Below are 72089 nucleotides of genomic sequence, written 5' to 3'. Positions count from 1 at the left end.
GTGGAATTTCTCCTGTGTCGGAGGATCATTCTCTTCTGCTAATACCCCTCACTGCCCTCCTTTGACATCTGTCAATCTCTCTTACATTGTGAAGGAGTTTAGTATGGAGTTCCTGACCTTCCTCCCCGTTCGATGAGTTTTTAATAGCCTCAAGGATGACACATATGGCATCTAAGTCCTCATAGTTTCTTACATGTCTTCAATCTGGTGACCTTCCTCTTTCTACCACTTCACAAATCAGACCCCTGGGCACATATTACAACTGTCATTAGGCATAATTTCTCTGCCTCTTGCTACACCACTTAGCGGACACAACCTCTTCTTCTTGCAAGCCACTCACTTTTTTACTCTTCCTAATCCAACAGGTTATTAGATTGGTTAGCCCAGGGGTTGTCAGTGAACTTTTTCTGGCAAGGGCCAGACAATAAGAATTTTAGAATTGTGGCTCACAGGACCTCAGTCATAATTACCCAGCTCTGTTCCCTACTCTGCTGTTGTAGGTAAAGAAGCAACTATAGGCAATAAGTTAGCAAATGGGCATGGTGGCCTTCCAAGAAAAACTTTTACAGAACAGGCCATGGACTAGAGTTGCCTTTCTGAGTCTCCCTTTTTCCATGTATGCGATGGGAATAATGCCTTCTACCTCTCCAAGTTTATAACACTTCAGTGAGAAGATGAACAAAAAGTTTAAATGTAGTTGATAGCTTGTAGTACTGACACAATTCATGCTTTTTTTTGAAAGGGGTTATAGGGGGGCCCGGGTGCCTCAGCCGGTTAAATATCTGTCTTCAGCTCAGGTCATGATCTCAGGGTTCGGGCATTGAGCCCGATGTCTGGCTCCCTGCCCAGCAGGGAGTCTTCTTCTCCCTCTGCTTCTCTCCATGCCCCCCTGCCCTTGGTACCCTGCTAGTGCTCTCTCTCAAATAAATAAAATCTTTAAAAAATAATAAAAGGAGGTTCTAATAAATACCTTCTCTCTTCTCCACTGAGTTCAGAATGAGTTTAGAAATAGAAACGAGTAAGCAAAGGGAGAACCACCCCCTCAAAATCCACGGTTATGTGTAAGAAAGCTGAAATTGGAGAACGTGGAGTGTCTGTAGGTCAGCGGTCTTTCTAATACTGAATCCCCGAATCAGACGGCTTCCCCTCCTGCCCAGGCAGCACTAGTCGGAGCAGGCCTTGTTAAGCAGGAAGAAGCGGAGAATATTGGGCACTTTCTTGAAAATGATTAATATTCTTCCAAATGAATGGAAATATCAGGAATGGGTTCTTAATGTTCTGCCTAGAACATATGTTTGTTTTTTCCCCCACTGTCCCCAGACTGGACAGTTAGGTTCATGAAGTCAGAGCAACTTCTCCCACAAGGCGGCTGACAATACACTCACACATTCTCATGGTTTTCTCTGAGCATGTTACCAAGACCGTTTTTCAGAGTTTAGCTCAAAGGTTTCCATAAATGTACTCCGAAAAGAAAGAATAAACCTTAACCTCCAGGGGCCTTCGGATATTGCTATTTAAGATCCTGCTCAGAGACTGAAATTCTTTTCTTTCTTTCTTTCTTTTTTTAATAACAAGCAAATGTTGCATTTTCCTATGGTTGAAATTCAGACTGACAAAAATGTCTGAAGTTACTCACCAATTAAAAACCTTTAATCTCACCCCCCCAACACTCACAATCATTGAGTAAAATTAACACAATAGGAAAAACGTGCTTTGTAGTACCTAACACCATTTCTCCCCAAATGCAACCTCACTACCCTCCCCCACTCCCCGCCAGGCAAAATAACATTGAGAAGCACAAATCAGGACTCACTTCAGCCAAAGATCAGCCATCCATCAGGTTTATTTCCTCGCAGATCCGTCTCAAGAACTGTGGAGCTGAACCCTCCTTCCTGGGGGCTACAGGCTCACACAGGTCAGGGGTCTGCTGCTCTGGCCTCACCTCAGGGGCTGAACCATGAGCTCAGCCCAGTTTTGCGGCCCCCCTCAATGTCCCCCGCTCTCTGTTACAAGGGAGAGGTAGTGTCTGCCCTGACTGTAAGGACCTACTTAGCAAGAGGCTTTCATTAAAGTTAAACTGTCCCTGCTCCCCTTCCCCCAGGGGATTCACTTAAAAACAAGTCCTGGAAACCTGCTCCAGGTAACAAAGCCCAGATACAAAGGTGGATCAGGCCAGGTGGAGACATCCAGTCAGTGGTGGGGGATGCATACTGTCTCCCTGGTTACCAAGGAGCATGGGCCCCGCCCTTTGGGAGCCTTTTGGGGGCCAATCCTAACCAAGGTGTGATAGGCTAAATCAAATGTCTACTAGGGTAAATTGTAACTCAGTTGGTCACCTAGCATCACTGTGGAGTTTCCTGTGTGTGTTACAATCTCACTGGTCACCTGTGCATGACCAGGCCCGAACACATGGCCTTTGCCCTTAAAAGCTAGTCTGTGAAACAGAGAAGGGTCGCACTTTCTTGTAAGAGGTGTGTCCCGGAATGTTCGGTTAGATTCTTGATGCTTGGCGCGAAATAAAGCTTTGCTTGACCTTCACTTTATATCAGTCTCGCTCCTTTAATCACGGACCCATTATTGGGGCATAACACTGACTGGCTCAACAACTATTAACAAACCAACATGAGCTCATTATATATTTTCGGGGTATGAAGCCCTTGTCTGTTTATCATGCAATTATCTATGCGGCCATGGTAGTTACACCAGGAGCCCAGAGCTCGCCTTTATCATCAAGGATTTATGGAGCCAAATGTTTTCATTTCATTCCACGTAGGAGAGAAGACTCCGGGGTCTAGTTGAAGACTCCTGGGCCCACTGTTCTAATTGTCACAGTACCGTAGTACAGGGCAGCAGAGAAACAGGCCTCCTCAGGGGTGGGGAGGGACTGGCTGCTGCTCATTGTCTCTTCCCCCCCGCCCCCAGCAATTCCTTTAGAAATTATCTACCATGTCTCTGTGCCAGTCTCCGACATGCCACGGTCACCGTCCTGATATGCCTGTAGGGGTTGGCGCAGATGCACTTGCCCAAGTATAATATGCACATGCATGTATCATGCATAGGAAAAACACGTGTGTATGTCTATTCACGTATCGATATCTAGACAGTACTAGAAGATCATCGAGAGCTGACGCTTCTCTCCACACTTCTATCTCTGTCAATCTCCCCATGCTGAGCAAAGCAAACTGAGTACGGCCAGTGTAATATGATGGTAACAGACCACCTGTAGTGGCCGGACTGTGACCACGTTCCACCTTTAGTGGCAGTAGCACTCCTATCCACAGAGTTCGCTCTAACTAGCCAAATCAAGCCTTGGTTATTCAGGAACTACAGATAAGAGCTTCTCTTTCCCCCCCTAGCCACTTTTTCAAGTATTTTTCCCTGCTTACTGTGGAGATTCCCCATGACAGCAAAATAAAGGCATGAACGAAGGAAATGCGTTCGGTATAAATATATGTAAGACCCCGCCACAGGTGAGTGGGCTGTGATTCGATCTATTCTTAAAACAGACTGAAGAACTCCCTCCTGGCAGCTTTCTTCTGGCTCTGTGGAGTGAGCAGGTGCAGGTCACGGAGGGGAGGGAGGTCTGGGAGGCCTGCCAGTGCGCCGTGGCCACCAATGGCATTTCAGCTTTGGATCACTGAAGCTCATAGGGAAACGCCAACACTGAAGAAAAGACCTGCTTGAACCAGAGCAACTCTGCATGATTGTAGCCGCTCCAAGAGAGCAGGATAAAGACGCTCACCCTCCAACTCACCCTCCAGGTGGGGGCCTCCAACTCTCATTTTCAGGTTCAATGGCGGAGCCAGGAGAGAGAACCACAGACTGGTCAGTGTGTGCGTTTCAAACATTGGACAAGGGAAAGTACTCTAAAAATGGAATAGGATGGAATGGGGTAAAATAGAGAAACTAGAAAATATCACAGTATATTGCATGCAGTTAAGATAAGTATTGTCTTACTGATGAGGGAGCAGGAGGCTGGCTGAGGACAAAGCAAAAGCTGGCTTACAAATGTCCTAAATCTCACTAACAAAGACGATTGATAGCAGGATTGTGACACCCCACCAAAAAGTCTCCCAAGGATCTTAATGTTAATGGCTGGTCTAAAGACAACATTGATCCAGCAGCAAGGGCAAGGCCTCTGGCAGGCCTGGAACATCTTGGCACCTTGTAGGCCCTCTTTAGCATATGAAAACTCCATTGAAACCTCTCTTCCCCTCACCTTCCCCCAGCCTCGGTACATAACCTGCCATCCCTCACAACCCGGGGCAGCAGCTCTTCCTGCCCACGGGTCCTGTCCCCGTGCTTTAATAAACCACCATTTTGCACCAAAGATGTCTCAAGAAATCTTTCTTGGTCATCGGCTCCGGACCTCAGCCCACCAAACCTCACCTAGGTTCTAGAACTTCATCATTACCAGACTTGGGTTTTGTGTGTATGCTCTGGAATGAGATTTGATGGGATTTTCTTCCTGTGAGTCCCAAGCAAGAAAGTTTGAGAAACACTGTCGCAATTTAGCTGTTTGCTGCATTCCTTTGGGATTCTAGGTTTAAAAGACAACTAAAATTCTGGCCCTTCAACAATGGTTTTTTCTAAAGAACGTGTTCTTGCCCCTCGTGGCAATGTCACAACTACTTCAACATGAGGAGATTAAAGAGCTGGAGGTAGAAACAAGCTGCCTAAAAACCAAATGGGAGATTTAAAGTTTGATGAGGCAGATAAGGTCAGGAAGAGAGAACACCAGGTAATACATACGTTTGTGTAGCCCAGAGAGACTTAGACACTAGGATGCATTAGAGGGGACCAGACAAAAGTGTAATTCTTAGTCCAAACAGGTGCTAAAACTTTGCTATACCCACAGAGTACCTGATGAGAAAAAAGGCTCAGAGCTCTTGATGTCACTTCAAATGGAAGAATTAACCTAACAGTCAGGAACCAAGAGTCTTTGAACCAGTTTGGTTCCTGGCTTCAGGAAGGACCATTGTGTCTGATTTCTTGTAGAACATCTAATGGAACTTTCTCAAAACCCAGGAGAAAGCAGCTGTATAGAACATAAATAACCCTGTTCTGGAAAGTTCTGAGCAAAGTATGCAGAGCAATGTCCTTTTTTAAAAGAAGTATTTATTTATTTGTGAGAGAGAACACAAGCAGGGAGGAGGGGCAGAGGGAGAGGGAGAATCAAACTCCCCCTTCTCCCACCCCACCCCCAACAAGGAGCCATATACGGGGCTCACTTCCAAGTCCCTGGGATCATGACCTAAGTCAAAGGTAGAGGCTCAACCTGAGCCACCCAGGCGTCCCAGGCATGTTATGTTTGAGTTAATGTGTAATTATTTTTACCGTCCTCTGACAGGATCCTTACTTTGCTTCCAAATGCCATAGCTCGTAATTATTGCAGTTGTTGCCATTTTTCTTAGTTGTCTGGGTCATTTACTTGGCGGCAAGATACCACATAAAGGTAGAAATTGTTTCCTTTTTCAGAATTTCAGGGATGGTCAAAGTGACTTTGGAAGCTCGCCTTGATTATCAAGGCAGGAACTAAAAGTTGAAAACATATAATCTTAGAAAAGATGGGAATGAGAGGTTTCTCTTTTTAACATTGGTCCCTTTGACAACATACACGTGGTTTTTCAGGGACAGATGGATATGCAGCTAACTCTGTAGTATTTGGAACCACTAACCATCTTGTCTAAAAATTCTCTGACATTGGCCTCTGAGACTCCAATCCATTGAAATTTGTTTCAGCCCTCTACCTTCCTCATAGGAGTCTTATTTGTTTTGCATAGTCTAGCCAGTTTTTTTTTTTTAAAGTTTTCCCTTTCTGCAATCTTTTTTTTTTTTTTAAGATTTTATTTATTATTTATTTACTTGTAAGAGAGAGAGAGAGAGAGCACAAGCAGGCAGAGGCTGAGAGAGAAGCAGGCTCCCAGCCGAGCAAGGAGCCTGATGCGGGTCTCAATCCCAGGACCCCAGGATCATGACCTGAGCCGAAGGCAGCAGCTTAACCGACTGAGCCACCCAGGCGTCCCATCTGCAATCTTTCTTAACTGATCTTTTTACATTTTCTTTCTCCAACCTGTTTAGTGCAAAATTGATCTTTCAAGGTTTTGGCTTTTGTCATCTTGCTCCAGTCCATACCTTTCACCAATGGCTTTCACCAAGGACAGCACCAATGAGATCAAGACACTTCCGAATTTGAACACTACTTCTTTTAAAGGAGTTTCTCTGAACTTTGTCTAACATAAACTTCCAGGTCTGAACAAAAAGGACCATAAGGGGATGGCTCAGTCAATAGAGCATGTAACTCCCGGTCTCAAGGTTTTAAGTTCAAGTCCCATGTTGGGCGCAGAGATGACTTAAAAAATAAATAAATAAAGACTAAGTCTAGGACACTGAGACAATGATGTGAACTGGTTGATTATAGAGTTCTCGGACCATAGTTCAGAAGATTTGTTTCCCTTTGTGAGTTGTGTCTGTAATCTGTGCTCTCTAGATTTTTTCTTCTGATTTGCTTTTCTCTCACACTTACACCTTTTAATACACATGCTTAGGTCCTATCATCTTCTACTAATGAAAGACAACCCCCCCCCCCCGTCGTTAACTAATTAATTGCTCTTTTGTTGTGTAAAAGTACCCCTCCTCCCCTTGCAATGAAAAGACCCTTCCCCCAGGGTTGAATTCAATGTAACTGCTCTTTTGCCTTTCTGTAACTGCTTGGCTTTTAGGGCAAGACACTTGTCTCCTGTTTGAACAAGATACCTTCTCCTAATAGCCGAGGCATGGTCACATAGGCAAGGGGGCTGCATGGTCACGTAGGTCACATAGACAGGGGGCTGCATAGTCAGGTAAGCAGGATGTCTTTCTGCTGAGTAATAAGGTAAAACTTCCCCTCTTTGTTCCCCTTCCCGCCTTTCTCTTCGCGCGAGGGGGTCTTCCAAAGCCAATCCGCTAACACCAAGTATGCCTTTTTTCAAATGTTCAAATTGTCAGCCAACCGGCCCCGTCCCATCTGGGACTTGTTTGTACCTGTCTATAAAAATCCTGCACCACCCCAGCCAGGTGTGCTCAACTAGCAGGAGCTGCTGACCACCCGCAGGCGCGCGCTGACCACCCGCAGGCGCCTGCGTAACAATAAAGAACCTCTTGCTGATTGCATCCTGTGGCAGTGTTGGATTCTTGGGTAAGGGGATCTGCGGGTCTTTCACTAACATTGATATTTCTTAAAGTGAGGTCTGGACATTCTACACACCAGAACAAGAGCCATGTCTGTGCATGGGTGCAAAATGCAGATTCTTGGGCCCTGCTCCCAAACTACTAAAAAAAAAAAAAAAAAATCTCTGGGCTTAAGCCTGAGATTACTAAGTATGGACAAGCTCCCCTGCTACTATGCCTGATGAAGTTCTAGATCCCAGGTGAGGCTCGGTGGGCTGAAGTCTGGAGCCGATGACCAAGAAAGAATTCTTGAGACATCTTTGGTGCAAAATGGTGGCTTATTAAAGCATGGGGACTGGACCTGTGCTGCCCCTGGGATGTGAGGAGTGGCTGGTTATATACACAGGAGTTGGGTAGGTGAGGACAAAGGGGTGTTCAGAAGGGCTATTGGGGTAAAAAAGACTGTCAGGATATTGAAGGCCTGGTTACTATCAAGCCAAAGCCGCCTTCCCTCTAAGGAGGCAATAACATAAAGACAATTGGGAGTCTCCTGGTGGAATGTTACATTCCTGCTATCAAGCGTCCTTGTTAGTGAGATCTGGGTTTAGAAGAAATTTAACTTTACTTTTCCTTCTACCTCAGCCTCCTTCAGTTTTTATGGAGGGGAGGGGACATTAGGGCTTGAGGAACTGAGTTATGTGCCTTTGGAAATTGGGCTATTTATGAGGTAACTTCTTTGTTGTAAATCTCTAGGACATTTGTAAACCAAAGGAGACTCTGTCTTGCAGGACTGTGATCTCTGCAAGTTAACTATTTGTTTCTCATTTATGGCGGTCAGGGGTGCCCGAGGCTATGGTGGTCAGGGGTGCCCGAGGCTGAGGAATGTCACACACATTACCGAGGGGAGCGGGTGGAGAGGGGGTGCAAGGTGCCAGCTTTTGCTTTGTCCTCAGCCAGCCTCTTGCTCCCTCATCAATGCCCCTAAAGTTTGAGACTCTGCTGATGTAGCTCCAGAGCCAAGACCTCGTATGTACTTCTCACCACCTCAGTCTTTCACTGGGGCTGTAACCAAAGAAATGTGCTGACTTTCTCATCTCTCTTACCACCCTTCTTGGCACCGACAAAACTGAATGAAAACAAATTCCCTGCTCCTGTTCCCATTTCTCCCGTGTTGCCACAGCTCATTAGTCAACGCAACCAAAACTCCACAAGCAATCTGCCACTAAGCCTCATCAATTCTACGTCCTAAATATCTCTCAAATCGATCCTTTTTTCTCCATCTCTTTTGTCTCGATCTAGTTCAGTTCTCTGTCATTCCTCATCCTGGGTGTTGAAATAGTCGTCTAATTAATTTCCCTGCCTTCCGTCTAAGCCTGCTCTCTTCATTCATTCGACAAACATTTGTTGACTATAGACTGTGCGTCTGGCACTTTTCAAGAGTCTGAGATGATATTTCTAAAATGAAAATTTGAATGTGTTACCCTAACCACCTTTAGTGGCTCTCCATGTAGCATGGAACGGTGCAGACTTCTTACCACAGTGTTTCAGGCCCAGTTAAACAGAGGAAACAAATACCCACGTAAGCTGGCCCGAGACATTCTTACAATGGCTGTTTCTTCTGGCTCCTCTTCCTCCAGGTTTCCACACAGCTAACTCTCTTCCTTCAAGTCTTATGCTGAAGGACCCCAGGTCAGAACTATAGTATAGCCTATAAGTTTTAACATTCTTTTTATAACCAGCTCATGCTAACTAAGAAACTGTGGCCAGCTGACCATAGATAAGGGAGGCAGCAAGCAGCATAACAGGATAACGAATAGCAAACATCTGTGTTCAACCCAGCTGTTTCTGGCTTCTGTATAATAATGCTTCTAATGCTTTGCTAAGAAATGAAAAATTGCTTAAACCCTCGTTCGCTGTGTAATCAAATAAAGTTATACCCTTCCCCTGTTAAGAATTTCCCCTACTACTAAGTAAAATTGATAAGGGTTGCCTCCCGTACCAAGGCCGGAGACTACGGTTCAGCACGTACGCTAGCTGGAGACGTGCGGTTCAGCACGTATACAGATAAAGGTTAGAAACGTGCAATTCAACACGTACCCTCTACTGTACACTACCTAAACGGTGACTGGCCAAAATGTATGGTTGGTTTTAAAGGATTGGCTACCTGTGTGTAGGCCTTACTGTAATGCTTTGAAATTACTGGCTAGAAAAGTGAGGGCTCTGATGTAATGGACTGTAAAATTCTATATTAAGGGACTCCCGAAACAGATCGGGGCTCTCAGACAATGACCCATCCCTCGCGGATTTCATGGTCAAGTGTCCCTGGGAGTCCGAGCATGCCCGAATAAAATCCTCTTGCTTATTGCATCCAGTGGTCTGTGAGTGCGTCCTTGGGTGCGGGTCCTCTAGGGTCTTTCAATGCTCAAATGTTGTCTTCTTTATTAAACACTAGAAACAGCCCCCATGTTGGGTCTTAGCATTTCCCTTACTCCATCTGATGTCTTTGCAAAAATCCTTTCCACTTTCTGAAGTATTGCATAATTTACCTATTTATTATGTTCACTGACCGTCATTTATCTTCCCCTTCTAAAAGGTAACCTGCATAAGAGCAAGCATTTTATCTATTTAGTTGTTGGTATAGCTCAAGTGCCTGGAACATAGTAAGTGCTTGATAAACACCTATCAAATAACAGAAGGCTGTCCAGGGATCTAGGTAGGAAGTAATGGTGATTTAAAGTAAAGTACTGACAATGAGGATGGAGAAAAGTCAGTTTGGGATTGACAGAAATAGCGATTAACTCTGGGGATAAAGAGCTGGAGTTATAAGCAGGAATTATTTCAGGATGTACAGATGCCCGGCTGACACAGGCCATTCTATAGAACAGTAGGATAAATGGTTTTGGGAGAAAAAGGTAACATTTAGATATTAACAGTCTTCGTTTGAGGTGTTTTTAGGGTATCCAAAGGGAGATGTTGCTTCAATTGACTGTTGAAGCAGAGAAAGACCTCGTTTTAAAAGACTGATTTGAGAATCAGAATATAAATGGCAGTTCAAGTCATTGGAGTCGGTGGCAGTTCCTTAGGTGAGCTATAGAGTGAGAAGAAGAAATTGCTAATTATATTGCCTCAAGGGGCGGAGGGAAAAAACAAACAAAAAAAAAAAAACCCTGGTTAAAGAAGTGAGTGGTAGGAGAGAAAATGAGCACAGGGATTGAAGAGAACTCATGAGGAGCTTAACTGAGTGGGTTTGGGGAATAAGTAGAAGTTAGGGTAGTAGTTAAAGGAAATAGGAGGCTCAAAAATATTTTTTTCCCCATATGGGAGAGACTTGACAATAATTAAATTCTTATGGAAAAAAATGAACAGAGATATCCAGGAAGTAGGAAAGAAAGGGTATGGCTACATTTAAGCCTACAGGGTAACAGGAAGCAGGATTTCCATTTAACCACTCTTTATTTTTTAAATTTTTAAATTTTTTTATAAACATATAATGTATTATTAGCCCCAGGATACAGGTCTGTGAATTGCCAGGTTTACACACTTCACAGCACTCACCATAGCACATACCTTCCCCAATGTCCACAACCCCACCACCCTCTCCCCGCCCCCCACAACCTTCAGTTTTTTTTGTGAGATTAAGAGTCTCTTGTGGTTTTTGTCCCTCCTGATCCCATCTTGTTTCATTTATTCTTTTCCTACCCTCCAAACCCCCATGTTGCATCTCAACTTCCTCATATCAGGGAGATCGTATGATAATTGTCCCATATCAGGGAATCATATGATAATAGTCTCCGACTGACTTATTTCGCTCAGCATAATATCCTTTAGTTCCATCCATGTCGTTGCAGCCATCTAACCACTCTTATAGGGCTCTAAAGCTGAGAAGGTTAAGGAGCAAAGAGATCTCGGTATCAATGGATTCATCTCCATGGGCCCTGAGGTCTACCTGGAGGATGTCAGAGATTTTAATAATGAAGACAACTACAGCTAAAGTCTTCAAAATCTTCAATCAGTGAGTAGAAGGGTTAGGATGGGTTAGAAAATGAGAGAAGACAAGAATTATGTAGTAACAGGTGATAGTCTTATGAATCATGGTGAACGAAAAGGGTTAGAGTCTTCTGAGAAAGACCCTACGTATTAGGGTCAACAATATGAAACATGTATTTGAAGTATATACACACACTATATATATGCTTAGATACATATGTATGTTTATATATTCATATTTATCTCTAACACTTATTTGAAATACAGATTCCCTAAATATATATGTATTGGGGATGGGTTATTAAAGAATGAGGTAATTGAACTAAGAATGCAATTGACCATTGACTGCTGACCCTAGCCCTGCTACTACTATTTTAAAGAGACTTTCCTCCTTATATGTCTAATTTTAAGGATTTGGTACAAAAATCCTTTGTCCTTGCTCATCTTTATGACTCATATGTTATGTGGATCCATTACATAATATTTTTGAAATGATGAAATTTAGAAATGGAGAATGGGTAAATCGTTGACAAGGGCTAAAGGGGTTAAGGAGGAGGGGAGGTGGGAGGAGAGAATGAGTGGCTAAGGAGGGCAACGTGAGGGAGACTTGGGGTGACGGAAATGTTCTGTATCTTGACTTTACATCAATGTCAGTATGCTGGTCGTGAGGGGATGAGGATGTGAAGATAGGCCACGCAAGTATGAACCAAAATAACGCTAGTATGGATTTGTTAATATCAGATGTAGATTCCAGAAAAAGAAAAGTCACCAGAAGTGAATAGGATCATCATACAATGATAAAAGGGTCAGTGCACCCTAAATTCTTAACTATAAGTTTGTGTGTCACGGACATGAGCTTCAAAATACATCATAAAGCACATGTGAATGAAAAGAGAAAGGGCAAGTCGGAAACTGATAAGAGCTTGTGACTTTTCCAGTGCTCTTAGTAATGTCATAAGTTGACTGGTATCCTGCAAAGAAGACAGGTCTACCTAAAACCACTGAGTGACAGGTAGTTAGTGAAATACTCTTTGCAGATGTAATTAAGTTAAGGATCTCAAGATGAGATCATCCTGGATTAGGGTGAACCTAAATTTTTTATTATGTTTTATTTTTTTGAAGATTTATTGATTTGAGAGAGAGGAAATGCAGGTGAGAGAGAGCATGAGTGGAGTGGAGAGACATGGGGAGAGGGAGAAGCAGGCTCCCCACTGAGCAGGGAGCCTGACACGGGGCTCAACCCCAGGACCATGAGATCATGACCTGAGTGGAAGGTAGATGTTTAACCCACTGAGCTACCCAGGTGGCCCTAGGGTGGACACGGAATTTAATGACAAGTGCCCTTTTAAGAGAAGGGGAAAGAATATATAGAGGGGATGATGATGGGAAGATAATGGCAAAGATTAAAATGATACATCTCTACGAGTCAAGAATACCAAGGATTGCTAGCAGCCACTCGAAGTTAGAGAAGCTTTTAACAGATCGTCCCTCAGAGCCTCCAAAGGAGTCAGCTGTTGACTCCTTAATTTAAGGCTGCTGGCCTCCATAACTGAGAGAGAATAATGCTGTCTTAAGCCACCAAGTTTGTGGTAATTTGTTATGGCAGCCCAAGGGAACTAATAGTAAGCAAAAACACAAAAAAAACCCTAAAGAATATAATCAATTATCTTGACCTGATTGACTTTTAAAAAATAGTTCACTCAACATCAGCATTTCTTTTCAATGCACAGGAAACACTCCCCAAGATAAGACATATCTTGAGTCATGAGACAAACCTTAAATGTTAAAATAATTGGAGTCCTACAAAGTAAGTTTTTGGACCATAATGAAATTAATTTGGAAATACATAACAGAATAACTGGTAAGTCTCCAAGCATTTGGAAATAAAATACCACACTTGTATGGATCAAAGCAACAGTCTCAAGGGATATTAGGAAACACTTTGAACTGAACAAAAATGGCAATATAATTTAATACTTGTTATAGAGAGGTAAAGCAGTGTTTAGAGTAAAATTTATAACATTAGGTGGTAATTCTAGAGAAGGAAAAAGGTACCAGTTCAAAACGTAATATTCCACTTTAAAAAATCTAGAGAAAGCAAGAAGGAAATAAAGAGTACAGTAGAAATTATTAAAAATAGAAAGAAACACAGTGGGCAAAAATGAATAGAACTGGAACTAGTTCTTTAAAATGATCAATAAAATTGATAAAATGTGAGCCCAACTTAAAAGGAAATAAAAGATATAAATAACCAACATCTGGAATGAAAGAAGGGATATTACTGAAGAAATCATGGACTTTAACTCTAAAGGAAGAAGTTTGGGAAGATAGCACAACAGGAGGATCCTGAGCTCACTTCATCACGTGGCCACACCAAGATAACAGCCACGTGAGGGCAACAAACCCTGAAAATGAACCAAAAGACCAGCAGAACAAATTTGCACAGTTAATGGTAGAGAGGAGGTCACATCAAAAAGGCTAGGAGACCAAAGAGAACCACACCCCCTGCCAGACTAACCACAAATGGGAGGGATATCACAAGCGTGGAGGAGAAGATCAGATCCCACAATGGGTACCCAAGACGCAGGAAATCCACACTGGGAAGATGGGTCCCCATAACATTTTCACTTTGAAACCCAGTGGGACGTAGCTTTGAGAGTTTTCACCAACAGCAGGGTTCAACTCTGCATACTTTAAAACTCAGCAGGCTTATCTCTGGGAGGGCCAGAGGGTGATGAGAAATGGAGACCCCACCCTTAAAGAGCCAGGATAACAAATAACCTGGGTGACATACAGCATAGAAGCAGCACTTTGAAAAGCACCTAGGGGCATATAAGGAAATTCATTTATTAATATTAGAACAGGTTCTGGGGTGGAGGTGGCAGAGATCTTTAAGGAACTTCTCCAGCAACAAAAGTGCTGCTGGGTGCTACTCTCTCCTTCCCCACTCCCAGATCCGATGTAGCAAGAATCAAATACTTTCCACCTGTCTTACTAGCACCTAGGGCCCCACTTTCATGTTCTCTTGCAGACCCACTCCATCCCACCATCCCCACTCTGCAGGCATACCTACAAAGCAGTTCCTGCCCCTACACACCTTGCAAACAGCCCCAGCAGGGACCAGCACCATTCCAAAGTGACTCCTGACCTGGGGAGAGGGGAAGATATCCACACACATAATGTACCCAGCAGCTGAACCTTACAGCTGGCAGCACAGAGAGTGTGTTCTGCCGATCAGTGCACCTGCAGCCATGCCAGAGGGACTAGGGGCGGGCATCTGGTCTGACTGCTGGCCCACCTACCAATGAAAGCCTCATAGGGGACAAGGTAGGGAAAACACCCTGCAGGTTAGGGTGACTGCAGCCCCAGCAGATGGACTTAGGATTGGCCTCAGTTTGACTGCCAGCCCTGCCTAGCAATGAAAGCTTCTCAGGGGGCAGAAGAAGGAAAGTACCCTACAGTTCAATGTGACTGCAGCTTTGGAAGACAGACTGAGAACAGGATCTTGTCTGACTGCTGACTCCACCCAGCTATAAGCCCATGGAAGCCCCAGACAGGACTCAGGGGCACAGGGACCAAACATTGCCCAGTACACACACAAAAAGCACGTGGGCCATTAATGCTAACTGAAGGCAAACAGAGCTCAGCCACAGTGGCAGTGTGCACCCAAACCACATAGGAGATGCTCTTCAAGTGTCTGGTTTTGGTGAATAGGAGGCTTTATGTGATGGGTCATCACAAAACCGCTTTTTTTTTTTTTTTTTAATTCTCTTCATACAATATAGTCTGGTGGATACATTCATTTCCTGACATAATACGTTCTCAACATAGTAAGGAAGTAACATTCTTAGAAATATCTTTACTGCATGTATATTTAAACACCTATCTACCTATACTTCTCTACTGTAGGCATTCTTTTTTTTTTTTTTTTTTTTTTTTTAAAGATTTTATTTATTTATTTGACAGAGAGAAATCACAAGTAGATGGAGAGGCAGGCAGAGAGAGAGAGAAGGAAGCAGGTTCTCTGCCGAGCAGAGAGCCCGATGCGGGACTCGATCCCAGGACTCTGAGATCATGACCTGAGCCGAAGGCAGCGGCTTAACCCACTGAGCCACCCAGGCGCCCCTCTACTGTAGGCATTCTTAAACACTTTCCACATACATTGCAGATTGTGTAAAACTCCCATTAACTGATGTAATATTGTTCGCAACATAGCATGGAAGACAGAAGTATCATCTTTATTAAAAGTGCTCTTAAATATTTCTATGTTTAAACATTTCTACTGCAGAATAGTAGTCATTTTTAGTCATTGAAAGGACACTGTTCAACACAGCAAACAAGTATCAGCAGGACCTTGGCAGGCATAAGAATGGATAAACAATCTGGAAAATAGGATAATAGAAAACAACCAATCTCAACAGCAAAAAGAAAATTAATAATAAAAAATGAAACTAGGTTAAGGGAACACAGTACATCATCAAGTGTAACAATATCCTCATTATAGGAATCTCAGAAAGAAGAGAGAGAGAGAAGAGGACAGAAAATGTATTTAAGGAAATAGCTGAAAACTTCCCTAATCTGGGGAAGGAAACAGACATCCAGATCCAGAAGCACAGAATGAGTTCAAACTAACAAGGCCATCTACTTAACATAGACTGATAGGTGCATAAGACATTTTATGTATGAACCTAGAGGTAACCAAAAATCAAAATCCTGTAATAGACACCCCAGAAATAAAGAAAAAGGAATCCAAGCATAACACCAAAGAAAGCTATCAGACCGTAAGGGAATAGGGAGAGAGGAGAAAGGACAGAGAAGAACTACAAAAATGGTTATAAAACAAGAAAGTGATAGTAAGTACAGACCTATCAATTGCTTTAAACATAAATGGCCTAAATGCTCCAATCAAAAGACACAGTGTGACCAAATGGATAACGCTATTTACAGTATAGCCAAGATATGGAAGGGGCCCAAGTATTCTTTTGCTGATGTATAAAGAGAACAGGTGGTAAATATGTGTAGGATGGAATATTACTCCTGTATCAAAGGAGTGAAATCTTGTCATTTGCAACAACACGGATAGACACAGAGATATTATGCTTTGTGAAATAACTCAGAAGAAGAAACATACCATATGATTTCACCTATATTTGGAATCTAACGAACACAACAAAGGAAAAACAACCACCAAACAGACTCATAAACAAAGTGATACTTGTCTGCGGGGTGTGGTTGGCAAGGAAACAGGCTAAATGGGAGAAGGAGATTAAGAGGCACAAACCCCCAGTTATAAATTAAGTCATCAGGATGAAAAGTACAGCATCGGAATACCCTCAATTATATTTTAGTAACTTTGTATTGTTACAGATGGTAACTATATCCATCATGGGGAGCATTTTGAATTGTATATAATTGTAGAATCCCTATGATATACACCGGAAACTAGTATAATATTGTATATCAACTATACTTCAATTTTTAAAAACCCAGATTTTTTTAAAAAACAATTTTCTTTATTTGAGAGAGAGAGAGAGAGAATGAAGAGGGACAGAGACAGAAGGAGAAGGAGAAGCAGGCTCCCCCCTGAGCAGAGAGCCCAGTGTGGGGCTCCATCCCAGGACCCTGGGATTATGACATGAGTTGAAGGCAGATGCTTAACCGACTGAGCCACACAGACATCCCAAGGCCGGAACTTTCTTAATCCATTAAGCAACATGCACAGCAAATACATGCAAACATTATAGTCAGTGGTTAGAAATTGAGTTCTTTTTCATAAATAAGGCAAAGATGTCTACTTTTACCACTTCTATTCAACATCATAACAGAAGGGCTAGCCATTGCACTGAGACAACAAAAAGAAATCAAGCACATGTAGGTTGAATATGAAGAGATAAAAATCCACTGTATTTGCAGGACACGATTATCTATGTACAAATCCAAAGGAACCTATAAAACGCTCTGAGAACTAATATGAAAGTTCATTGATTATAGTATAGTGAAGGTCAACACAAAAAATTGGTTGCATTTCTATTTTTATCAAAGAAAATTTAGAAATATAAAATAAATAATACCATCTACAAGATGTTAAAATATGAAATCCTGAGATAAAATTCTAAAAAACTAGATAAAATGTAGTCTGAAAACTATAGAATGCTGATAAAAACTATAGATTTATATAAATGAAGAGGCAAATCATATTTATTTGATTGGATTGGAAGACTTACATATAGTTAATATTTTAATTGTCTCTAAACTATAGACTTAAAACAATTTGAAACAAAATCCCCACGGGAAGCTTTGCTGATTTAGACAAAATGATTCCCAAATTTACATAGAAAAGTAAAGGAACTAGAGTACATAAAATAACTTTTTAAAAGAACAAAACTGGAGGTCATACTACAAAATTGCAAGGCTTACTACAAAGCTACAACAATCAGTGCAGGATAGAATTAATGGAGGGATAAACACAGATATGATAAGAACAGAACAGGAAGTTCAGAAGTGTAACCACATAGATGTGGCTAATTGATTTTTTTTTTTTTTTTTTTTTTTTTGCAAATGGAGAAGGGAAATTCAATGGAAAAATGATAGTTTTACAAGAAGTGGTTGGATCATTCGGCTATCCATACAGTAAGAAAATGAGGACCTATGTAAGTCTCATACCTCAAATTAACTCAAATGTGTAAGGGCCTATTTAGCCAGACCCATGCCATCTGGTTAAACAGTGATTTTGTTGTTTATGCAGTAAAACTTAAACTGCCAAACCCCCCAGGGGACTTACTTAAAAAAGAGTCTGGGAAACCAGTCCCAGGTAACAAAGTCCAAATACAAGGGTGGGTCAGGCCAGGTGGAGGTATCCAATTGGTGGGGCGCATACTGTCTCCCTAGCTACCAACGAGTATGGGCCCCGCCCTTTGAATGCCTTTTGGGCGCCAATTCTGACCAAGGTGATAGGCTAGTTCAAATATCTACTATAGGGTAAATTGTGATTCAATTGGTCACTTATGTGTGACCTAGCAGGGCTATGCAGCTTTCTCTGTGTTACAATCTCATTGGCCACCTGTGTGTAGCCAGGCCCAACCACAAGGTCTTTGCCCTTAAAAGCTAGTCTGTAAAGCAGAAAGAGGTCGCCTCATCGCAAGAGATGGCCCTGGCTGGTAGTGTGATTCTCGATGCTTGGTGTGAAATAAAGCTTTACTTGGCCTGCGCTTTGTATCAGTCTCGCTCCTTTGAACATGGACCCAACAAAATGGATCATAGATCTATGTGTAAAATTTAAAACCATCGAGGTTTCTTTAAAAAAAACAAAACAAAACAAAAAAACCCTGAATATCTTAATGACCTGTGCTTAGTCAGAGTTCTTAGATAGGACACTGAAAGCATAATCCATACATTTAAAAAAAAAATTTGAACTTGTATTTCTTGAAGGTTAACACATTTTCTTTTGTGAAAGACAGTACTGAGAAAACGAAGAGACCAATTACAGACCAGGAGAAAATATTTGCCAATCACATATTTAACAAATCACTTGCAACTAATATTTAAATAACTCTCAATTCAACAGTAAGAAGGCAAACAATAAAAAAAATGGGCAAAAAACTTGAATATATCCTTTGCCAAAGAGGAGATGTGGATGGAAAATGAGGGAATAAAAAAGATAATATTATTTACCTTTAAGGAAACAACCAAATAAAACTCTGATGAGCGATTCCTATTAGAATGGCAATAAAACCCGCAAAACAAAACAAAAAAACCCCACCAATTCCAAAAAATGAAAGAAAATCCTGCAATATCACCTGGTTGTGAGAATGTAGAACTACTGAAAATTTCATTGCTAGTGAGAATGCCAAAAATCACGCCCCGTCTTCAGAGTTTGGCAGTTCCTTATACAGTTAAATATACACTTTTGTAAATATACTCTATATATCTAGTAATATATACTCTGTATACTCTAATAAATATACTCTAATAAGTACTCTAGTGCGTACATATTTAGTATATGTATATATAACATATAGAGAGAGTATATATAATCGATACTCTAGTAAACCTTATTCTTATATATGAACTGTAGAACACAGTCTCTCACTGTAGAATTATTGATGTTTTAGGCCAATAAATCTTTCTTTGGGGGAGTGGGGCTATCCTGTTCATTGTAAAATAATGTACTTTGACTCCTACCCATTAAATGCTTAGCAATTCTTCCCTCCACAACACCAATCTTGTTTTAGTTGTGACAATCAAAAATGTTCTCCAGAGGGCACCTGGGTGGCTCAGTGGGTTAAGCCTCTGCCTTCGGCTCAGGTCATGATCTCAGGGTCCTGGGATCGAGCCCTGCATAGGCCTCTCTGCTCAGCGGGGAGCCTGCTTCTCCCTCTCTCACTGCCTCTCTTCCTACTTGTGGTCTTTCTCCCTTTGTCAAATAAATAAATAAAATCTTAAAAAAAAAAAAAAAGTTCTCCAGGCAATACCAAAGTTTCCCTGAAGAAAAAAATTACTCGATTGTGAACCACTGCCATAGAGCAATGAGGACTTACATTCACACAAAACCTATACATGGATGTTTAAGCAGCTGTGTTCGTAATTGCCCCAAGCTGGATACAAGCAAATGTTCTTCAGTGAGTGAATGGGTTAAACAAACAAACAAACAAACAAACAAACCTGGTACATCCATATAATGAAGTGCTATTCAGCAAAAGAAACAAACATGTATTGAGACCTACGACAATATGACAGATCTTGTGCATTATGCTGGTGGAAAGATGTCAGTTTCAAAAGATTACATACCATACCTGTATGATATTTTTTGAAACGGTGAAACTGTAGCTACAGGGAATAGATCTGTGGTTGCTGAAGGTCAGGGGAGAAGGGAACCTGGTCTGAATTGTGATTATGCTTACACAAACCTAGAGTCATATTAAAACTCATAGAACTGAACAGATGCACCTGGCTGGCTCAGCTGGTTGGGCATCTGCCTTTGGCTCAGGTCATGAACCTGGGGTCCTGAGATCAAGCCCTACATTGTGCTCCCTGCTTGGTGAGGAGTCTGCTTCTTCTTGTCTCTCTGCCCTTCCCCGTGCTTGGGCTTTCTGTCAAATGAATAAATAAAAAATATTTTTAAAACCCCATAGTACTATACACTAAGTAGTTAGTTCTATTGATTTTTGTTAAAACAAAATGCAGCATACATATCCCAGGTTTGCCTACACCAGTTCTTGCCTTATGTAAATTTGATCAATCTAGTTAGGTCAGGATAGAAATGAAAATGAGAATATTGAAAACATGATAAAAGGTACAGAATCTGGACTTGATCACTCAATATCATGTCTTTCAATGCTTCTTGCCTCTGACACTTCCTTCATTATCCCATATTGGATAGTAATATACATGAAATAGGATTGGTTAAAACATATAATTCTCCAAATCTGAGTCAGAAAGAAAGAGAAAAATCTAAAAACTCATATTGATTCCAGGACCAGATAAGTTCGCAGATAAAGCCTACCAATCATTTAAAAAAGAGTTAATATTTATTAATATCTGTTCTCAAACTATTCCAAAAAATAGTGATACTCAAACCAGATAAACACACTATAAACAACAACAACAACAAAACTACAGGCCAGTATCTCTGATAAACAAGATGCAAAAAATTCTCAACAAAATATCAGCAAACTGCATTCAACAATTGCTATAAGGATCATTCACAGCTATCAAGTGGGGTTCAATATCCACAGATGAATCAACAGGATACTCCACATTAACAAAATGAAGGATCAAAAATCCCATGATGATTTCAAGAGATTCAGTGACAGCATTTCACAAAATTCAATATCCATTCATGATAAAGATTCTCAACAACAAAATGGGTTTAGAGAGAATATACCTCAAGTTAATAATGGGCATATATGACAAACCCACAGCTAACTTCATACTTAATGGTGAAAAACATATCAGGAAGAGAAAAGGATGTCAACTTTTGCCACTTTTGCTGCACGTGGTAATAGAAGACCTCGCCACAGGTCCTCAGTCCTCACAGACAGGGAAAACAGGCGTCCAAGTTGGAAGAGCAGAAGTAAAACTGTCATTATCTCCAGATGACATGATACTGTAAATCCAAGACCCTGAAGACACCGTCAAATAAACTACTGAAAGTGATAAATGAATTCAGTAAAGTTGTGAGATACAAAATTAATATATAGAAATATGTTGCACTTCTATATACAACTAACAACGTAGCAGGAACAAATTAGGAATCCCATTTATAAGTGCATGAAAAAGAATTATAGATATTAACTTAAGCACAGAGATGAAGGACCTGTACCCTAAAAGCTATAAAACATGGAAAGGGGAAATTAAAGAGGACACTAATGAAAAGATACTCCATGTTAAGAAATTGGAAAAATATTGTTAAAATACCTATACCAGCCAAAGCAATCTATACTTTCAATGGAATCCCTATCAAAATATCAATAGCATTTTTCACAGGACTAGAAGAAATAATATTAAATTTCTATGGATCCACAAAAGCCCTGAGTAGCCAAAGCAATCTTGAGCAAGAAGAATGAAGCCAGAAGTATCACAATCCCAGATCTCAAGATATACTACATAGCTATAATAATCAAAACACTATAGTACTGAAACAGAAATAGACCCATAGATCAATGGAACAGAATAAGGAGACAGAAATAAATCCACATTTCTATGGTCAATTAATCTACAAAAATGGAGGCAAGGATCCACACAGGGAGACAACAGTCTCCAGTGAGTGGTGCTGGGAAAACTGGGCAGCTACACTTTAAAGAAATGGAACTGGACCACTTTCTTACACCATACAGAAAATAAACTCAAAATGCATTAAAGACATAAATGTGAGACCTAAAACCATAAAACTCCTCAAAGAACTCACAGGTGGTAATCCCTGACATCAGCTTTAGCAACGTTTTCCTGGCTATGTCTCCACCGGCGAGGGCAAGAAAAGCAAAAAATAAACCATTGGGACTACAACAAGGTAAAAACCTCTTGTACAGCAAAAGTAACCATCAACAAAATGAAAAGACAAGCTACTGAATTGAGAATATATTTATAACTGATACATGTAAGAAGGAGTTAATATCCAAAAAGTATAAAATTATACAACTTTGACAATCTCTCCTGAACTAATCCAATTAAAAAATAGGCTGACAATCTCAATAGACATTTTTCCAAAGAAGACATGTAGATGGCCAGCAGACACATGAAAAGATGCTCCACATCACTCATCATCAGGCAAATGCAAATCAAAACCACAATGAAATATCACCTTGCACTTGACAAAAGGGCTAGTATCAAAAAGATAAATATGTTGGTGAGGATATGGAGAAAAGGGAACTCTTGTGCACTGCTAGTGGAAAGGTAAATTGGTGCAGCCACTATGGAAAACAGTATGGAGGTTACTCAAAAAATTAAAAAGAGGAATAGTATATGATTTAGCAATTCCACTACTGGGTTTTTGTCCAAAGAAAACCCAGTTACCCCCAAATACCCAGTTATTACCCAAAACATTTATTTAAGAGGATATATGCACCCCAATGTTTAGTGTAGCATTATTTACAATACCCAAGATATAGAAGAAACTTAGTGTCCATCAACAAATTAGTGAATAAAGATGTGCGTTTGTGTGCGTGCATGTGTGTGTGCGCGCGCCCACACACACACACACACAGGAATATTACTCAGCTGTTAAAAAATAATGAAGTCTTGCCAGTCATGAAAACATGGAAGGACCTAAAAGATATGATGCTTAGTAAAATAAGCAGACAGGGAAAGACAAATACCATATGATTTTACTTACATGTAGAATATAAAAAACAAGTGAACAAACAAAACAAAAATACCACTGAAATAGATATAAATACAGAAAACTGGTGGTTTCCAAAAGGAGGGGTGTCAAGGATGGACAAAACGGGTAAAGGAGTTAAGATATACGAACTTCCAGTTATAAAATGAGTCATGAGGATGAAGAGTACAGCATGGAGAATACAGTTATTAATAGTTTAATAACATATGGTGACATATAATGTCTTATCATATGGTGACATATAATAAGTATGATAACCATACTTCTTGTGGTAACCGTTTTGTAATGTATAGAATTGTTGAATTACTATGTTGTACACCTGAAATATATTGTTCAACTATACTTCAATAAAAAGAAAAAAATAAATTATGAAACACTAAGGGAAATTTGTACACAAACCTTGAGGAATTATTGTGTATTTGGATAAAATGATAGTTTGTGTTTATGTTTTTTATAAAAAAAACAAGTATTCATCTTTTATAACCCATTCTGAAGTATCTGTAGATTGAACAATATGATTTTCTTTGAAATAATCTAGTAAGAGGGAGATGGGCAGGAAGTGGATAGCAATAGAAATGAAATAGGATTGGTCATCATATAACAACGAAGTGGACAAAGTAGAAGGCTGAATTCCTCACAACATACAATCCTCCAAATTGGAGTCAGAAAGAAATAGAAAAATCTAAAATCAATTACTAGTAATGAAATGGAATCAATCATTAAAAACTCACATTGATTCCAAGACCAGATGAGTTCACCAATAAATTCTACCAAACACTTAAAAAAAGAGTTAGTACTTATTCTCCTCAAACTATCCCCAAAAAATAGAAGAAAAAGGAAAACTTCTAACTACGTTCTGAAAGACTATCACTTCCTTGATAACAAGGGAAACCCAAACGAGACAAACACACTACCAAAAAAAAGAAAACTACGTGAACAAGATGCAAAAATTCTCAACAGAGTATTAGCAAGCTGCATTCAACAATGCACTGCAAGAATCATCCACGGCGATTAAGTGGGATTGATTCTGGGGACCCAGAAGCATTTGGCTTCTGAAGCTGAGTGATGGCTACGTTGCAGAACTAAGTGCTGCTTACACTTCTCTATGCTTTTGTATGCTTTCAAAATCCATAATAAAAAGTGAAAATTTTTTAAGATGACAATATATTGCTTAACATACTTCATGGGACTAAGTTGTATGCTTAAAATAGTTGTTATAGTAAATTTTATGTCATGCATATTTTAACACAATAAAAAATGGGCCAAAGGAAAAAGAGATTCATTTGTTTATTTAAAAGATTTTATTTATTTATTTATTTGACAGAGATCATAAGTAGGCAGAAAGAGGAAGGGAAGCAGGCTCCCTGCTGAGCAGAGAGCCCAATGTAGGGCTTGATCCCAGGACCCTGGGATCATGACCTGAGCTGAAGACGGAGGCTTCACCCACTGAGCCACCCAGGCACCCCAGAAAAAGATATAAAAGATGATCCAGTGATTTGTTATTTGTAGGGCACACCTGGAGTTAAATAGATGTATTCTTTTATTTTGTTTCAATGGCACTGTCCCATGGGTAAAGAGCTCTGCTTTAACAATGAGGAAATGGAGTTTTGTCGAATGCATTATTACAGAGGTAATAAATGGTGATACCAAGAACCATGACTCCGTGTTTTTACTGGAGCATATAATCATTGTGTTGGTGTTGAAGGAAAAATCCTTATTTTCTTGGAATATCTGATGTCACTAGCTGGATTTCAGGCATGACCGCTGGCTAGTGGAAGAGATCTGAACTCTTCAACTTCAGAGTTTTTCCCTTAGTCATTTAGGACCCAGTGTTGGGAAATGAGTGGTAAAGGCAAGAATTTTAACAGACTCAAGGACAAATATGTTAGTCCTGAGTAACCAGATCAACACTTTGTTCTGGAAGTTCCATGTTAATAAGTTACCATTTTTCTTTGAACACACTAGCAAAAATAAATATGCACCCCTATGTCTGTTGTCATGTCTACAATAGCCAAGATACAGAGGCAACCCAACTGTCCATCTATGGATGGATAAAGAAGATGTGGGGTGCGTGTGTGTGTGTGTGTATATATGCACCGTAAGTAATGGTGTGTGTGTATATTATATAATGGAATATAAAATGGAATAAAATACATAAAAAGGAATGAGCTCTTACCATTTGTAATGGCTCAGATGAGCCTCGAGGGCATAAAGCTCAATGAAGTAAATTAGACAAGGACACACACCATATAGTTTCATTCATATGTAGAATTTAAGAGACAAAACAAATGAAGAGAGATAAAAGAGACAAAAAAATATGGACTTTTCAATGAAGAGAACAAATGTGTGGTTGCCAGAGGAGAGAGGAATGAGGGGATGAGTGAAATAAAACAGAATCAGGGGGTTGGGAGAAATGGAAGGGGAGGTGAACCATGAGAGACTATGGACTCTGAAAAACAATCTGAGGGGTTTGAAGTGGCAGGGGTGGGGTGGGAGGTTGGGGTACCAGGTGGTGGGTATTGTAGAGGGCACGGATTGCATGGAGCACTGGGTGTGGTCAAAAAATAATGATACTGTTATGCTGAAAATAAATAGATTAAAAAAAACAGGATTAGAAGTAAAGTTATGGTGATGAGGCCTGAGTAATGTACAGAGGGTTAAATTATTATATTGTACATTTGAAACTGTACAACAGTGTATGTTGATTATACTTCAATTAAAAAAAAAAAGTTACAATTCTTAAAAATCATCCAGAATGTCTTCTTAGCTTAGACTCTTTAATTTAATTTATTTTACTGTTTATTTTAATTTATTTATTAAGATTTATTTATTTGAGGGGCCACTGCCTTCAGCTCAGGTCATGGTCTCAGGGTCCTGGGATGGAGCCCCACATCGGGCTCTCTGTTCAGCAGGGAGCCTGCTTCCCGCCACCCCCCACCCCACCTGCTTCTCTTCCCACTTGTGATCTCTCTCTGTCAAATAAATAAAGTCTTCAAAAAAAAAATTTATTTATTTGACACAGAGAGAGAGACAGTGAGAAAGAGTACACTCGTAGGGTAGCTGCAGGCAGAGGGAGAGGGAGAAGCAGACTCTCTGCTGAGCAAGGAGCCGGATGCAGGACTCGATCTGGGATCATGACCTGAGCCAAAGACAGATGCTTAACCAACAGAGCCACCCATGCGTCCCTAGACTCCTTTTTTAATTTTTTTTTAAAGATTTTACTCATATATTTGAGAGAAAGAGAAAGAGCATGAGTAGGGGAGAAGGGCAGAGAGAGAGAGAGCGGGAGAGGCAGACTCCCACTGAGCAGGAAGCTGGACCTGATCCATCCCAGGACCCTGAGGTCATGACCTGAGCCCACGGCAGTCCTTTAACTGGCTGAGCCACCCAGGCGCCCCTAGCCTAGACTCTTCTTTAATTTGGTTATTATGTGGATCTTTCTAATGGAAGAACTGTAGGATATTTCTTATTACAAAAAGATCCGGGAGCAGAATTGCCTAGTTATTATCAATGACAGCCTATGTCAGACACCAGGAAACGAAGATGGATGACGGTCTTTATTAAGTTTGGTCCGCAGAGCTTCTCCAGGCCCTTAAATCTTAAAATATTTAGGTTAGGATCTTTTTTGGACACTAGTCACTTTCTGGACTCAAAATTTGTGCTTGAAAGAAGGTTAATGGTTCTGGACTTATGAACGTGGTTTACAGAAATATAGTGAAAATAACATTTTCTGAAAAGAAAAATCCCCATACCAAAGATAGCTTTTCTTATCTAAAAAAGATTTTTTTCCCCTCCTATCTGGTAATCGCCTTCCAGTCTTTTGAGAATCAAGTATCAGCCCTGTACAGCCATTCTTTCAAGAAAAAAAAAAAACAACTTTATGGATACAAAATTTACCTGCCTCATAATTCACCCATTTGAAGTCTGTACTTCAATGGATTTTGGTACATTACATTATTAATTATAAACATTGTGGTTATAGATAACATAAAAGTTTTCTGTTTTAACCACTGAAGTGTACAAAGCAATGGAATTAATTGTTTATAAGATTACATAACCATCACCAGTATCTTTTTCCAGATTTTTCTTATCACTCCACACGGAAATACCACATTCACCTATATTGATATATTCATCATATATATTTCACATATATTGAACTATAACTTCTAATCCATCCCCCACCCCCATGAAGCCACTCTTAACTATCCCAGGCCAAATTTGCTACTGTATTTTAGGTACCCACAAAATTCTGCTTGTGTATCATTCAAGTTATTTACTTTTTTGTAGTAAGTTTACACGTTTGTTCCTCTCACTAGACTGGATTTCCTGGGGATATAATCATATTGGCTGCAAATGGTAACTGTGTGTCTTCCTTTTGTAATTAATTAGCAATAATTAAATTAAAATTATTAAGATCAGTAAGAGGGCAGAGAGTATCTTTATCATAATAATGAGTAGAGCAGACTTTTCTATTCACTAAGTTGAAGAATAAAAAGTTCAATCACAGAAATATTAAAATAAAATTAAATATTTAGAAATGAAAGTGTGGAGAACAGTCTTTAAGATTAGAGGCAATAGAAATATGTCACAAAGGAATTCGTCAGTGCTTTAACTGTAAATATTAAACCCTTCTAAAATGTCAAGCAATTAATCAAATATTTTCTGCAAAATTGAGAGACTGAATGTTAAGATGTTTGTTATATAAAGAACTGTCAACTCAGAAATTGAAAACATTGACATGGAAATTAAAAAATGGACAAAGCCAATAGACCATTCAGAAGAAATATATTAGTGAAAAAAGTATTTGAGGGGAAATGCAGTTGAAATACTATTTTAAATTACTTTTATTTTAGTACCAGTGTAAGTCTCCATTTTCATCTGTTGAATTTGTAAATGTTTTTAATAACATTTTATAATTTAACCAAAAATATTTAAATTGATGACAGACATCCAAGGACAATCTTGGGGAACACACAGTATTTGCTCATCAATCAGAAGATGGATTTTGTATGAATCTTTCTTTCAGACAACTAATTAATAGGGTATAATATAGAAGGGGTTATACAATTTTTTTTTGGCATAACTAAATATCTTATTCCAGAAAAGTCTTTGATAACAATTATGAGAGGAAATAGTATACCTGGATTTTAAGACTTTCTGTGTAAATATTATAAAGCACTCAATTTCATTTATTTCTTAAATTCTATGCGTGAAATCATATAGTGTCATTCTCTGACTTATTTCATTTAGCCTTATACCCTCTAGCTCCATCCATATTGTTGTAAATGGCAAGATCTCATTTTTTCATGGTGAAGTAATATCCCATTATATATATGTGTGTGTATACACACACACACATATATCCACAGATGAATGGATAAATGTTACATATATTATATACACACCACATCTTTATCCATTCATCTATGGATGGACAATTGAGGTATTTGTATATCTTTGCTATTGTAAAAAATGCTGCAACAAATATAGGGGTGCATATATGTTTTTGAATTAGTGTTTTCATTTTCTTTTGTTAAAACCCAGTAGTGGAAATACTGGACCATAGGGTAATACTATTTTTAATATTTTGAGGAAACTTGAACCCTCTTATGCTCTCGGTGGGAATGCAAATTAGCAGTCACTGTGGAAAACAGTATGGAGGTTCCTCCATAAAAATAGAGCTACCCTATGACCCAGCAATTGCACTACTAGGCATTTATCCAAAAAACCCTGCATCAAAGAGATACATGCACCCTACCCTTAAGGCAGCATTAGCAACAACAGCCAAATGATGGAAAGAGTCCATACTGTTTTCCATAGTGGCTGTACAAATGTGTATGCCCACCAACACTGCATCAGGCATCCTCACCAACACTTAACATTTGTGATTTTCGTTTTAGCCATTCTGACAGGTGTAAGGGATTATGTGGAATTTAAGACAAGCAATGAAAAAAGAGACAAAAACAAAAATGGAAAACCCTATGCTTAAATATGTAGAACAAACTGGTGGTTTCCAGGAGGGAAGTAGGTAGGATAGGTAAAACAGATAAAAAGGATTAAGACTACACTTATTTTGATAAGCACAGAGAAATGTATAGGATTACTGAATCATTATATTGTACACCTGAAACTAACATATAACACTGTATGTTATACTTCAATAAAAAAGATAAAGGCATTTTCAGTTAAAAAAAAAAAGGCAGTCAACTTGAAAAGTAAAACAAAGCAAAACAAAAATAAAAAACAAGCCATTTAACAAATAAACAGGGGTAGGTTTCCAAGTGTGACTTCACCCATGTCATTTTAGGCCATGGCTAAATGTACCTCTATGGGACTTGGGAGACTCCTGAACAGATTTTAAACTGGTGATGACATTACCTATAGTCACATTGCTGTCCAGGTGAATACAATGACATTGTCAACTAAACCTATTTCATTTGATCAAATATTTTTCTCTATATTGTTAGGAGCCCTATACGTAACGTAACTTGCATCCTTTGTGTGTTGAGAAGCTGGAGTGGTATATTGAAGTAAGAATATGTAGACCATGACCTAATGAACAAAACAGGATACAAACCCACACATGTGGGCTCAGCTGGTAGTTTCCTCCACACCCAAACTCCCACTTCAGGGAAGTGAGACCCACAGGGTCCTTTTGATTAAAGGTGCAGTTTAGTTTCAATACATCACAAAAATACTATATCTTTATTTTATATAATTAATTTTAAGCCAGTGACTTTCAAAACAAAAACATCTATTGGCAGCAGAGGAAGTCACATTTCATGGAAATTGATTCCTAGGATTCCAAATCTGAAAACTGTTAGAATCCATTTTTGATCTGTGATTATATCTACTGAAATGTGTACAACCCAGACCATAATAATTTATACTAACAAGAAGCTATATTATTTGTTGATAATATATATCTACCCCTTTTCCCTGAACACTTCAGTTCTTGTTCAATTTGAGAATCCCTACTTTCCTGAAGCAATAGAATATGTTCAGAAAGTCCTTACCCTTTGAAGTACCACTGGATTCATCAGTTTCACTAATAGAGACTGCGCTGAAAATAAAAGAAATCATGGAGAAACTAGACCAGCTGATCCCACGCAGACCTTTCACCAGTGGGAACCTTATCACCAGTGCCACACACAGCACAGCCACCATCTTCTCCCCTCAAGATGCCTACTGCAGGGGGCATCTGCTAGACATCCTGCTGGAGGTGAGGGACCATTTGGGATACAGGAAGGAATATGGTGGGGATGTCCTGAGGGCCAGGATGTCCTCCCCAGCCCTGAAGGCGGGTGCTTCAGGAAAGGGGGCAGACTTCAACAACAGTACCTAGTCAGTGTCACTTTGCTCTGGGAGGGTCAGGTCTCTCTGTCTCTCCTGCTCATTCATCCCAGTGACGAGGATCAGCTATTGGGAGGGCAGGGAACCAAGGCCATGACAGGGTGACCTTCACAGGCCAGTTTGACAATGACACTTCCTGGATCGTCTCAGTGTGGTCTGACCCTAAACTCAAGTGCTGAATTTTTGGAAATACCTAGATTATTGAGACCAAGAAGTCTTCTACTACATGAGGCCTCCACATGTTCCCTGTGAGCCTCTGACCACAGGATCCCCAGCAATGGAAACATTTTCCATCTTAGAAAGGAACAAAAAAAGTCTTTTCCACAGGTAAACAGGCCTTATAGACAAAGAGGGGGGCTTGTGTTCAGTCCAGTCCTGCCTAGAAACTTTTCCTAATCAAGCTCCCTTAGATCAATGAATGTTGATTGGGTTATAAATCCCTCCACTGCTCAGAGTCTGTTCAACAGCAAGGATGCTCACAGGGCCCCAAATAGGTCATCTCTTCACCTGTCATTGTATAACCAATGATGCATTTTACATCTGCCCATAGTTCTCCATGGTTTGTAATAGTTCTAGATCTCGTAACTTTTTAGAGACTGTGTTTCTATAACATAGTCCATGGAATACCAATCCTACAGGATATTAAAGATACTATGTTAAAAAAAAAAAGAAAAGAAAGGAGGGGGTGAATGGGATCATTGTTTAATTGCTTCATTTTGTACATTAAATCACCAAATCCTATAGATTTTACCTCCCATATAGCTCCTGAACTCTGCCATTTCTCTCCATTGCTGTTGCCTCCATCATCATATGAACTACTCTCGTACCTTCATTAGATTATCTCAACAATCTCCAGAGCTGATTTCCTTGGCCACGGTCTTGTTTCCTTTAATCTACTTTCCACACTGCACCCTGACTAATGTTTCCAAAATCTAGATGATTTTTCCTTGCTTAAAACCTGTCGTATGAGCTCATTGCTCTAGGGATGAAATCCAGACTCCTTAATGTTTACAAAGACTTGCCCAGTTCTGAAGCCTGTTCATCTCACCCTTACGCAGCCTTGCTCTGGCAGGCAAACTCAACTTCTATTTCACGAGCAGATCATGCTGCTTCTCAGCTCTGGCACTTTATAACCCCAATGACAACACTCATCATACCATTAAATTTCAAAAATTTTTTAATCTTCTGAACTGTAAGCTCTGTGAGGCAATAATCGTAACTATTTTTTTCAACATTTATTTATTCAATGTATCAATAGTTAGGACTTTCTACCTTCCAGGCATAGCTGTAGGTTTTTGGAATTCAACAGCCTAGTGGGAGAAAAAGACAACAAGCAGGTTTGTAACAAAGTCACCAGAATAAAGAATAAAGAATTTTAATGTAAAGATGAATGCTATTTCTTTCTTTTTTTTTTAAATTTTTTTAGAGAGAAAGGGAGAAAGAACACATGTAGGGGTGAGAAGGAGAGGCTAAGGGAGAGAAAAAGAGAATCTTAAGCAGACTCCACACTCAACATGGAGCATGACACAGGGTTTGACCTCACCACCCTGAGATCATGATCCGATCTGAAATCCAGAGTTGGATGCTTAACTGACTGGGCCATCCACATACCGCTGGTGAATGCTATTTTAAAAGAGGCCAGGTAAGGCCTGTTTTGAATACAAACCTGAGAATGAGACACTTGAACAGCTCCTTGAATGAAATGAGGAAGTGAGCGGGGTGAATTTGGGGGGAAACCACATCCCCAAGAGAGGGTTTATGAACAGAGGCAAGAGCATGCTGGAATGTTCCAGGAACTGTGAAGAAAACCATTGAGGCTGCCATACAATGAATAAAGGAGAGAGAAGGTCAGAGGTATGGGCAGAGCTTAGAAGCCAACTATACATGATAGGAAGCCATGGAGGGTCACCATTTTGTCTCACAGCCTAGTGTGATATCTACCACCCAGAAGATTCTCCACTGTTGAATGGAAAAATAAGTGCAATGCAATCTGGGAAGATAATTAAGTAGGTTTCTTTGCAGCCCCTTTTCAGTAACTGTAGTATCTATCCCTTCAAGTAGGGATAGAATGCGGAACTTCATAATTATTTGACCATGGAACAGTTTAATGGATCATTTGAAGGTATTTTGGTTCCACAGTTTGGTAGTTGCTGCTCTAGAGAGGCCTTGTGTTTGTGATGTGGGTTCAGAACAGCAAGTAGGATAACATAGTGGCCTAGAAATTAACATTCAAATCCATTTTAAACATGATGATGATACAAGGGCAGAGTGCAGGGCAAAACTGACCCTACATTTCTGTAAGATTTCCCTTTCATCCCTGTCACCTTCAGTCTTTGATTTCCTGACCAAGGTATGGAACAATTCCTCTATCCTATGGCTCAGACAAAACATACTGGACTTTAAAAAAAAACAAAAAACTTTACTAATAGCAGAAGGGGACATAATTATGCAGACAAAGAAGGCTTCCCATTTTGAAGGCCATGTCTTAACTCTCCAGGAAGAATCTACGCAGGCTGATTCCATTTTCCCCGTTTGCCACATATGGCTCCCTCTTGAGATGGTCATCATTGTAGCCTGGGTTGGGAGAACTCTCGTTATACACTTTCCTGCCTGTTCATAGGAAACCCCAAATTCCTGGTCTGGCACAGCTTCATGTATTTTGGGTCCAATGATACTTCTAAAGTGGGCTCTATTTATGACAATATTAGGCCTGACCCTGTTTTACTTTCTAATAAACACACTTACTTTGGGATTCCCTGCTTCATTCAAACTGTCTGGTTTTTTCTACCACTGTGTGGAAGCAGAGATGTAATTTCCTCACAGCTGATAAAGTGCAGATATAAGGAATGGTTGGATTCATAGTTAATTCCATATCCAAGAGTTCTCAGAGATTCTATCATTAAATTCTAAACCCCATTTTTAGGCCCAAGTCAGGTTCTATGACTTCATTCCTCTCCACAAGTCCAAGGACTAAGCCTGTTTCTCTTTCATTTGTTAACATAATAAATACATTTTCTCACTAAGTGTTCTCTCTCTCAAGCCTGGCTACCGAATCAGATGCTACCTCCTCAAATACTCACTTCTTCAAAGTTAATTTTTTTTTAATTTTAAGGGTTTTATTAATAATCATGATGGGAAAATAAACAAAGGTTGCCACATGAGAAGACTTCATACTAGAAACAGAGTTAGTTGATAATTCATCTTTCAGTTTCTATCATGGTTTATTACAGATCCCCTACTGAAATGCAAAACGTATATATATACATATACATATGCATGCTTAATACTAAGAGAAGACACAATGAAACGAATGCCTTTATACCTATCTTTAATCCTATTTTTAATGTCCCAATGTCTGGTTTTAATATTCAGATTTACAAGGCAGCCAGGTATCGGCATCTTTTATCAACTTCAATCTTACCTGGGATAGATATGGAAGTATGTTTCAAATTTCAGAAGACCAAGTTCCTCACTGAGACAAATTTTAACCTTGTGCCAAAGATAGATCTGATAGGATCCTTAGTAGAAACACTGGAATGACCATTAGGCTCATTTCACATTTAAGCACAGACATATGAAATAGCTTGGCCAAGGTAAGTTACACAAAGCAAATGACCAAATTGGAACTGGAATCCCAATCTACTTTATTCTCAAGAGGCAAGAGCCCTGTCTCCATGACTCCGCCACTCCACCCAACTGTCACTATCCAGATACCCTGGCCCCTCACTTCTGCCGTCCTCTGGTGCCCTTGATGAGCAGAATATTATTCTTACTTGCCTGGGATTCAGGCAGTCTTTCTCAATTTTGGAAACTACTTCCTTTGTCCCTCCTGGAGGTCTCTGTCGCTCTGGCTCTGGAAGCCCTTCATTTCCCTAGATGGATTTTATGTTGATGGATTGAATTCAGTTGACCAGATATAGTCACCATCTTAATTGCTAAGACCTGTATCTTGAGGTGAAGCTCAAAGTACTAGACAATGAAAACATTATAATGAATAAGTGACCTAAGTCCTACTCTCAAGGAGATGCTTAAGTACAGAGAATAGCCTCTGGGGGTGGGGGGGGGTGTCCTGTGAAGGTGGAGAGTCCATGAAGAGGAGGCTGGAGAAGTGAATGCTCATAGGAGGTTGTAAGCCAGCAAAGGAGCTTGGTCCTAATACAGTAGGCGGATCATGGAAAGTCATGGAAGTATTTTACCTAGGAGAATAAAACAGCCAGCACAGAAGATGTTTTTAGGTGGGATAAAATAAGCAAGAGGAATGTAAGAATTTAGGACAAGGTTCTCAAAGTAATGTCCTTGGATTAGCTTCAACTTCACTTGAAAGTTTGTTAGAAATCCAAATTCTTGGACCTCACCCCAGAACTATTTTTTTTCTAAGATTATTTATTTATTTATTTATTTATTTATTTTTCAGAGAGAGAGGAGCAAGAGCGAGCACAGGCAGACAGAGTGGCAGGCAGAGGCAGAGGGAGAAGCAGGCTCCTATGGGACGCCTGGGTGGCTCAGTGGATTAAGCCGCTGCCTTCGACTCAGGTCATGATCTCAGTGTCCTGGGATCGAGCCCCACATTGGGCTCTTTGCTCAGCGGGAGCCTGCTTCTCTCTCTCTCTCAATCTGCTTGACTCTCCACCTACTTTTGATCTCTCTCTCTGTCAAATAAATAAATAAAAATCTTTCAAAAAAAATCTTTAAAAAACAAAATAAAGAAGAAGCAGGCTCCCAGCCAAGCAAGGAGCCCCATGTGGGAGGTGATCCCAGGACGCTGGGATCATGACCCAAGCTGAAGGCAGCTGCTTAGCCAACTGAACCACCCAGGCATCCTACCCCAGAACTATTTTTTCCCAGCTTTATTGAGGTGTGATTGACAAAAATGATACACATTAAAGTATATATTTTGATATAAATATACACTGTTAAATGGTAACCATAGTCAAGCTGAGTAACATATCCATCACTTCACATAGTTAGTATTTTTATACTTTTTAAATGTTTAAGTAATCTCTACATCCAACATGGAGCTCAGACTTACAACCCTGAGATCACATGTTCTACCAGCTGAGCCAGCCAGGTGCCTCTGTGTGTTATAACAACACCTACGATTTGCTTTCTCAGCCAATTTCAAGCCTATAATACATTAACTATAGTTACCATGCCACACATTAGATCCCCAGAGCTTAGTCATCTTCTAACTCAGAGCTTTTACCTCTTAACCAACATCTCTCCATTGCACATGTCTCTTTCCAGATCTTTGAATCCCTGCTATTACCAAGAGAACAGTTTTCCAGAATCCTGACCCATTTACTTTCTCAGAATATCTTAAACATTTCAAGGTAAAGATAAAGAAAAAAGGAAAAAAAAATTGCAGAGAGTTGAGAGTCTCAATCTCTCTAAGCCAGTGATTTTTATTTTAATATCTGGGCAGATATCAGGCTAATTTATTTTCCCATTTTTTGAAGGTCAAACCTAGGGGAGGAAATGATGAGGAACTTTACCTCCATTGAGATCTTACCATGTAACAGTAGGTCTATTGTGCAGTTGCTTGCTGTGTTCACAATTTATCAATCTAAAAGACATTCTTACTCTGAGAAAATTGACATTGTGCATTTTCATCTTTCATTTCTTGGGATAAAGAGTACCAATCATCTTGGGTTTTGCAGGAAGGATTTTATTCTTAGAAATTATTTTCATATAAATTTTAATGAATTTTCACCTTGAGTCAGATCTAAAAGTCTTCGGAACCCTTAATTTCAGCTGCCTACTCTCAAAATGTACAGGTCATCTTGATTTAAACTTAAGATTCATTCCTGATGATTCAATAATTGGGTAATGTGAAAATGTCTCAGATAAGCTACTGAGTTAGAAAATTTCTTCAGTGGCTTCTCAGTGTTTCAGCCAAACCATCTTGATTAAAGTTCTATGAACTAGCAATTTCTGTGGATATTTTCAATTTTATCACAGGAAATTCAGTGGTCAGTACAAATCCATCTCACTCACAACAGCAATGTTCCTGCTATACTGGAAATAAAGTGAAGTTCAGAAAAAGCAAATGCCTCTTGTTCTAGCATTCAATGGTATAGGCATTTACCTATTGCCCATTTTTCAAGTATTTAGAAAATGTTTGCTGAGGACCAACTGTATGCAAAGAACTTTACAAAACCCTGTGGAGAACATATAAATAAATTATGAGCCCACTGAAAGCTCACAGTTTATGAAAAAGACAGATCTCTTCTCTCTGCCATGGCAGTCATCATCCATGCCAAACTTTTACACCAAAGGAAGTTCTTAGACTGAAGACAACTTGAGTCCTCTTAGCACTTCTATGGTTTCCCTATTTCCTGAACCATAATTTCTAGTAATATCAGGAACTTCCTTAGAAGATAATGCCAAATTTATTATTTTTTGAGCCATTTATAAACCTGATATAATTCAATATGCATGAATTTAAATTCTTAAACTTATACCACAGGTCCCAACAATGCAGGTAGATAACAAAAAGGATATGCTGTTTAAGTGGAAAAATATATAAATGACCTGATTCCTGAGAGAGGAAAGATAGTAGATTAGGAGGACCCTGAGTTCATCTCGTCCCATGGACATAATGAGGCAATAACTATATGTACTGCAACTAACTCCGAAAACCATCTGAAGACTGGCAGAAGAGATCTCCCACAGCTAGTTGTAGAGAGAAGGCCATGTCAAAAAGGGTAGGAGGGGTGAAGATGCCAACCTCTTGCATAACTGACCACAAATGGGAAGGACATCACAAGCACCGAGGAACAAAAGAATCAGACTCCACATTGGACATCCCTGATCTTAGAGACCTGCAACAGGAAGACCAGTGTCTGTAACATCGGGCTTTGAGAATCATCAGGATTTAACTCCAGGAGAGCCAGAAGGCAATAGGAAATGGAGTCCCATCACTTAAAGAGCTAGCCACTAGATAACAGCCTGAGACATAGTACAGGAATAGAAGTTTGAGAAGTGTCTGGGGTATATGTGAAGGAGATTTATTACTAATTTTAGGATGTGTATGCTGGGGTGGGGCAGAGATCTGTCAGAGCTTTCTACAGGAATGAAAGTGCTGGTAGGTGCCATTTTTCTTACCCTTCCCCAGGCTGCATAGCCAAATGCTTACCGGAGCCAGTTCTAACACTTTCCGTCCCTTGCTAGCACCTCATGACCCATCCTAGCATTCCCCTGCAAACCTGTCTCACCCAACCCACTTGCCCCAACAGGCGCTCCTCTGAGCTACATCCAGTGGACAGCCCCTCCTGCACTGAAGAGTGGGGAAACTAAGCACACACACTAGCATCCCACAGTTCCTGCAGCTGGACCTCTCAGCTGCCTGTGCAGAGAATCCTGTGCCCTGCTCTTCGATGACTCCATAACTGTCACAGTGGCTAATAGCAGACAGGTGAGCTGAGGGCTGGTCCCACGTACCAGTGGGTCTGTAGATGAGTCTTCTAGGCCCACAAGTGGCAAGCCTGGCCCACCAGTGTTCCCGCAATAAGCAAAGTGGGTCATTATAGCAAGTTGGGCTGAGGATAAGCTTAAACCACCAATATGCCTATAGTAATTATGGCTCAGCCATAAAAGGATGTCACATGTAGCCTACACAGGGGAAACCCCTGGAGGGCCTGGCTCTGGTGACCAAAGGAGATTATGCTACAGAGCACCACAGAAATCCTTCTATATAAGGCCATTATTTTCCAAGACCAGGAGAGACAGCTGACCTAATATATAGAAACAAACACAGAAAGATAAACGAAATGAAGAAACAGAGGACTATATTCCAAATGAAGAATAAGGAAAAAAAATCACAAAAAAGGAGATAAATGAAACAAAGATAAGCAATATGCCTGATAAAAAGTTCAAACTCATGGTCATAAAAATATATACTGGACTTGAAAGATATGTTGATGAACTCAGTAAGAATTTTAGCAAAGAGATAGAAAACATGAAAGTAACCAGTCAGAGCTAAAGAATACATAACTGGGGGCCTGAGTGGCTCAGAGGGTTAAAGCCTTTGTCTTTGGCTCAGGTCATGATCTCAGGATCCTGGGATTGAGCCCTGCGTGGGCTCTCTGCTCAGCAGGGAGCCTGCTTCCCCCTCTCTCTCTGCCTGCCTCTCTGCCTACTTGTGACCTCTGTCTGTCAAATAAATAAATAAAATCTTAAAAAAAAATAACTGAAATAAAATATACAGCAAAGGGAATCAGCAGCAAATTAGAGGATGCTAAAGAATGGATCACTGATGTGAAAGACAAAGTGGAAAGCAACCATGCTGAACAGCAAGATAATAATAAATAAATAAATAGTAAAAATACTGTAAGAGACTGTGTGACATCATCAAGTATAATGTGAATGTTATTATCTTCCAAGTGGGGAGAGAGAGAGAGAGAGAGGAGGGAGTGGAAAACCTAAAGAAATCATAACCTTTAACTTTCCTAATCTGGGGGAAGGTAACAGACATCTGGATTCAAAGCAGGTGAGCCCCAAACAACACGAACCCAAGGTCCATACCAAGACACACAACAATTTCAAAATCAAAATCAAAGATAAAGACAGAGTCTTAAAAACAGCAAGAGAAATGAAGCTAGTAATGTACAAGAGAAATTTCATAAGGCTATGAGCTGATTTTTCAACAGAAACTCTGCAGGCCAGAAGAGAATGGCATGACATAATCAAAGTGTTCAAAGGAAGAAACATCCAACAAAGAATACTCTGCCAGATTATCATTCAGGATTAAAAGGAGATAAAAAGACTTTTCTAGATGAACTAAAGTTAAAGGAGTTCATCACTAAACTGGCCTGTCAAGAAATGTTTAGGAGAATTTTTTTTTAATGGAAAGAAAAGGCCATAACTAGAAGAAAATTATGAAAAGAAAACATTTCACTGGTAAAAGCAAACAGAGTAAATGTAGAATAATTATTTACAAAGCTAGTATGGAGATTGAAACATAAATGTAGTAAAATCAATTATATCTACAAAAGCTGATCAAGGGATACAAAAATAAAAAAGATGTAAAATGACATCATACATAAAACATGGAGGAAGCAGTAAAAATGCAGTGTTTTTAGAATGTGCTCAAATTTAAGTGACCATCAACATACTGTACAATTGCTGTACATATAAGATATTACATTTGAACCCCATGGTAAGAATAAATCAAAGACTTATTGATACACAAAAAATGAGAATGTAATCCAAGCATCAAAACTCAATAGAGTGGGGTGCCTGGGTGGCTCAGTGGGTTAAAGCCTCTGCCTTTGGCTCAAGTCATGATCCCAGAGTCCAGGGATTGAGCCCTGCATCTGGCTCTCTGCTTAGCAGGGAGCCTGCTTCCTCCTCTCTCTCTCTGCCTGCCTCTCTGCCTACTTGTGATCTCTCTCTATCAAATAAATAAATAAAATCTTAAAAAAAAAAACAACTCAAGAGAGCAAGAGAAGAAAGCAACAGAACTGCAAAAAGAAAAACAAAACAAAAAACCAGTAATGTCATATATATATCTATCAAGAGTTACTCAAAGTGTAAATCCTCTAAACGCTCCAATTAAAAGATGGAGTAAGACAGTGAGTAAAAAAACAAACAAGAAAAAACAAAACAAAACAAAACAAGATCCATCTATATGCTGCCTACCTGAGACTCTCTTCAGACCTAAAGCCATATGCAGACTGAAACCATAAGGGCTGGAAAAAGATATTCCATGCAAATGGAAGCAAAAAGGTAAGAAAGAAAAAGCTGTGGTGGCACAACTTATATCCAACAAAATAGACTTGAAAACTAACCAGAGATAAAGAAGGGTACTACATACTAATAAAAGGATTACTCTAACAAAAGGATGTAACAACTGAAATATCCATGCACCTACTGGAGGAGCATCTAAATCCATAAAATAAAAATTTACAGATTGAGAAACTGTAACAATACTAGAAGGGGACTTTGATCACCCCCCTTATATCAGTGGATATAGAATTCAGACAGAAAATTCAATAAAGAAACAGGGGCATTGAGTGATACATTAGACTAGATAGATGTCACAGATACATACAGGACATTTTATCCATAAACAGCAGAATGTGTATTCCTTTCAAATGTGCATGGGACATTCTACAGATCACATGTTAGGCCATAAAACAAGTTTTAGTAAATGTTTTTAAATATTTAATTTATTTATTTGATAGAGATCACAAGTAGGCAGAGAGGCAGGCAGAGAGAGAGGGAAGAAGCAGGCTCCCTGCCAAGCAGAGAGCCCGATGCCAGGCTTGATCCCAGGACCCTGAGATCATGACCGGAGCCGAAGGCAGAGGCTTTAACCCACTGAGCCACCCAGGCGCCCCAAGTTTTAGTAAACTTAAAATTGAAATCCTATTGAACGTTTTTTCTGATGAAAATGTTATGAAATGAGAAATCAATTACAAGAAGAAAATGCAAAAATGCAAAAACATCAAGGCTAAACAACATGTTGCTAAATAACCAATGGGCTAACAAAGAAATCAAAGAAATAAAATACTTGTGGACAAATGAAAATGGAAACAATGGTCCAAAATCTTTGAGACATGATAAAAATAGTTCTATGAGGAAAGTTTATAGCAATACAGGCCTAGTTCATAAAATAAAATCTAAAACAATCTAACCTTGCATCTAAAGGAACTAAAAAAGTAGGGCAAAGGCCCAAGCTCAGTAAAGAAAGGAAATAATAAAGACCAGAGTGTAAGTTAAATAGAGATTAAAAAATAGATAAGATCAATGAAATTAGAGCAGATTCTTTGAAAAAATAAATAGAATCAATAGCCAGTTCATCAAGAACAAGAGAGGACTCAAAGTAAAAATGAAAGGGAGAAATAACAACCAATTCCACAGATACAGAAAGGAGTATGAGAATACTATTAAAAATTGTATGTGAAAAAATTGGGCAACCTAGAAAAAATGGGTAAATTCCTGGGAACATAGTATTTCAAAACTGAATTAGAGAGAAAAAGAAAATTCAAACAGACAGATTACTAGTAACAAAATTGAATTGGTAATCAAAAAAACTCTCAATCAAATACAAGTCCGGGACCTAATGGTGTCACAGGTAAATTCTACCAAACATTTAACGATGAGCTAATACCTAGTCTTCTCAAACTCTTCCAAAAACAGAAGAGGATGGAAAACTTCCAAACTCCTCCTACATGTCCAGCATTATTGTGATACCAAACCCAGATAAAGATACTAGGAAAAAAGAAAACTGTAGGCTAATATCCCTGATGAATATAGATGCAAAAATTCTCAATATTAGCAAACCAAATTCAACAATCCATTTTTTAAAAATTCTCATTTACATAGCTGTCCAATGATTTTTCCCAAAACCATTTATTGAAGTGATAGTCTTCTCCCTGTTATGTATTCTTGCCTCCTGTCATAGATTAGTTGGGTCACTTATAGATAAGTATGGGTTATTTCTGTGTCTCTATCCTGTTGTACTGATCCACATGTCTGTTTTTGTGCCAGTACCATACTGTTTTGATTCCTATAGTTTTCTAGTGTATCTTGAAATCGGAGATTGTGAAACCTGCCGTTTTGGTCTTCTTTGTCCAGATTGCCTTGGCTCTTCAGGGTCTTTGTCCATCATACAAATTTTGGTATCTTTTGTTCTAGTTCTGTCAAAAATGCTATTGGAACTCTGATAGGGATTGCATTAAATCTGCAAATTGTTTGGGGTAATATGGACCCTTTATTCCAATCACGTGCATGGAATACTTTCCCACTTGTTGGTGTCATCTTCAATTCTTTAGTCAATGTCTTACAGGTTTCAGAGTACAGGCCTTTAATCCTTGGTTAAATTTCTAGGTATTTTATCTTTTGGTAAAATTTTAAATGGGATGGTTTTCTTAATTTCTCTGTCAGCAGCTTCATTACGAAATTGGACCACTCTCTTATACCATACCCCAAAACAAATAAAAAATGGATTACAAACCTAAATGTGAGACCCAAAACCATAAAACTCCTGGAAGAAAACAGGCAGTAATTTCTTTGACATAAACCTTAGGAACATTTTTTCTAAATAGGTCTCTTCAGACAAGAAAAACAAAATTTTAAAAATTAACTATTGAGACTATACTAAAATAAAAAGCTTTTGCACGGGGAAGAAAACCAACAAAATAAACAGGCAGCCTACTTAATGGGAAAAGATATTTACACATGATATATATTATAAGGGGTTAATACCCAGAATATATAAGGAACTCCTACAACTCAACACCAAAAAAACCCAATCTGATTAAAAAAATAGGCCTTAGCAGACATTTTTTCCAAAAAAGACAGACATTTCCAACATACAGGAAAACATGCCCAACATCACTGATCATTAGGCAAATGAAAATCAACACAAAGAGGTATCACCTTATACCTGTCAGAATGGCCCAAATAAAAAAAGACAAGAAATAACAAGTGTTGGCAAAGATGTAAAACAAAACAAGACAAAACAACAACAACAACAAAAAACCTCCACAAACTAACAACAACAACAACAACAACAAAGATCCCTTATGTAGTTTTGGTGGGAATGTAAATTGGTGCACCCGCTGTGGGCAATACTATGGGTGCTCCTCAAAAAAATTAAAAATAAAATTATCATATGATCCAGTAATTCCACTACTGGGTATTTACCCCCAAAATAAAAACACTGATTTGAAAAGAATAGGTACCCTATGTATACTGCAGCATTATTTACCACGGCCAAATTAAGAAGGCAACCCAAGTGTCCCATGATAAATGAATGGGTAAAGATGATGTGATATATAAATGGGATATTAACCAGGCATTAAAAAAGAGTAAGACTGTGCTGTTTGCTACAACATGAAAGAACCTAGAGCATTGCTCCAAGTGAATTAAGTCAGGGAGAGACTATTACCATACGATCACTCTGATATGTGTAATCCAAGAAACAAAACAAATGGACAAAGAAACGGACAAAAGCAGAAACACACCCATAATAGGGAGAACAAACTGATGGTTGCTGGAATGGAGAAGGTGATGAGATGGTCAAAAAGTGTGAGGGGAGTGGGAAGTACAGGCTTCCAGTTAAAGAATAAATAAATCATTAGCATGAAAGGTATAGCATAGGGAATAGAGTGAATGGTATTTTAGTAATGCTGCATGGTGACGGATGGTGGCTACTCTTGTGGTGAACACAGCTGAACACATAGTTGTCCAATTACCAGGTTATGCTTGTGAAACTAGTGTAACATTGTGTCAACTGTACCTAAGTAACAATCCCCCCCGCCCAGCTATGATCAAGTGCAATTTATTCTGTGGATGCAGGAATTGCTCAGTATTTGCAAATCAATATTATACATCACATTAAGGCAAGGAAGGAGAAAAACCATATTATTATCTTTTTAAACTATTTTATTGTTTATTTTTTGAGAAAGAGAAAGTGAGCCAGAGACAGAGAGGGAAAGAGAGCATAAGCTGGGAGAGAGGCAGAAACAGACTCCCCACTGAGCAGGGAGCCCTACATGGGCCTCCATCCCAGGACCCTGGGATCATGACCTGAGCCAAAGGCAGATGCTCAATAGACTGAGCCACCCAGGCACCCTTATGATTATCTTAATAGATGCAGAAAAAGCACTTGACCAAATTCAACATACATTTGTGATAAACACTCTCAAGGTAGGTTTAGCGACTATCTACCTCAAAATAAAGGGCCATCTAGGACAAACCCACAGTTCACCTCATACTCAGTGGTGAAAAGCTGAGTGATTCCTCTAAGATCAGGAATAAGAGAATGGTTGAGTTTCATTCTTCTACTTATAGCTGTCCAGTTTTCCCAGCACCATTTATTGAAGAGACTGTCTTTTTTCCACTGTGTATTTTTTCCTGTTTTGTCGAAGATTAATTGACCATAGAGTTGAGGGTCCATATCTGGGCTCTCTACTCTGTTCCACTGGTCTATGTGTCTGTTTTTATGCCAGTACCATGCTGTCTTGGTGATCACAGCTTTGTAATAAAGCTTGAAATCAGGTAACGTGATGCCCCCAGCTTTATTTTTGTTTTTCAACATTTCCTTAGCAATTCGGGGTCTCTTCTGATTCCATACAAATTTTAGGATTATTTGCTCCAGCTCTTTGAAGAATACCGGTGGAATTTTGATCAGAATGGCATTAAAAGTATAGATTGCTCTAGGCAGTATAGACATTTTAACAATGTTTATTCTTCCGATCCAAGAGCATGGAATGGTCTTCCATCTTTTTGTGTCTTCTTCAATTTCTTTCATGAGTGTTCTGTAGTTCCTTAAGTACAGATCCTTTACCTCTTTTGTTAGGTTTATTCCCAGGTATCTTATGGTTCTTGGTGCTATAGTAAATGGAATCAATTCTCTAATTTCCCTTTCTGTATTTTCATTGTTAGTGTATAAGAAAGCCACCGATTTCTGCACATTGACTTTGTATCCTGCCACGTTGCTGAATTGCTGTATGAGTTCTAGTAGTTTGGGGGTGGAATCTTTTGGGTTTTCCATATAGGGACATCTGTACCCCAATGTTTATAGCAGCAATGGCCATGGTTGCCAAACTATGGAAAGAACCAAGATGCCCTTCAACGGACGAATAAGGATAAGGATAAGATAAGGAAGATGTGGTCCATATACACTATGGAGTATTATGCCTCCATCAGAAAGGATGAATACCCAACTTTTGTAGCAACATGGACTGGACTGGAAGAGATTATGCTGAGTGAAATAAGTCAAGCAGAGAGAGTCAACTATCATATGGTTTCACATATTTGTGGAGCATAACAAATATCATGGAGGACAAGGGGTGTTAGAGAGGAGAAGGGAGTTGGGGTAAATTGGAAGGGGAGGTGAATCATGAGAGACTATGGACTCTGAAAAACAACTGAGGGGTTTGAAGTGGCAGGGGGTTGGGAGGTTGGGGTACCAGGTGGTGGGTATTATAGAGGGCATGGATTGCATGGAGCACTGGGTGTGGTGCAAAAATAATGAATACTGTTTTTCTGAAAATAAATAAATTAATTTAATAAAAAAAAAGATCAGGAATAAGAATAAGATGTCTACTCTCACCTTTACATAACATAGTATTAGAAGTCCTAGCCACAGTCATCAGACAACAAAAAGAAATAAAAGGCTTCCAAATTGGTAACAAAGAAGTAAAACTACCAGTATTTGCAGATGATATGATACTGTACATAGAAAACCCTAAAGACTCCACCAAGAAATTACTAGAAATAATAAATTCAGTAAAGTTGCAAGATATAAAATTTACAGAAATTGACTGCATTTCTATACACTAATAATGAAGTGTCAGAAAGAGAAATTAACAACTCCACTGACAAGTTTACCAAAAAGGACAAAATACCTACGTAGGGATAAACTTAATGAAAGAAATGAAAGAAGTGTATTCTGAAAAGAAATGTAGGACATTGATAAAGGAAACTGAAAATTTCACAAATGAAAAGATAGTCCATGCTCATGGATTGGAAGAATATTGTTAAAATGTCCATATTACACTGAACAATCTACAGATTCAGTGCAATCCCTACCAAAACAGTATCTTTTTTTGACAGAACTAGAATAATCCAAAAATTTGTGTGCAGCACAAAAGACCCTGAATAGGAAAGCAATCCTGAGAGATAAGACCAAAGCTGAAGGTATCACAACCCTAGATTTCAAGATACACTCTAAAGCAATAGTAATCAAAACAGTATGCTACTGGCATAGATCAGTGGAACTTACCTAATCAGCCTATGACAAAGGAGGTAAAAACATGTAATGGGAAAAAGGGAATGTTTTAAGCTGATATTGGGAAAACTGAACAGACTATATGCTAACTAACTCAAGTTTAAATAGAGATTTCAAAACATAGAAATACCATGTCATTCAGTAATTTCGCTATTGGGTATATATGCACAGAAAATGAAAACACGAATTCAAAAAGATACATACACCCCTGTGTCTATTAAAGCATTATTTACAATAGCCAAGATATGGAAGCAACTTAAGTGTCTATTAATAGATGAATGGAAAAAAAAAGATCTTGCATATATGAATACAATGGGATATCACTCAGCCATAAAAAGAATTACATCTTCCACTTGCAACAAAATCGGTAGGCCTGGAGGGGATTATGTTCAATAGATAAGTCAGAAGGACAAAGACAAATACTATATGATTTCTCCTTTGTGTGGAATCTAAGAAAAACAAAACAAAAAAAGAGAACCATAAACAGACTCATTAGTAGAGAGAACAAAATGTTGGTTGACAGAAGGGTATAGGGCTAGGAAGATGGATGAACTAGGTAAAGGGGATTAAGATGTAAACCCTTGCAGTTTATAAGTCACAGACAGAAAGTACATCATAGGGAATTCAGTCACTAATACTATAATAATGTATGGTGACAGATGGTAACTACAATACTGTAATAATGTATGGTGACAGATGGTGACTATAATACTGTAATAATGTACGGTGACAGATAGTGACTATAATTATTGTTATGAGCACTAAGGAATGAGCATAATTGTGGAATCCCTATATTGTACACATGCAAGGAATATAACATTTTATATCAACTATACTTCAATAATAAGTTTTTTTAAATAACCTGAGTCTTCCCTGGGTGAAAGCTTGACATGAATCAATGAATAAGTTTAGGCTAATTTCATAGGAGAATATTCTGAATAAAGAGGCCTTCCCTTTTTCAGCACTAATCCATCAGACCAGGCCGATAATATTCTGTTCAGCCTGGGCATAGCAATGAAATGTTTAACCTGAGAACCCAATTCTGGGGCACCCAACATAAACAATGTGGGACATCATTTCATGAACATGTTCAAGATTTCTTCATGGATAAGTAGAGTTTGAGGAGAAGATCTGTTATACAATGAGGTCAATGTTATTGGCACAATATTTAGCTGGGGTACTGAATCCTGCTATTTCATGCCCAAACATTTCCTCCTGAAACTGTTGCAGTGGAGTAGCTTTGGGGACCAGGTAAAGGCTGAGAAAGACCTTGCAAGTGCATGAGAAAAATTATTCCCACTCCAAGATTAACTATTCATTTGTGAGATTCGAAAGAGAGCTTTTAATTCACTCCTTTAACAGGATCTTGTTTAATAAATATTTATGGAAGAGAGGAGGGTATAAGTCAAGAAAGATGGAGGGAAAAGAGGGAAAGAGTGGAATAAATTAAGAATGTGTTTCAGAAATAATTCGTGGTAATAATGTTTTACTGTGGGTATTTTAATTGCCAGAGAGTGGTAACACAAAAAAGAAATGTCAGATTGGAATGAAGACTCCTTTCCCCAGTGGTTATACCGTGAAAAGAAGGTTGCTTTTGTAATAATTATATTTCTTTTCTGATGTTTGTTTTGCTTTAAAAATTTGCCAAACATTTAGATTTGGGCTTTTAGTAAGTTAAATTTTATTTTTTCATTCACAATGATTAACATTTTTCTTCCCCTTCTTATGTTCTAATAAAAAGTTTAAAAGTTGTGTTAAGATATTTTTTTAAAGCTTTTATTTGAGAGAGAGAGAAAGAGACAGAGAACATGAGCGGGGGGGCGGGGGGAGGCAGAGGGAGAAGCAGAGACTCTTTGCAGAGCAGAGAGCCCCTCATGGAGCTCAATCCCAAGACTTTGAGATCATGACCTGAGTGTGTACTTAACCGACTGAGCCACCAGGTACCCCCCAAATTGTGTTAAGATTTTAATGTATCTGATATAGTTCTCTTCTTCCCACAGGCAATGATGCTTTTATAGTTAGAAATTCTCTTGGTTCGAATTTTACAAATGTGTGCATTTAAAAATTATGATTATTTTCCTTTCATTAAAAAGATATACTGATTTGTTGTCTGTTAACCTTAAAATATTTCGATCATCAATGAGCCGGGGTCTTCAGCATATGGTAGATATTGAAAACTCCAGGTTTCAAAAACTAGCAGAAGCACCCTCAGCCACAACCTTATAAAAGGGAAGGGAAGTGGCATAAATATGGTCACACTAATGGGAGTCGCACGGCAAATCCTGAAATAGAATTGGGGAGCCTGGATGGCTCAGTTGCTTAAGTGTCCGACTCATGGTTTTGGCTCAGGTCATGATCTCAGGGGTCATGAAGTGGAGCCCTGTGGTGCTCAGCCTGCAGTCTGCTTGAAGTTTCTGTCTCACCCTCTGCCCACTCTTGCACGCTCAGGTGTGCATGCTTTCTCTCAAATAAATAAATCTTAAAAAAAAAAAAAAAAAAAAAAAAAAAAGAATCGGGGCACTTACCTTTTGACCGCAAATACAGATAATCATGATTAAGTTAAACTAGAAAATGGTAACAGAAACAAGTATGCTTTCTACAATGTTTCGTGTTGAAACTAAAATGAAACTATCAAGATAACATGTTTGTACCATTTCTAAGTATCAGTTTGATGACTTTACACTGGTACTCAGTAGCACCAAGGAAAAGCTTGCTAACTTGCATTTTCCTGTAGCTTAGCTTTGCTAAATTCTTTTTGGCTCTGAAAATGTTCACCTGTCATTTTAAAGAAGCCAGATGTGTAACAGATTTTGTGTATGAAAGGAGTATTCCTTTTAGTGTATGAGGTTAAAGCAAGCTCAACTCATATAACAAGGTATAATTAACACTGATATTTACATTAAATTTGTAATGGAGTTGAAAAGAGGACATTGTGATAGAATTTCATCTTTAACATTTTATGATCTTAAACTTGCTTGTCTTTTCGTGGGTTTAAGAGCCTGTTGACTTGTAAAGAATTTGCCACCTCTCCAGCTTGCTGCTGACCTCCACTCTTGTGAAATTTCTTGCGCACCTGAATATTGTGGAAGGAACAAAACTAACATGAGAAAACAAAACAAAACACATGTATGTTTCTGGATGCTGAAAAACGTATTTTGATTCAGTGGAAAAACATGATCATCCTTTTATCACCAAAAATCTGTTTTCAGTGACAGATGAAATCTATATATCCCAAGGGAAATTGATCTGGTAGCCAGAGAGAGACAGAACCACTGTCATTACCCTCGGCCAGCATTTCAGACCCTTTTCTGTTATGATTTTCATCATAAGGCCATTAAGGTACAAAAGGCCATTGAATATCTACTCTTAAAAACCCCAGAGACCAAGGTGATCCCTAAAACTGAAAATACCAGGGGGAAAAAACTAAATGTGGAGATGTTTAATGATTATGGCAATATTCATAATCTTATCATGAGGGATATTTTTGTGGTTCTTAATGGGGGTATTATTGATGCCTGGGACATGTGATTGGAAATTGGATTACCATGTTCTTAAACTATTTCGCTGGAGGAAAAGTATAGAAAAACCAGTACTAGCCATTCTCTATAGATGACCTAACTTACGTTATAAGGTTATATGCAATCCATGTATGAAGAAATGAAATTTTTAAAAAATATAGTAAAAATACATAATATAAAAATTACCATTTAAATCATTTTTAAGTGTATAATTCAGTGGCTGTGCAATTCAGATACATTCACAATATTGTACAACCACTCATCATGATCCATCCCCAGAACCTTTCATCATCCCAATCAGAAACTCTGTCCATAAACTAACTCCTCATTCTCCCTTATCCCACCGCACCTGGCAATCAACATCCTACTCAGTCTCTGTGAATTACACTATTCTAGGTAGCTCGTATAAGTGGAGTTACACAATATTTGTCTTTCTTTTTTAAGATTTTATCTATCTATCTATCTATCTATCATCTATCTGACAGCAAGATCACAAGTAGGTAGAGAGGCAGGCAGAGAGAGAGGAGGAAGCAGGCTCCCTGCTGAGCAGAGTCCAATGCGGGGCTCGATCCCAGGACCCTGGGATCATGACCTGAGCCGAAGGCAGAGGCTTAACCCACTGAGCCACCCAGGTGCCCCAACAATATTTGTCTTTTGTATCCACTGATTTCATTCATTATAATGTCCTCAAGGTTTATCCATGATTTTGCCTGTGTCAGAATTTCCTTTTTCTTTAAGACTAAGTAACATTTCATACGATGTATACTCGACATTTTGTTTATCCATCATCTTTTGATGGACATCATCTGTTGATGGATGTTTGCACTTTTTGGCAATTGTAAATAATGCTGCACAGAAGAAGAAGCCAAACGTGAAGGAATGTCTTCAATGCTGAGTGTAGTGACAGAATAGCAGATCATCATTCATAATTTAGTTGAAAGAAATGCATGGCCCAGAAATGAATAGTCTAAATAATTTAACTTTAGAGAAAATGTGATCTGTAGGAGAAAACTGGGTGGAATCAGAAAAGAAGTCTTCTTGTTTAAGAAAATTATTTTAGAATTTGGTAACCAGTCGTCTTTTGGATTCCAGTAAGAGTCAGAGATCACAGTCAAAATGCACAAGTGCATTGAGAGAAACTAAGTGTTATGTCAACATACAGATCCTGAAACACTGCTTCTTGCAGGCCCTAGAGGTATGAGGTGAGACCCCCTCCAGAGGACTGGAAATGATTTTATAAACTTTGTCTCTAAGTATTCTTTTTTAGCGTGAGAGCATGTACTCTTCCCATTAACATGTTCGAAGTATGAAGAGTAGAACTGTTGTTACTCCAGCATGATTCCTTTGTCTAGGATGTGCTTCTCGGTGAAAAGTGAAAATGTAATAAGTAGAGCAATGGTGCCATGGTCAAGGCTCCTCTCAAGAAGGAGGCAACACACATGAGAAAGCTCTTTCTTGTGGGGTGCCTGGGCGGCTCAGTGGGTTAAGCCTCTGCCTTTGGCTCAGGTCATGATCTCAGGGTGCTGGGATCGAGCAGCAGGGAGACTGCTTCTCCCTTTCTCTCTGCCTACTTCTCTGCCTACTAGTGATCTTGCTCTCTCTCTGTCAAATAAATAAAATAAAATAAAATAAAATAAAATAAGAAAGCTCTTTCTTGTATCAAGTTACCTACTCGTTCTAATTATTTTTAAAGGAAACTTTCTTTTAAGGTTTTTTATTTAAGTAATACCCAACATGAGGCTTGGATTCACAGCCCCAAGTAGTGCCCTACTGAATGAGCCAGCCAGGCGCCCCTAAAGGAAATTTTTGAAATAAATCTATTCTTCCAGCTAATGTACTCTCAGCTGCTTACGTGACTTAGCGCTTCCCCTCCCCAAGGCCACTTCAAATTCCTTCATCCTAGTTCTGATAGGACAAAGTGTCTGGTTTTATCATGGTTCTTCTCTGGAAACACTGAAGTTTGTCTTATGTCACTCTACAACATGCCTTCCACCCCATCTCACATGCCCTAACGAAAGTGTGACCAATTAGTACAAAATCATGACTACCACTTCTCTTAGGCTACAGCTGCACCGTATCACAGAATAGCCACAAGCCACGCGTGACTGTTTTTTTTTTTTAAGATTTTATTTATTTGTCAGGATGACAGAGATTACAAGTAGGCAGAGAGGCAGGCAGAGAGAGAGGAGGAAGCAGACTCCCTGCTGAGCAGAGAGCCTGATGTGCGGCTCAATCCCAGGACCCTGGGATCATGACCCAAGCCAAAGGCAGAGGCTTAACCCACTGAACCACCCAGGTGCCCCCACACATGACTGCTTAATTAAAAATTAGCTCCTTGGTTACACTAATCACATTTCAAGTGTTCAGTAGACATATGCACCCAGTGGCACTATACTGACAGCACAATATTTGCTTGCATTTGCTTCTGGAGAGTATATGTATGTATGTGTATGTATATATATATTTTAATGTTTTGTTGTGATATTTGGCTATATTTTTAAAAATAAGCCAGTGATATTTTATTAATTTTATGGTGAGTAAAAGAAATTATCAAATGTTGTTAAGCATCAAACTCCTGACTTTTAAGACATTTAAAGACTTCCAGCTCAGTCATTAAAAAAAAAATCTTGGTACCTACATATTTTATAATGTTTTGGCCTTGAAGTCATAGTTTCAGGTGATTGCAGATATTGACTATATTGCTAATATATAAGACTTGAGCAAGCCATTTGAAATGGTAAAAATGTTCTTTACTGGTATTTGTAGGTCTGTTTCAAGAACCCAGGTATACACAATGGAATAAAACTAGAAACCATTAGCATAAGGAAAACAGAAAAATTCTTAAATATGTGGAAATTTGACTATGCATTCCTAATTGATAGGTGAAAGAAGAAATAAAATTTAGAAAATATTTGGAGACAAGTGAGAATAAGCACACAAAATATTGAGACTTCTGGAATGTTGCAAAAGTGCTACAAAAGGGAAGTTTATGAATAATTATATGCCAACAGATTGGACAACCCAAAAGAAATGGATGAATTCCTAGAAACATGAAACCTACCAAGACTGACTCATGAAGAAAGAATAAATCTGAGAATATGTAACTACATTTAATGCAAGAAAGAGATTGAAGCAGTAATCAAAAAACCTCCCAACAAAGAAAATCCCAGGACCAGATGGCTTCACTGGAGAATTCTACCAAACATTTAAAGAATAATTAACATCAATCCTTCCCAAACTCTTACAAAGAATAGAAGAGGAGGGAACACTGACTAACTCATTCTGTGAGGCCATTACTTCAATACAAAAACCAGACAAAGACACAAAAAGAAAACTGTAGACCAATATCCCTGATGAATATTGATGCAAAAATCTTTTTTTCAAAAAGATTTTATTTATTTGGCAGAGAGTTACACAGCGAGAAGGAACACAAGCTGGGGGAGTAGGAAAGGGAGAAACAGGCTTCCCACTGAGCAGGGAGCCCAACATGGGCCTCAATCCCAGGACCCTGGAACCATGACCTGAGCCAAAGGCAGATGCTTAACAACTGAACCACCAAGGCACCCTTGATTCAAAAACCTTAAACAAGATACTAACAAAGTAAATTCATTAGCACATTGAAAGGATGGTACTTTGTGACTGAGTGGAGTTTACGTCTGGAAACAAGGATAGTTCAGCAGATCAAAAAATCAATGTAATGTACCACACTGACAAAATGTCAAAAGTCACATCATTTTAATCAATGCAGAAAAAATTTAAAATTCCATGTCCTTTTACAAGAAAAAACATTAAAAAACAAAACGAGGAATAGAAGAAATTACCCCAAAATAATAAAAGCTGTATATAAAAGCCCACAGCCAACAAAACTCAATAGGGAAAGAAAGATTTTCCTCTAAGATCAGGAACAAAACAAGGGCTTGTAGCACAATTCACAAAACTATTCGAGTAGTGGTGGAAATTCTAGACAGAGCAATTAAATGAGAAAAAAAAATAAGGGATATACAAATCAGAAAAGAAGTTAAAGTCTCTGTTTGCATATGACAGAATCTTATATTTAGAAAATCCTAAGGGTTCCACAAAGAATTGTTGGAACTACTAAATTTAGCTAATTTGCAGGACATAAAATCAACTCTTGGAAATTAGTTGCATTTCTATAGTGAACACAGACTAATTTGAAAAGGAAATTATGAAAAAAATCCCATTTGCTATAACATTAGAAAGAATAAAATACTTTGGAATAAACTTAACCAAGGAGGTGGAAGACTTGTACATTGAAAAATATAAAACATTGCTAAGAGAAAGCGAAGAAGATACAAATAGATGCAAAGACATCCCATAGTTGTGGACTAGAAGACAATATTGTTAGAATGTTCATACTACCCAAGGCAATCTACAAATGCAATCCTTATCAAAGTTCCAGTGACGTTTTTCTTACATAAATAGAAAAATATCTTAAAATTAATACGGAATCTCAAGGGATCCTAAATAACCTAAACAAATTTGAAATAGAAGAACAAAGTTAGAGGTCTCAGATTGTCCAATTTCAAAATGATATTACAAAGCAACAGTTAGTCAGATGATATGATATGGGCATAAAAAATAGATTCATAAACCAATGGAACAGGATATAAGACCCCAAAATAAGCCCTTTCATATATGGTAAAATGATTTTCAATAAGAATGCCAAGCCTACAAATAGGGAAAGGATGGTTTTCTTAGCAAATGGTACCAAAACACTGGATATTCACATGCAAAAGAATTAGTCTGGACCCTTACACCAAATACAAAATTTAACACAAAATGGACAAAGACCTAAATAAAATGTCTAAAATTATTCAAACCTTCGAAGAAAACACAGGGGGGAAAAGCTTACAACATTAAGCATGGCAATGACTTCTCTGATATGACAAAAAAAAAAAAAAAAAAAAAAGCATAGGCAACAAAAGCAAAAAAGTAGATAAATGGGACCACACCAAATTTATTTATTTTTTTGTTAGGCTGCACCAAATTTAAAAACTTCTGCATGTCAAAGGAATCAACAGAATGAAAAAACAGCCAGCAGAATGGGAAAAAGTAACTGCAAATCACATAGCTGATAAAAGTTTGATATGTAGAATATATAAGGAAATATTATGACTCAGTAACAAAAGAAATGCCTACTTAAAGATTGGGCAAAGGACTTGAATAGACATTTCTCCCAAGAAGACACACAAATGACAACATACCCATGAAAAGATGCTCAACATCACTCATCGTCAGGCAAATGAAAATCGACAGCACAATGAGCCATCCCCTTACACCTGTCGAAATGAGTAGAATCAAAAAAAAAAAAAAAAAGTGTTGGCGAGGATATGGAGAAAAAAGAAACCTCAATGCACTGTTGAGGGTAATGGAAATTGAAGCAGACACTGTAGAAAGCAGTATGGATTTTCCTTAAAAAAAAAAAGAAAGAAAGAAAGAAAAAGAGTAGAAATATCCTCTCATCTGATCCAGTTATTCCACTCTGGGTATGTACCCAAAGAAAATAAAAGCACTATTTCAAAAAAGATATGTGCACCCCTATGTATATTGCAGCTTTTTTAATAGCCAAGATATGGAAGCAACATCTCCATTGATAGATAAATGGATAAAGATGTGATACACACACACGTGCACATACACGCACACACAGGAATATTACGCAGCCATAAGAAAGAACGAAATCTTGCCATTTGCAACATGGATGGGCCTAGAGGGTATTATGGTAAGTGAAATAATTCAGACTGAAAAAGACAAATACCCTATGATTTCACTTATATGTGGAGTCTAAAAATCAAAACAATGAAAAAGAATAAGAAGGAGAAACACACCATAAAGTACAAAGAACAAACTAATGGTTGTCAGAGAGGTGATAGATGATGGCTGAGCAAAATGAGTGGAAAGTAGTGGGAGCTACAGGCTTTCAGTTCGGGAATAAGTTACGGGAATAAAAGGCACAGCACAGGGAATGGAGTCAAAGGGTCTGCACTAGCGCTGCATGGTGACAGATGGCAGTACACTTGCGGTGAGCACAGCATACAGACTTGGCAACAACTGAGTCATGCTCCTGAGATTAATATAATATTTATGTAATTATACTTCAGTAAAGGAAAAATTTAAAAAAAGAACAACCCACACACAGTAAGATACCACCTCACACGACAGGATGGCCACTCTCTAAGAACAGAAAAGAGCGAGTATTGGTGAGGATGTGGAGAAATTGGAACTTTTGTGTACCATTGGTGTGAACGGAAAGTGGTCCAATTATTATGGAAAACTGTATGTTTTAACTCCTCAAGGAGTTAAAAACAGAATTACCGTATAACCCAACAATTCTACTTCTGGATATCCAAAGGAACTGAAATCAGGTTTCTGAAGAGATAATATGCCTTCCCATGTTCACTGCAGCGTTAATAAGGATAGTCAAGATATAGCAACAACCCAAATGTTCATCAATACATGACCAGATAATGGAAACATGGTATATACATACAATGGGTCTTTATATGTATGTATGAACATACAATACGGTCTTTAAAAAGGAGATTGTGTCACATGCTACAACATAGATAAATGTGGAGGGCATTATACTAAGCAAAATAAGCCAGTCAATAGAAGACAAAGATTGCATGATTCCACTCTCATGAAGTTTCTAAAGTAGTCACAATCATGAAAACAAAGTACAAAGGCAACTATCCAATGTTGAGGGGCGGGGGTGGTTCGTGTTTGGTGGGTATAGTTTTAGTATGGCAAGATCAAGTTTCTAGAGATATATTGCACACCAAAGTGAATATACTTAAGGCTACCGAAATGTACATTCCATAATTGTTAAGATGGTAAATTTCATGCTATGTGTATTTTACCACACACACATTCCTGAGGTAGTTCTTTTCCTTTCATAGCAAATAAACTTCAATGTGGAAACCAAGAGCATTTCATTTCTTTGCCCAACCCGCTGAAATGAAATAGTCTCAGTTGTTCAGTAACAGATAATGACTTAAATTCCTTATTTTCTTCCATAATGAATCAACATTAGGAAGCACATGGTTTAAAAACTGTTCTGTTAATTAAACAGCAAGTGAATTGGCTTCAGGTCGAAGTCGTGCTACAGACAGAGCTCCTGCTCCAGCAGGAGAAATCCCAAAGCTCCTTTCCATTCTACACCACAGTTCACAAAATAATGTACATGAAAATTCTTCCTCTAAAGTATGAGTTTTCAATGAAAACCAGAAGCAAAATAATCAAGTGCTTCCATCTTAAAAACATGCACAGATGCCAACAACTTACTCATACTCTACATTATCAATCACTTCAACCTACTACAAAGCAAAATGTGTTCTAGTACACACCTTTCAATTCACACTGTATGTTATTGACATAATGTTTGTACAGCAGTATCATTTGGTGAAAGAATTTTGCCAACAGTTCCTTTTGATTTAGCACTAAGCGTGTTTGTCATTAACTCATGATTGGCTTTGTAAACGTATCAGTGGTTTGACTTAGACATTTTCTCATTTGGAGGAGTGCAATGCTGAGTGATAGCTTGGTAATTCTAGCCTTTCCTTTGACTTCATTGACAGAATTCATCAGATTTGTACTGGAAGGCAATATTTTGTTCTTGCTCTAGAGAAAAAAAAAAAGATTGCTTTAGCGGGGGTGGGGGGAGTGTGCTAAGTATGACAAGTATAAAGATCTTTGACGGCTTTGACTTGTCTTAGACAGAATTTTTTTTTTCCTTTTTTTTACAGGTGATAGAAATCCACCTCAAAATACCTAATAAGTGATGGGAAGGAATGTATTGACTCATATAACTGGAAAATGCAGAAAAGGCAGAAAAGCCAAGGGATGTTGCATCCAGATGCTGAAAGTACGATGTTAGTTCTCGGTCTCCCCTTGTTGCCTCTCGGCCCTGTGTTTCTGTGTTGGTTTAATTTTCAGGTGGGATCTTTACATGTGGCAGCTGAAAAAGGTTATGTGTCCTTGTGACTTATAATCCCAGAAGAACAGAACGCTCTCCTAGTGTCTATACAGAGATAAAACGCAGAAGACTCTGGTTATCCCAGCTTGGGTTTCATGTCCATGTTGGAACCAGTGCCAGTGGCTAGGAGGATAAATGATCTTGATCATCAAGCAGGACTATATGTCTACTCCTGTGGCCAGAGCCTAGCGCCAGAAGTGAAGGAAATACAGACATCAGATATTTTTCTTCTACTGCATATTTGACAAAAATCTCATAAAAATAATACCCATAGGACAAATATATTACTGATGTCATAAAATTTAATTATGAGAGATTCATGGCTTTATTGCATTTTTATACTTTTTTACTTAATTGCATAAAGTCACCACATTCACAGATGTTTGAAAAGAAGCTCTTCATGTTGTTTAAAAATTACTTTGAGTTGAAGTATTTATGTTACTGGTTTTATCACTCCCTTTCCTTTCAATAATCTACTTTTAAGCTTTTTTCTGTAGTGAGCATATAAAATAAAATAGATGCCAACAGAATGTTAATTTAACACATACAAAATACTGTAATAATGTAAAAAAAAAATGCTCACAAAGACCAAACTATTAACTGAGTATCAGTCAAGAAGGGCTTCCACGGAAGATGGTGGAGTATTAGGATCCTGGGCTTACCTTGTCCCCATAGATAAAATTAGGTAAGAACCACATCAGTGTAAATAAACCAGGAAATGATCTGAGGAGAGTGTAAACAGTTAAATGGCTACATAAAAGAGGGGGAGCTACCCCAAAGAGGGTAGGGAGGTGTGGAGACATCATCAGGGGACAAATGGACCCACAGGAGGGAGGAATGCCCTTGGTGCAGAGGGAAGAGAGGAAAATGCCAGGTACCCCAGGGTGAGGAACTCAGGCCAGAAGGACGAATTCTGGTAACATTTGGCTTTGAAAACCAGAGGGGGCAATCAGTGGGGCTTAACACCTGGAATATTAAAAATCGGTAGACTCGGCTCTGGGGGAGCAGGAGGGCTATGGGAAAGGGAGTCCCTGCTCTTAAAAAAGACACCACAACAAACAGCCCCGCTGAGATACATCACAGAAGTATCAGTGTGAAAAATGTCTGAGTATACTGCAAGATTTAATAATCTCAGAGCATGCACTAGAGGGGCAAGGATCTTTAAGGGACTTCTCCAAGACCAAAAGAGCTGGTAAGTGCCGTTTCTCTCCCTCACCCCCCAGCCTAGATACACAGGGACCCATGGGAACAAGCACAGTACCAATGGTCTCCACCTAGCTTGCTAATAGCCTGCCCTGCCCCTTTGAGATTCAAGACCCAGCCAGCCTTGGCTGGTTTCCCAGGCAACTACAAAGCCTCTCCTGGAGTGGACCTGCGCAGACCTTACTGGCACGATGTCACCCACCCCTGCATTCTCCTGCAGATACATCCTCCAACATGTCCTTGGCAGGCGTCCATCCAAAGCAAAGCCACAAGCCTGGCAGTGTGTAAGCATCCCCGATAGGGGCCAGTACCTCTCCAAAGGGACTCCTGCCCCAGGGAGAGGGGAAGGTAACCATACACACCTGTCTGACTAGAGCCCCAACAGTAGGCTGGAGGCAGACATCTTCTGGCCACAAACCCCACCCACCATGGAAGTTTCTTGGGGAAGGACATGGGGAGGGCTCCTAGTGGTTCAGTGCCTCTGAAGCTCTGGCAAATGTGTGCTCTGACTCAAGTCCAAGATGGCCTCAGACTGACCCACTAACAACGCAGGGACAAAACCCTGTGCACAACAAGCAAAGAGAACCACTATAGATGACTGTAATGATGGCAAATTCAGTCCAGCCACAATAGCAGGGGACACACAAGACATCTCTGACGTGCCAGGGTCTGGTGAACAGGGAGCATTGCACTGCAAGACCACCTTTCATAAAGCCACTATTTTCAAGAACAGGAGACATAGCTGACTTTCCTAATATATAGAAACAGACACAGAGTCATACAAAATGGGGAGACAGAGAAATACATCCACATGGAAGAACAGGACAAAAATCAGAGCTCAATAGCTAAGCAAAATGGAAATAAGCAATGTGTCTGATACAGAATTTAAAGTAGTGGTCAAAGATACTCAATGAACTTAAGAATGGAAGACCTCAGTGAGACCCTCCACAAAGAGAACACTTGAAGAACCAGAGAACTCAAAGGTTGAAATAGAAAGTACACTTCAGGCAATCAATAGGAGATCAGAGGCAGCTGAAAAACAAATCAGTGACCTAGAGGACAGAGTAATGGAAAGTAATCAAGCTAAAGAAGAGAGAGAAAAATGATTAATAAAAAAAATGAAAAGAGCTTAAGGGAACTTGGTAACACCAAAAGCAGTGTAATAACATCATTTGCATCATAGGGATCCCAGAAGCAGAAGAAAGAGAAAAGGGACAGAAAATTGATTTGAAGAACTAGTAGCTGAAAATGTCCCAAATCTGGAGAAGGAAACAAAGTCCAGGTCCAAGAGGCACAAAGGACTCCCAACAAAATCAACCCAAGGAAGTCCACACCAAGACACATAGTAACTACAAGCAAAAAATAGTGACAGTAAAGAGAGAAATTCAAAATCAGCAATAGAAAAGTTACATACAAGGGAAATTACATAAGGCTATCAGCTGATTTTTAGCAGACCCTTTAGAGGCCAGAAAGAAGTGGCAAGATACATTTTAAAATGCTGAAAGGACAAAATCTACAACCAAGAATACTCTATCCAGCAAGGCTACCATTCAGAATAGGAGAGATAAAGAGGTTCTCAGACAAACAGAAGTTAAAGGAATTCACCACTGCAAGCCTTATAAGAAATGTTAAATGGGACTCTGAGTGTAAAGTAAAGACTATAAGCAGGAGTAAGAAAAACAGTAAGCACAAAATCAGTAAAATTAAGTGTATCTGTAAAAATTAGTCAAGGGATTCACAAAATATGGGACATCATATACTGAAGTGTGTGGTTGGAGGTGCCAATGTAGGAAAAATTTAGTGCTCCTAGAATGGGTTCAAACTTAAGTGACTAGCAACTTGATTTAGATTGCTATCTGCATAAGAGGTTATACATAAGCTTAATGGTAACCACAAAACAAAAACCAGTAATAGTATGCAAAAAATAGAAATCCAAGTATTTCACTTCAGAAAGACAAAAAACAGAAGAGAGCAAGAGAAGAAAGGGACAGAGAAGCACTACAAAATCACCATAAAGTAAGTAAAAAATGGTAATAGGTACACACTTTTCAATATTTTTGATATGTAAATGGGCTAAATACTTCAATCGAAAGACATAGGGTGACAGAATAGATAAAAAAAAGACCCATCCAGAGAGAGACAAATCATAAGAGACTCTCCATCTCACAAAACAAACTGAGAGTTGCTGGGGGGAGGGGGAGTAGGGACAGGGTGGCTGGGTTAGGGACATTGGGGAGGGCATGTGCTATGGTGAGTGCTGTGCAATGTGTAAACCTGATGATTCACAGACCTGTACCCCTGGGGCAAATGATACATTATATGTGAATAAAAATAATTAAATAAGAAATAAATAAATAAATTTTTTAAAGGCCCCTCTATATGCTGCCTGCCTGCAAGAGACTTATTTCAGACCTAAAGACACATGCAGATTGCAAGTGAAGAGATGGAAAAGCATTTATCATGAAAATGGAAGTGAAGAGAAAACCAGGGTAGCAATACTAATATTTCACAAAATAGACTTTAAGAGACAAGGCAGGACACTACATAATCATAAAGGGAACAATCCAATAAGAAGATATAGCAATTGGAAGTATTTATGTACCCAATGTGGGAGTAGCCATATGTAAAGCAGTGAATAACAAACATAAAGGAAGTAATTGATAGTAATACAACAACAGCAGGGGTCTTTAACAGGTGAAAGGATTAGGAGTGCACTTGTGATGTGCACTGAGTAACATATGGAATCATTGAATCACTGTATTGTACCCCCGAACCTGATAGAACACTGTATGTGAACTCTACTGGAATTAAGATAAAATTTAAAGAAAGATCAACTGACTAAACCAACTTTATGATTTATGTACCATCTTTGAGAAAGTAATTTTTATTAAGAATATAGAGAAGCTTTGGGAAAAATCACAATTTTGCCTGACAATTACATAAATTCTTTTAATAATACCTTTCCTTTCCATATATATATATTTAATATATATATTTAATTAAAGGTATATATATTTAATATATATACCTTGAATATTACCTTTTAATATATGTGTTTTAATATAATACCTTTCCTTTTGTATTCAGTTAAGACTTAAAAAAATACAAATACAGAAACAAAAATAGGTGATCGAAACCCACTTCAAAATAGCCAAAGGAGGGTGTAAAGTTACCTGTGAAGCCTTTAGAAGACATGATTTGCCAGGTCTAACTTTTGACCAACAAAATCAACTTTTTTTGAGTAGTACCCAGGAATCTGTATTTTTAAATAGTCTTCCAACAATTCTACCACATCTATCCCGGCAATAGGATCAATTTTAGAATGCTACCCTGAGGTATCCTCTTTCTACCACATTCCCCAAGGTGAAACAGTTTATTATGTATGTACACTTGCCCTGTCTATCCCTCCTCTGTTCATGTAAACCTGTTGCCTTGGGACGCCTGGGTGGCTCAGTCTGTTAAGTGATGGCCTTTGGCTCAGGTCATGATCCCAGGGTCCTGGGATCCAGTCCCGCATCAGGCTCCCTGCTCAGTGGGGAGCCTGCTTCTCCCCCTCCCCCTCCCTCTGCCACTCCCCCTGCGCCTGTACTCTCTTGCTCTGTCCAGTAAGTAAAATCTTTTAATAAAGATAATAAACCTCTTCCCTATGTTCTCACCACAGGACCCTAGGAGAAGTAGAGAGAAGCAACTCCAAGATAGGTAATTCACAATTCTCCTGGAAGTGCTCGCTTCGGCAGCACATATACACAATTCTCCCGGAAGATTTGTCAGGCTGTCAGACAAAGAAAAGCAGCCTCAGTGGGCCTGACAACAGGTAGCTTGTCCCTCCCCTCCCCTATCCTGAATCCAGTGAAAGTTTTCTATGCCTCTTTTTGCTCTACTTCATGGGCAGAAAAAAAAAAAGGATTCTGCTACTCGAGAGAAGTTCACTCCCTTTCCTACATATCAGTTATCCAGGAAGAAGGGAGGCTGGTAGTTGGAACAAAAATGCTCTGGACTATAGGTGGGTATGATTCTTGTATACTTTACTCATCTCTGAACTATCTAGATCACAGATCTAGAATATGTACTTTCTGAAAAGTAGGATGCAGGCAGAGAAATAACCATTTTAGCTATTCATGATGAACATCTCTTTAACTATTTGGGGAGCATATAATTGAGAAGGTAATTAGAGGACCATTAAGGGGTAAAGCAGAGAAAATTCAAAGCTGCCCCAATTATCCTAAACAATTTAGCTCGGACCCAAAGTTGTATATCCCACTAAGCCAAATAAAAGCTCTGTGATTAAGGGACAACTTACGTCACCTTTTTCTACCTTAGCTGCACCGTCTGTGAGATGGCTCTACTCAGAAGGCAGTGAGTAGGAGGCCCCTTTAGGGGGTAGGCAGGTAGCATTTTCAGTGTTCTGTACTTGAAACAGATGATGGCAGTGTTAATTCCAATCCTAAAGAACACTCCCTCTAAGAATAATTGGAATAAACAGGTTTGGCATTTCCATAGATCTGGTGCTAGTTTATAGCAAGGGTCAGCCACCAGCTGAACACAGCCTGCCACTCGTTTGTATATTACCTGCGAGATAAGAATGTGTTTTTTTTTTTTGTTTTTTTTTTTTTATCTTTTTAAAGGTTTGTAAGAAAAATACAATGAAGAATATATGGCCATCAAAGTCTAAGGTATTTGTCATCTGGCCCTTCACAGAACCATTTGCTGACCTCTGGTTTAGAGCCCTGGTTACTTCCTGGCTGGCCCTCCTCTTAGCCATCGTCAGCTAAGAGTCTTTTCTAGCCTAGGTCTCATGCCTGTTCTCCAATTAACATAACCCACTGGTGTGCACGTAAGTGTTCAACCACCAGCAACTTGGACCCAAAAAAAAAAAAAAAAAAAAAGCCCTGATCTGTAACATCAGCCACATTCTGTGGGGGTAAGAACTCCCTTCCATGGCTGGTTGCAAACTGCAAGGGTGGTGTCACCGACACCGAGTTGGAGGGGATGCACACAATCAGACCTCTCCAGGTCACAGGAGGGATTCCAGCCAACCCTGAAGGCTTGGGGCCCCTGCCAGAGTGGGAAGAGTACCATCCCCTGCTTCAAAATTCTTAACCTCAAATGGAATCTTTACTACTTCACGAGTTGGATGACCTCCAAAAAGCCCCTTAACTTCAATGAGCTTGTTTTCTCATTTGCAAATCAGAAATGGGCGATATGCCTCTCAGGGAGAAGGATCTGGAAGAGTCAGGGTAGGTACAAGTAAACCCAGCTCACAGTTTGGGGTGTTCCTTCCCTTGCAGTGGCCTGGAAACCCTCCTCCACCTTCTAAATGTTTCTCTCCACCAGGACTGATTGGGTCCAGTGGGTCCTCCTTCAGGGCCTGTTGTGGAGATAAGCACCCCACAATTGTGTGGCCCCCCAAAAATCTGAGATCTGGGAGAGTTGGCTGGGGACTTCGGAACAGGGCAAACTTAAACGCTTAAGCGGGTTATCCTATTTCTAAGGAGAAAATGTTCGCTGGATTCCACTTTCAGGGAAGGTTTCTAGTCTTATTTTTCTATCTACAATGCCCAGCACAATTGGGTGGGATATAGGAAGCATTCAACATACAACCACTGGATGGCAGAATGAATGATGAATGTATTTGCCAAGAGATGATTGCAATCATAGCCAAATAGTGATTAAGAAACTAAGCTCGGAACAGCCTGGTTTTTGAATCCCAGCTTGGTCGCTGACTAGCGCTGGGTCCTTGGACAACTTAAGTCACCTTTCTCTACCTTAGCTGCACCATCTGTGAGATGGCTACTAGCCGTATCTGCTTGCTAAGATTCATCTAAAGTCCTTAGTGAGATCACTCTGGAACAATGCAAGGTCAACGTAAGCTGTTACTCATCAAAGTCGACAACCAGCACTTGCTCATACAGAAGATACGTTGTGTTGTTCAGTGTTGTTCAGATGATCATTTCAAGGGAAGGAGGTATGCCACGACAGGAATGGTTCCACTGTAATGTGGAACCATTATTAATGGTTTTAATAAACCAAATTCAGTGTAGCCAAATATTTCTATTATTTTATTCCCTTGTGCTCATCAGATTAAAGGAACAAAGACTGCAGTAAAATCAAACCAAGTCTGAATTATAGTAGCAAAAGATTCAAAGTCCCTCTGGCCCACTCTTGATTGAGAAGTTCTCTACCTCACAGGCATGTCTACTCATTTCCCATCTAGGTAACTGTGCTCAATTCTTAGGTTTCAGATCTTTTGTAAGACATAGGTTAAGGCAGAAGTGAAATAGTAAGGTTTGATGCAAATATTTTTATTTCTTGGGTCGCTTTTATCCTTTTTGGAGGTGGTGCTATGGGATAGCATTCAACTTTTAGCCTTTATTGATATGGATTACTTAACGTGAAAAATGACTATTCTCCAATCATTGCAAGCCAATCATTGCAAGCCTTTACCCCACCTTTGAATTTAATCTCATTCCCAGTGCTTAATCCAAATATTTTACTACTTTATTAACTAACTAATATTTACTAACTTTCCTATGGGAAACTTGCTGTTCAATCCTACAATTAAGCTTTGGTTTTATAATTCAGTAATCAGATTTAGATTCTGGCTCCAATTTGGGCATTATTGCTTTTGAGATGTAACTTAAGTGATAATGGTTGTCATAGAACACTATGTTGTGCTAGTCTCAACCTATCAATAACCAAGGTCGTGGTTGAACTGGCCCTTGTGGTTATGATCGCAAGGCACCCTTGAACAACAACCATGAAGAAACTTTGAAAAAAAATAAAAGGGAGCCTGGGTGGCTCAGTGGGTTGAGCCACTGCCTTCGGCTCAGGTCATGATCTCAGGGTCCTGGGATCGAGTCCCGCATCGGGCTCTCTGCTCAGCAGGGAGCCTGCTTCCCTCTCTCTCTCTCTCTGCCTGCCTCTCCATCTACTTGTGATTTCTCTCTGTCAAATAAATAAATAAAATCTTAAAAAAAAAATAAAGGTTTTACTGATGAGGTCTGAAAATTACATACACCCAGGGACACGGAGCAAGATTATGAAGAAAGAGACTGTACCTATGGATCTAGGGTTCTGTTTTTTTTTATTAAAATTTTTATTTATTTGTTTGACAGAGAGAGAGAGAGAGAGAGAAAGACAGTGAGAGAGGGAACACAAGCAGGGGAGAGGGAGAAGCGGACTTCCCGCTGAGCAGAGAGCCTGATGCAGGACTTGATCCCAGGACCATGGGATCATGACCTGAGCCAAAGGCAGACGCTTAACTAACTGAGCCACCCAGGTGCCCCAGGTTCTGCTTTTATTGGGGTCTAATGTGGAGGCTTAGGATTTTGCAGTCTCACTCTTTATTGATGAATTTTAAGCCTAAAAGCAGGAATTAAAAGTGTGAGAAGAAAAAAAAATACTAGTGAAATCATCTAAGATATCTAAAACGAAGGAGCCTCAGTTGGGGGAGGTGGCCTTTCTCTTTAACTAGGCATGTGCTGGTGATATGCTTATTGGATAGCTCCCTTCCAAGTGGGTGTCTAGATGATTAAAGCTTGCCAGGCACTTACACTACATTAAAAAAAAAAAAAGAAAAGAAAAGCGAACTGACACTACAAATACCTAATTTTTTTTGTTGTTGCTTTTTAGTTCAGGTTAGTTAACATGTAGTGTATTATTAGCTTCAGGGGTAAAATTTAGTGATTCATCAGTTGCATATAATACCCAGTGCTCCTTACATCATGTGCCCTCCTGAATGCCCATCACGCAGTTACACCATCCCCGCACCCAGCTCCCCGCCAGCAACAGTCTCTCTGTTCCCTATTGTCAAGAGTATAAATACCTCATGTTTTGAATGACTTTGGCTTAGAGGAATTGCCCTGCTCCATTAGTAAAACAGTGGACAGTATTCTGGGGAATATAGCAGAATTCCTTGAATTTTTAGTCTAAAAATAGAAAAGTCCTAGGGTGCCTGGGTGGCTCAGTGGGTTAAGCCTCTGCCTTTGGCTCAGGTCATGATCTCAGGGTCCTGGGATCGAGCCCTGCATCGGGCTCTCTGCTCAGTGGGGAGCCTGCTTCCCCCTCTCTCTGGATGCCTCTCTGTCTACTTGTGATCTCTCTCTCTGTCAAATAAATAAATAAAATCTTTTAAAGAAATGGAAAAGTCCTTACTGATATAATTAATAAACATTACAGAAGACACTGAAGGCCATTTCAAAATAAAGGAAGGACTCTGGAGTCAGCCATGGGGTTGAAGGACAAGGTAAGGAAAAGCTCAGAGATCCACAGAGGAAGGGAGGGAAAACTGAATGGTAAGAAATCAGAGAGGGAGATTATGGACTCCGGGCACCAAACGAGGGTCTCAGAAGGATGGGGTGGGGGTTGGGATGAGGGGTAACGGGGTGATAGGTATTAAGGGGGGTACCTACGGTGATGAGCACTGAGTGTTATATGCAACTAATGAATCGTCGAACTCTATATCAAAAATTAATGATGGCTCATATGCTGGCTAACTGGACATAATAAAAAAATAAAAATAATAAAGGACAAGGTAACTGGCAGAAGTGGGACTTCTGGTTGAGGTGTGGGCAATGGAGGGGCATGGTACCAGCTGTGCACATTCCTGAGCATTTTTAGAAGAATCAAGCTGGTCTGTCTCAGTCTCTTCTCTTCCCTTTGGTTAGAAGGATATACGGATTAGGTGTAAATGTCAAAATGTAGCCTAAAAACAACTGCATTAAAATTTCATGGACATCGTAAAAATCGTCCTGAAGTTATTTGTGTTTGCTCTTTGATTTACTTCCATCCAACTCCTTTCCATCCCTGGAATGTCTGACACTTCTTACACTTTCTTCCTAGTCCTCTACTCTTAATATCACATACTTTTCTTTTACCTTGGAAGATAATTCTGAGTTCACCACTCCTATTTTTCAGACTTTCTGGTGGCCATGAATAAAGTTTTGTAGGTAACACTTAATTCTTTTTTTATAAAAAAATGGAGTTTTATCTTCTCTGAAAAAGAACTTGAGGGGTTCTCACCAGTCAAATATGGGCGTTTGCACACTGAAAAGAGCTACAATTATTTGAGGTGCGTTGAATATATAAAATTCTTTAAGATAAGGAGGAGGAAAGAGAAAGGGATAGAGAGGAAATCTCATTTATCATCATTGGAGGTAGCTAGGATAGAATTAGTTTACAAGTTGATAAGAAAGACAAAATAAATCATCGTGCTTTTCCTGTGTAAACTGTATTTCAAGGAAACCAAAGAGATGAAAGGACCTGACGAAGGAAAGAAAGTTCTTAACAGAATTGTTCCAGCTAATAAATGTAGAATTCGAAAATCACCATGTTTTAAACTCCTAATGCATTTATGTAAGTAATAGTTATTCATAGATTCTAGAGTAATTGAAGCTACTCACGAGATGCCCAAATGTTACCCTACAAATGACTTCCTGGCTCTAAGACAAAGTACAGCTAAACAATTGGGAATGTAGCCTGCGCCCATCTACACCCCCTGCACATTGTTAAAAGTGGGAACAATCCATAGGTCTTCTGATAGGATACAATGTGAAGAATTTTTGTCCAAGTGTTGAACCAGAATCTAACAGTATCTCCAGACCAAATTTCCAGGTTGTAAGAAACCTGTCAGAATAAAGGAGCAAATTAAGTACCACTATGAGGAAGCAATAAGAAAAACCCAGAGGCTGTGGGGGGTGGGGGGGGAGGAACCGTCATACACTACTGGTGGGAATATACACTGGGGCAACAACTATGCAAAACAGTACAGAAGTTCCTCTGAAGATTAAGAGTAGAAATACCATAGGATTCAATAACGTCACTACCAGGCATTTACCCCAAGAAAATGAAACCACTACTTGGAAAAGTTATGTATCCTTAACGTCTGTTGCAGCATTAAACAGTCAAGATATAGAAGCAATGTAAGAGTCCACAGATAGATGAATGAAGAAGATGGGTGTACACACACGCGCACACACAATGAACTATTACATTGCCATAAAAAAGAATGAATTCTGCCATTTGCAACAAGAGGGATTGACCTAGAGGATATTCAGTGAAATAAGATTGAGAAAGACAAATACCATGTGATTTCACTCATATGTGGAATCTAAAAGAACCCTCAAAAAACAAAACAAAACAAAACAAAACAAAACAAAACATAAAGTAGACTCAGGCCTACAGAACAAACTGCTGGTTGCCAGAGGAAAGCAGGGGTGGGGAGATGCAGGTTTCCAGATATGGAATGAATAAGTCACGAGAAGAAAAACCACAACATAAGGAATATAGTCATGGATATTGTAATAGCATCGTATGGTGACAGATTGCAACTATGCTTGTGGTAGCCACAGCAAAATGTATAAATATGGTCAATCATGTTGTACACCTGAAACTAATGTGGCATTGTGTGTCAGCTATCCTCAAGTAAAAACACAAGAAAAATCCAGAAGATGGGATATTCTGCAGAACAGAATTAAAAAAAAAATTTTTTTTTAACTCAAGTAAAAACACAAGAAAAATCCAGAAGATGGGATATTCTGCAGAACAGAATTTTAAAAAAATTTTTTTAACTGTTTTTTAACAAGTCAAGGTCAAGGAACAAAGGGAAGTTGTTTTAGATAACCATTTTAGATTAAGATTTAAAAAACAGAATGGTGATTGCCAGGGGCTGGGGGGGAAGGAAAATGGGGAGTTGCATATGGATATAAAGTTTGTTAAGCAAGATGAGTAAGTTCTAGAGATCTGCTGTAAAACACTGTCTCTAACAAGCAATACTGTATCATGCACCTTAATTGTAGAGAGGTCAAGTTGAGTCTCCTTACCACACACATTAAAAAAAACTTAACAAAATAAAAGCAAAGGGCACAAGGAAACATTGAAGTGATGGATGGATTTACTCCCTTGATTGTGACAATGGTTTTATAGGTTTATCACATGCCCAGTCTCAAAAATGTATAAATCAAATATGTCCAATACATCAATTATACTTCAGTAAAACTTTTTAGAAGAGAGACTTAAGAGGTAGAATATCCAATTATTGGAATGTGTGATCATTTAGTGGACCCTAGTTTGATAAAAGAGGTTTTGGGGACCACTGGAGAATTTTGTAAATGAATAGGGTATTAGAGGAACTTAAGGCATTATTGTAAATCTTCTTAGAAATGATAACGACTTTGTCCTTATGTAAGAAATGCCATTTTTTAAAAAAGAGGCATACATATATATTTGGAGGTAAAAATGTCATTTGTCTGACATTTACTTTAAAATACTTAAGCCAATACAAAACAAAATAGATGGAGAAATATATTAAAATGGTATTCATTGTTAAAAACCAGATAATAAGTGTCCGAGAATTCATTACATTATTCCATTCTACCCACTTATAGAAATGTTTAAAAATGTTCAAAATAAAAAGTGAGGAAGAATGAGTGCCCACAATTCCTGTGGTACGGGGAAATGCAAGAGGTCACATCCATCATCGCTACTTTTCTCTGGGTCAGCTGAAATTCATAATAAGGGTATAAATCTGGCAGAATTTCCAATGAAACTGCTGTGATTATAGTTACCTATAATCATTAGTGTAGCTGGAATGTTCAGGCTTCAGGAATCTGACAAAACTGAAGGTCACAAATTGTTTTTTTTTTTTTTAATTCTTAGATAAGAATATATATGCTAAAGCAAGCCCAAGTACAATAGAATTGTATGACCTAGAAAGTGCTTTGCCCTGAGCAGTCCCTCCAAAGAGGGGTCCATTTCTGCTTTGGGTCATCAGGTAGTTAAAACATGGATCCAAGTTTATCGTTCTGGTTATTGATCATATAGACCTTAGAATCCATTAAGTAGCCATTGGGAAAGAGGAGAAATCTGGATCACTTTCAGCTTCTCTCCACCATTGTGAAATTTGTTCCTTATAGAGCTTCTGTTCATCTTTTTATTACTTTAGATAATAAAGTTAACTCTTGAACAATGCAGTGGTCAGGGGCACTGGCCCCCATATAGCTGAAAATCCATGTAGAACTTTCTAAGCCCCCAACACTTTAATAGTTTGTTGACTGGAAGCCTCACCAATGACAGCGAACACATATGTCATATATGCATTATAAACTGTGTTCTTATAATAAAGTGAGCTAGAGAAAGGAAAAGTTAAGAAAATCATATGAGAAAATACTTTTGTGGTACTTTACTGCATTTACAGGAAAGTAATCTGTGTATAAGTGGACACGTGCAGTTCAAATCCATGTTGTTCAAGGTCAACTGTACATTTCATGTCCAACTGCCTGTAGTAAGGGTTTTCCTGCCAGCCAGTGAGAACAATGAAACTCCTCCACTGCTATTTCATCCTTCCTTTGACCTCCCTCCCTGGTCCCCCCAAAATGACAGAACAGTTTTAAAGAATGAATAACAATTTAGGAAATAAGGAAGAGGACCAACAGTGGAGGAGAACTATTGAAAGTTTCCAAAAATCAGACCACAGTGTTGGATCAGGAGGGTATGGAGAAGCAGTGGCTTTGTCTGGCAGAAGCCTGGGTGCTGTGGACCCCTGGAGGCTGGGTGAGCTGTCTGGTTGTGACTTTGTTCCTCTCCACAGTTCTCAGTGTGGACTCCTACCCATTATTTTTACTATAGGTCTCTGTTATGAATCAGAGATGGAAGTGACTATCGGGCCATTGGATCCATCCATGCAAGGAAAGTTAAGAGCAACAGAACCTTCACCTCCCCAGGATTGGTAGAGGGTCTGCAGAAGCAACTGGTACCATCCCTGAGCTTCTGGTGGTTTGGGGGTGGGGAGCGGGCGCTCAAGGCAATGAGTATGATGTGTCTTTTCTCAAGCAGTTTCCTGACCTCATTCTTCTGCTGGGAACCTCTCAAGGTAAGTAGAGTCTGAGTGGGAAGTCCACGATGTCCAGCCTTGGGCCCTGGTTCTAATGCCACCCCCCTCCCCAGGTTCTGCTAGAAGCCTTGTGCTTCTCATCAGTACACAGGAGGCTACACCCCAATTAAAAAGGACAGACTGGGAGGAAGCTCAGCTGGGACAACTCTCAAGCCAGACTGTGCTACATCTGACCCCTATAAGGCAAAGGACGAATTTTTAAGGTCAAGAGGCTACCTAAGATGCCAAAGATGAGTTAGGCCATGGGCGACCAGAGTCCACTCTCATTTCCCATCCTCCTAGGCAAGGTACACGTAAAGGTCCATTCCTTTCTCAAAAACCTCAAATGTTTTTTTTGAAACATTACTGAACATGTGAGGTTCTCCAGCTGGTGATCAGAGCCCCAATTCCCCGCCCTCGCTGTCACACCTAAC

At 39.2% G+C, this 72089-nt stretch overlaps 1 protein-coding gene across 1 annotated transcript; it reads left to right on the top strand.

Annotated features, from left to right (window-relative positions):
* The first annotated feature begins 29972 nt into the window (after positions 1 to 29972).
* On the top strand, positions 29973 to 49598 carry NXPE2 (neurexophilin and PC-esterase domain family member 2). Its single transcript, XM_013054792.2, is given in 12 exon segments — positions 29973 to 30309; positions 30312 to 30386; positions 30389 to 30470; positions 30472 to 30517; positions 30519 to 30655; positions 35785 to 35846; positions 47582 to 47657; positions 48054 to 48070; positions 48164 to 48228; positions 49193 to 49235; positions 49238 to 49393; positions 49396 to 49598. Coding segments are annotated over 12 exon segments (1299 nt in total).
* Positions 49599 to 72089: the final 22491 nt, after the last annotated feature.

This window comes from Mustela putorius, unplaced genomic scaffold (assembly GCF_011764305.1).
Source record: "Mustela putorius furo isolate JIRA1106 unplaced genomic scaffold, ASM1176430v1.1 tig00000460_pilon_pilon_pilon, whole genome shotgun sequence".
Taxonomy (NCBI): Eukaryota; Metazoa; Chordata; class Mammalia; order Carnivora; family Mustelidae; genus Mustela; species Mustela putorius.
The sequence above is the reverse complement of the archived record's forward strand: the minus strand, read 5'-3'. Positions and strand labels throughout refer to the sequence as shown.